The sequence below is a fragment of the Protomyctophum parallelum genome, assembly GCF_964188405.1.
Source record: "Protomyctophum parallelum genome assembly, chromosome: 3".
Taxonomy (NCBI): Eukaryota; Metazoa; Chordata; class Actinopteri; order Myctophiformes; family Myctophidae; genus Protomyctophum; species Protomyctophum parallelum.
This window is the reverse complement of record NC_139698.1, coordinates 53,477,445-53,549,533: the sequence shown is the minus strand read 5'-3', so window position 1 is coordinate 53,549,533 and position 72,089 is coordinate 53,477,445. Positions and strand designations below refer to the sequence as shown.

At 42.4% G+C, this 72,089-nt stretch overlaps 1 protein-coding gene across 2 annotated transcripts; it reads left to right on the top strand.

The window, feature by feature from the left end:
• The first annotated feature begins 27,416 nt into the window (after positions 1 to 27,416).
• On the top strand, positions 27,417 to 55,589 carry rspo1 (R-spondin 1). 2 transcript variants are annotated; one of them, XM_083761654.1, is made up of 6 exons: positions 27,417 to 27,725; positions 32,699 to 33,541; positions 36,047 to 36,238; positions 43,454 to 43,597; positions 46,820 to 47,071; positions 53,749 to 55,589. In XM_083761654.1, the coding sequence occupies exons 2-6, from the start codon at positions 33,445 to 33,447 to the stop codon at positions 53,928 to 53,930; spliced, it is 867 nt and encodes a 288-aa protein (XP_083617780.1). In that variant the 5' UTR covers positions 27,417 to 27,725; positions 32,699 to 33,444; the 3' UTR covers positions 53,931 to 55,589. The 2 variants fall into 2 exon arrangements, with proteins under 2 accessions (XP_083617780.1, XP_083617781.1); XM_083761655.1 differs by having other exon boundaries at positions 27,425 to 27,725; positions 46,850 to 47,071.
• Positions 55,590 to 72,089: the final 16,500 nt, after the last annotated feature.

Here is a 72,089-nt window from a genome sequence, read left to right as displayed (position 1 = left end):
TGATTATGTATATAGTATACGTATGACTAGCTCTAAATTATGACGTAAGAAATATGGTCATTTGTGGTCGTTTGGTCCCAGCAAAACAGGCACAGATTTGATGTTTTTCTGCATAAACATCGAATGGCGGGACAGCTGTCACGGCGGAAGAGACCGGGCGAAATTATTACTTGCGCGCTCTGCTTGCGCAAGTAATAACAATGACAGTGTAAGACTATATGGGCCATATGGAAGTCTACATTTGTCAACAGAGGTAATAACAATGACAGTGTAAGACTATATGGGCCATATGAAAGTCTACATTTGTCAACAGAGGTAATAACAATGACAGTGTAAGACTATATGGGCCATATGAAAGTCTACATTTGTCAACAGAGGTAATAACAATGACAGTGTAAGACTATATGGGCCATATGGAAGTCTACATTTGTCAACAGAGGTAATAACAATGACAGTGTAAGACTTTTCTCACCAATATGGGCCATTATTACATTATGAACTTTTATTACATTATGAGCTGCCTATTAAGGCAACTCATAATGTAACACGTCTTTTTTTGAAAAATCTGTTATTACGTTATGCGCTCATGATGTTATTACATTATGAGCTGATTATTACATTATGAGTTTTTATTACATTTAACTTATTACATTATGAGCCTTTTTGAGCCCTTATTACATTATGAGTTGCTATTACATTATGAGTTGCTACAGGGCACTGGATTCATTTATAACTTGAATAAATCAAAACAAAACTCATTGGAGTGCCAGCAGCAACAAGGCCAGACAACAACAATTGTACCTTCACTGTATAGCTTTGGCTTTTCAAATGGCAACTTGAAAGCTATTCTTCAAAGTTACTCACTGATAGAAGACTGTTGTGTGAAACCACAGCAAGTCTCACAGACCTACAAGGCATAAATACTTGCAAGTTTAATCCTCAAACCAACAAAGACTAATGTCTTCGAGTAAGTGATGCCAGAGTTTTGACGTATGATGCACAACATCGTCTTCTGCCGAGTCAGCTTAGATACTTGAGGGGCCAGCTGTCTGCGCAAAGTGTTGATGAACTCATTAGCCTCTGGATGAGAAAAACACCCCAGGCTCACAGAGAGGCTTTTCTGGAGGAAGATTGAAAGGAGGCCAGGCTCCTTTACACCATGGAGGACATTACTAGTGATTAACACCCTGGGCAGTTCCAGAACATCTGTAGGGGAGGAGAATCATGGTCGAGTGAAACATAAACAATATTGGTCAGAGAGAAGAGGCACGGCTGGAGTTGTGTAATACATGCATCATGCATGAAAAAAAAAAAGAAAAAGGAAAAAAAGAAAACACACAATGAGGACAGAAAGAGAGACGGAGAGAGGTGGAGAAATATTAAGAGGAAGCAAAGAATGAAAAAAGAGAAAGTGAAACGACATGAACTGCTATACTCGACTAGCCGAATCGAAACATGTTATTTTAATTAATTATTGTCTTCATATGTGTCCCTGCAGGCTCTTGAATTAAAAATGTAAGGCTCAAAGTAAAAATGTAAGGCTCACCTCCTTTATGATTGATGGAAATATATTTATAATTAACCTAATTAATAATGCTAATTTAGAAAGGACTGTATATTTTAACTTCGATAGCAGAGCAAAACCTCTGAATGTATCATCAGATTACAATTGGTGATTGAATGATTGAAATATTTATTAACAGTTTGCAGGATTACAGTATACATTTCAAGCACAAACTCAATACAAAGACTGTTAACTGTGAGTGGACGACCCAATTAAGCATTACACTTGTTTACAACAGGGTGTTAAATTCATCAAAACATTTAGAGACGTACAAATACACACTTCTATATAGTCAAAGAACAGAACAGGAATTCATCATAAAGGAGGTAAAAAGGAAAGAAACATATACAGTGAGGGGAAAAAGGCCGTGGGTGGGTAGGGGGGATTCAGATTTGACGGGGGCCAGTTTCGAATTGCAGCCTTTGAGAGCGGAGTCAAGGGATGCGCATGTCTTAATGACTGTTGGTGGCATAGGAGCGAAAATAATTTAGTCCCTTGTTTGTGCCGAATCTGGGTTGTACATGGTTCGTTGCACTCCCTCTGGTGTTGTGGGTGTGGACTTCGTTAACATTAAGGAAGTATCTAGACAGGTACATGGGTATCTTGGTGCAGGACTGCAGGTGTATCGAATCTTGTGTTCCAGACCAATTGCAAGATGCTGTACTCTGCCGTCGACCCTAAGCCATTCCAGCCTGTCAAAGTGGGCAGGGGTGAGGTGGGTTCAGGGGGGGGACGGGGGGAGGGGGACGGGACAAGTAGGAACCTGACCAGTTTGTTTTGGGACGTCTGGAGCCTTGTTTTAAGGGCTTTTGAGGTGCTGTGGTACCAGGAGGTGCATGTATAGTCAAAGAAACCTTGTACGAGTTAACAGTCTTTGTATTGAGTTTGTGCTTGAAATGTACTGTAATTCTGCAAACTGTTAATAAATATTTCAATCAATCAATCAAAGGTGTACAACACGTTCATGTACCTGTACATGATGTGAAATTATATCAAAATACAAATAATTGCATATAGTATCTAGAGAGCTGTGTGTGTGTGTGGGTGTGTGCGTGTGTGTGTGTGTGTGTGTGTGCGTGCGTGCCAAGGTTATAATAGTTAACTAAAACTAACTAAAAAATGAAAACTAGACTAAAAATATAAATAAAAACGCACTAACTAAACTAAACTAAACTATAACTGTATTGTGTGTTCACAAAACTAACTAAAACTAACTGAAATTATAGACAAAATACCCTTAGTTTTAGTTTTTATCAATATTTATATGCCTTTCGGATATTTATAATATTAACCTTTTAAATTCATTCAATTGATTTCCTCATTTCTCCAAAAAGTTTTACGGCAGTTTTCAGCACCGTACGGCAGCATGTAGCCACGCTTTACGTCACTTGTTTACATTCTGCACTGCCTGAAACTGACTGCATGTTACTTGGAAATATTCAGGAAAACAGCGGCCCCTGTTGTTCCTCGAAATTTGGCAACAGTCTGTCTTGAGAGACTACTTGGAGAGAGACACAAGGAAGTGCCTTGTGGAAAAGGATGATCGTAAAATATGCGGAGCACGTCTGAAGGGTATATAGGCCTATAAAGGCATTTGTGGAATGAGCAACACAACTAAATGTGTTGTTAGCGCCCCCAAAACATTTGCCAAAATGGCAAGTGGTTGGTATTCACCCTTGCCACAACAGCTTGGTTTGGTATGGAACAGTATCTCTCTCACGGGCAAGACAGAACTTGTCATCATTAAAGGCAATCTCAATGCAGTGAGATTCTGGACCCAGTGGCGATCTCATATCTTCAGAATCTGAAGAACGCTCACCCCCACAGAGCCAGGATCACAGAGTACCTCCAAAATGTAGGAGTGGAGAGGATGGAATGGCCTGCCATGAGTCCAGACCTCAACCAAATTGAACACTTGTGGGATCAGCTTGGGCGTGCTGTATACGTGCTGTACGTGCGACAAACAAGTGTTGTTTTTTCCTTATTACTGTGGGAGAGTGCAATCATCCAATCCACTAAGCAACTCAAAGCAACCATTTGCAATTTTGGCACATTTTTGGAGGCGCTACCCACCCGCTTAGCTGTGTTGCTCATTCCACGAATGCCAGATCCTTACAATCTACAGACTATACCTCGTTGTATGTACAGGTGACAATGATCAACGATTCAAATGATATAAAACATAAACCAATTGGTATTATCAAAGTAGAGAAATAAAGGACCAAAGTTACATTTCTGAACATTCTTTGAGGTTTTATTACACAATACTTACTCTGATCTTTTTTAATCCTATACCTGACAAATAAACCAAAGTACGAGAAAAACTAAAACTAAAACTAAAACTAAAACTAAAACTAAAACTAAACTAAAACTAAAACTAAGCATTTCACCAAAAATAAAAAATAAATAAAAACTAGCAAACCCGCTCTAAGAACTAACTAAAACTAACTGAATTAGAAAACCAATCATCAAAACGAACTAAAATTAAACTATAATGAAAAAAACAAAACTATTATAACCTTTGCGTGCATGCGTGCGTGCGTGTGTGCGTGCGTTGCATGCGTGCGTGCGTTGCGTGCGGGCAGGCGGGCAGGCGGGCGTGTGTGTGAATCTTTGAGAATCAGACGTTCCAGGGAGTTGTGTTGGTATTATGGTATCCCTGGGACGATAAGCAGGAAAACGATATGCACATCCCAGTTTCAGAATACGGTGCTGGACCCAAAACATGACTGAATGAAGAAAACACGATATATCCCTGGGATGATAGCCATTGGAAAAAAGTACAAGCGCACATAGCTTCACATCTATTAAACCGTGTCGGGTGCAGTCATGAATCCATAATCTTCTATTTATTGAAGGCTTTAAAAAAAAGAGGGCTTTTCCCCCCTCAATAAATAGAAGATTATGGATCCTTGAGTGCATTTCTGTTTATTCTTTATTCTGAACAATATCATTCGTTTCCAGTGGATATGGAAACATCTCTCGGATTAGACTTTATCCATGCCCATGAAAGCAGTCAATTAAGTTCTTTCAGAGTGAATAGTGGGGACATATATTTCCCGAGGATAACCTTTAACATGTAATATAATATGTGGTGCACATAATAATTGTTTGGCATCAGCTACATATTTGAGGAAATGCCAACGAAAAGTCTGAACAGATACCAGTGTAATTTACTATGAATGCATGTTCTGAGCCAGTTCTGGTCATGATGGGTAGTGTGGTTGTACAGAGTTCATGTCAATAGTACCACTAAACTGAAAATTTACCCTCAGCGAGAGAATGATTGACTTAAGTGTTAAAGGAGTAGTTATAAAATATATACTATTCTTTTTAATCAATTACTCACCCCATAATTTGATGACCAGCGGAGTCTCCTGTATGAGACTCAATTGAGGTAAGCTATTACATATAAACTATTCTAAAAATACATGTTTTCCAGCTATGCTATTTTTGCAGTCTGGGGCTAAATGGTAAATACATAAGCATAGCCTATCCTTTTGGGGGTCCTTGACATGAACATGAGAAAACTGATGCATGCTGATGCTAGAAGTCATTGTCAATCACTTAGCTGAGAGAGAGAGAGATGAAGCAGGGACCCCCGGATTCATGTTAAATGTGTGTTTTCAGACTTTAAACGACATAAACCCTAAAAACTTGAGCTTTGTCCTGGTACTTGGTCTGCTCCTATTTCCCTACACGAAACCTCTTCACCAAAAAAAGCTTGTAGATCTGCTATCTTCGGCTAATGTTCCTTCCGCTAGTACAGGTTTTACGTTATCGTGATGTGACTACTCATTAAACAATGAACAATTTAATTACCCCTTGTAATGTTTAATGTTCAGTACTAGCCCTGGAACATGACTGCCATGATGATTATCATGACAGTCATGCAGAAACCTTGCCCTGTTTTTTGCGCTCGCTGCATTTACAAGATTTCCGTATATATAAACATTCAGATTTCAAATATAAAGTACTCACAAAGTGTCCCACAGGTGTTAGTTAGTAGCAGCGCCAGCGATTAGAATTGCTGTGTCCCGCGTTGTTTAATAAAAAGCAGTTTTGTCTGAGCTCCCCGGCTACTTTTTTCAAACGGGGTTCGTTTGGGAAATCCACAGTTGCACACCGGGAGCGCACTCGCCTATTAGTCTGTATTGGCAGGGCGGTCAGCGGTCGAACACACCGAGTGCCACCCTCCTCCCGACCGATAGGGGCGCGTAGTTGAAAGCCAATGGCAAAATAACACCTCGGATAAAAATGCTTTTTATTAAACAACGCAGGATTCTAATCGCTGGAGCTGCTACTAACTAACACCCGTGGGACAAATTGTGAGTACTTTATATTTGAAATCTGAATGTTTATATATACGGAAATCTTGTAAATGCAGCGAGCGCAAAAAACAGGGTGAAGTTTCTTCATGACTCTCGTATGAATACGAGAGTCGGTGCATGAGAACACACCTCGGTACAAGCTGGAGCGCTAATGTTCCTTCCGCTGTTACAGGTTTTACGTTATCGTGATGTGACTACTAATTAAGCAATGAACTTGCATTTCAGTTATCAATTTAATTACCCCTTGTAATGTTTAATGTTCAGTACTGGTTGGAAGCTTGTGTACTTGAATGGAATGCATCATTATGGATGCATTACGACGCCAGCCCAGAGCGGTGCATATGAGACCACACCTCGGCACAAGCTGGAGCACGACTTTAGGTCATTTAACCCATTCTGACTGAGATCAGATTCATACGAGGTTTCCACATGGACACACACTGGTCTGATGAACCCATTCTGACCTGAGATCAGATTCTAAAAATGTCAGTCGTTGTCAGTCGATTTTTCAAAAATAGCAGACCTACAAGCTCGTATCGCGCCACTCGGTGGCGCGATATGAGCTTGTAGATCTGCTATTTTTCAATAGCTAAAGCACAACATGATGCCGACACCAAAATGGGTGCCCGTTCAGAATGGGTTAAAGTTTTAGTTGATGTTTGTGAGATTTACTGTGTGGAAAAGGCCTGTGTTTGATTTCATGTAGCCCCTGTGAATCAACGCCCTTTCAGTGCAGCTAATGTGGGACCATTATAAAGAATTATAAGCAGTTTAAGTCTAAACAAAACAAGCGCTGTCAACTCACCTAATCCCCACAAATTATAATCATCACACTGTATGTATGTATTGTACATTACAGTTTATAATATATAACATAATACACGTCATTCATATATCTTCAATACATTGTAGTTTAAAGTTGTGAAGTGCACCTCAGCTCAGCGCCCTTATTTTTACGATTAATATCTATGATTGTCACTGAAAGCCAAAGATTGAAGCTGAATTATGTGTAGTTAACACAGTTATTACAGTATAGTGTACAATTAGTACAATATTACTGTCATGGATTCACATATGTCAGAACAGTTATATATGAACACATACGTCTCACAAAGTTAACCCATTCTGACCGGGCACCCATTTTGGTGTCGGCATCATGTTATGCTTTAGCTATTTAAAAATAGCAGATCTACAAGCTCATATCGCGCCACCGAGTGGCGCGATACGAGCTTGTAGGTCTGCTATTTTTGAAAAATCGAAGAGCGACTGACATTTTTAGAATCTGATCTCAGGTCAGAATGGGTTCATCAGGACCAGTGTGTGTCCGGCGGAAACCTCGTATGAATCTGATCTCAGGTCAGAATTGGTTAAAAGCAGCCACACAACAGTAACTTTCCACAGCGACGTGCATGCCAGTGCTAGAAGTCATTGTCAATCACATCAGGCAGACATCTGTCTCTTCAGCTCCTATCTGTTGTTTCTGGAAAGGGGAAGGGCATACTCAATATTATTAGCCAGTAGCCTACTCTGTATATTGAGATATAATCCTGAACAATGCCCGCAGTAAGACTCCCTGAGGGCGAGGAGCGACCAGGTTGCGTGCACGCATTCACCTGGGTGACGGCAGACTGCTGGGCGAGCGCTGGCGCTTTAGCATGGGGGGGGTCAGATCAACATATGGAATGAATTCTGTACTGGCCATTTATGGAGCGTGTCTTGAGTGTATAGGGTTTGATTTAGGTCAGATCAACATATGGAATCTCAGAACAGGTCAGATCCATATATGGAGATCTAAGGGTGGCAGCGGGGGGCAGTGTCTTGAGTGTGCAGAGTTTGACGAGGGCCCAGGTATAGGGCCGGGCCTTCATTTTCGGGCCTGTTGAGAACTCTAGTTTTTGCCGGCTGCACTAATAACTTTGGGGCGGGCAAAGTAACCACAGCGATCAACGTAAATAAAGGAAATGAAATAAAGCAAAATAATGCGGTATAAAGCGGTCAACAAAAATGTCGGCGTCCCCCACACCCCCTCTCTCTCTCTCTCTCTCTCTGTCCCCAGGTGAACAGGTGATATTAAAGGGAACCATGCTGGTCCACCCCTATACCCGTCAAACATCCACATTAACACCAGACTCACCAGTGACTCACCCATTCGTTTCATTGACCTTTCTCTTTCTCTCTCTCTGTCAAATCCTCTCTCTCTGTCTAGTTACTACACAGCACCAAGTCTTTATCCCATTCTGACATGAGATCAGATTCATACGAAGGTTTCCACTGGACACACAATGGTCTGATGAACCCATTCTGACCTGAGATCAGATTATAAAAATGTCAGTCGCTCTTCGATTTTTCAAAAATAGCAGACCTACAAGCTCGTATCGCGCCACTCGGTGGCGCGATATGAGCTTGTAGATCTGCTATTTTTCAATAGCTAAAGCATAACATGATGCCGACACCAAAATGGGTGCCCGGTCAGAATGGGTTATGTGATAGGATAATCTTTTTTACATTAACCACTTGAACCGTAGCATTAGCTGAAAACAGCAGATCTACAATAAATAGCAGATCTCAGCAATTCTTTGGCAAAGAAGTGGTGTGGAGGGAAAAAGGAGCAAACCAAGTACAGAGGTCTGTACTTTTAATGTACATTAATTTACACAACACTTGATAATACTAAATGAAGCTTCTATGAAATCTATGAAAAAGTTGAATCATGTATATCACGAATCACATAGTAAGGGGTCATCTCTCCCTCAGCTAAGGGGGTCCTTGGCCTGAAAAACGTTGAAGACCCCATTGTTCTAGAAGACGAAATATTTTGGTAACCCTTCATTTTGGTATAGAGCTGTGTCTGACACAGGAGACAAGAATCCAAAGCCTCTTGGTCTCTGTCATAGCCAGACAAGAAGGGAAATCCAATGAAAATCCCATCCCAGATGCTCAACGCATTTCCTTTACAAGCACATCTCCACCTCGTTTATTTTATGGTTCAGTGACATTTCCGTGTAAGGTCAAACCAAATGTTCCTGTCCTTTTCATTTCAATATGTAATGATATCTCTGTTACTTTATAGATGCTGTTTAAAGCACAGCGAGTCCGTTTAAATCATATTGGCACTCAGGCAACACTGATAACTTGATATTACCATAGCACAGCCACGGGTAATGCAATTCAATAAAGTAATCAGCTTCTCCTCACATCCAAAACGTCCTGATGCCAATTGTACTAAAGATAACAAAACAGCTGACAATCTCAGACATTATTCTCATTTACTATTGTACAGTCGTGCAGAATCAGGAGCAGGCAGACATGAAGCAAAATAAACATATTCATAAAACTTTGCCTTGGAGGCTTGTCTCATGCTACCTTCTGGAGGATATAAGAAAATGAAAAAAGCTAAGAAAAAAAAGGCATGATTTAGTGATGTGAGACTGGAATCTCGGCAACGACGGGAGCCAACTTGTTGGTTCACTTTGCATGTTTCTCTTTATGATCAATGAAGTCTAAATGCTAACTGGCATTTGCGTGCAGCATCGTCAATTTGCCATCAAATCGTGAGAAGTATTGCTTTATGTTCTCCCGACTAATACAGATAGTATTAGTACGACTGCCAAGTGCCAAGCGATACCACAGGTTTATGGCATCAATTTCCATGGCCATGTTCACCTTAGAATACCTTTACTCTTGCCATGGTCGATGTCCATTAAATGTGGACACGCCCAATGTTGCATACCACAACAGTGAAGATTGAATCATTATAAATGCCACCACAGAACCCTTGGTTATTTGAGATCAGTTATTTGCTCAGAATACGCATTTGAGAATCATCTCTGATGATCTATTTATACAGAGAGAAAAAAACGTTTCATACACTCACAAGACCTCCTTTAAGGTCTTGGGCTTTAGTGCGTCTTATGTAGCACCTGCTACATAAGACGTGGCCACGCCTGCTCACACTCACCCATCTTTTCTTCTGCCTACAGAACAGAACAAGCTGTGTTATCACAGAGAGTATAAAATAATACTAAGTGTATTTTAACCTCATAAAGGGCGAGTGGTCCCACACTTGTAAATAGCATAAAGGCCCCTGCATAACCCATTCTGAACGGGCACCCATTTTGGTGTCGGCATCATGTTATGCTTTAGCTATTGAAAAATAGCAGATCTACAAGCTCATAGCGCGCCACCGAGTGGCGCGCTACGAGCTTGTAGGTCTGCTATTTTTGAAAAATCGAAGAACGACTTTTTTTTTTGTTGGAATCTGATCTCAGGTCAGAATGGGTTAATCAGACCAGTGTGTGTCCCAGTGGAAACCTCGTATGAATCTGATCTCAGGTCAGAATGGGATAAAGGCCCCTGGTCAGAAGTGGTATCGACGATGGAGGCCACGGGCTCTCGAACCGCCATTGAAAAGGAAGAAGACGTCCTTGCCACCCGCAGAGAGTGTGTGTGCAGCGAGACGAACATTCCCTCCAAAGTTGTTGTTGTTGTGTGTGTGAACAAAATGCAAATGATGTGCTGCATTAAATGTAAATGTTCCTTTTCATTTTGCAAGCCTGATGAAAATAAAAACACAAAACAACAAACAACAACAATCCTGAACCCATTATGAACCCATCGCTGGACGATGGGGGCAATAAGTTGGCAAAGTGGCGGGAGCTTCACTCAACATGGGCTGGCAAATTTTCTCCCCACCGCTATCCTGGACTTATGAGGCATCAACGGATACCTCCGAACCCATCGCTTCAAAGTCCTGACAGCAGGAACCCTACTGCAATCTCTCCGCCAGGGCGACTGCTTTACCAGTATCGACCTAAAGGACGCATACATCCACATGCCGATTTATCCGCATCACAGGGAGTTCCTGAGATTCGGTTTTTCGAGGGAAAGGTTTACGAATACATGGTTCTACCATTCGGGTATCACCGAGGGTATTCGTGAAATGCACAGACGCCGCTATCAGGCCCCTGCGATCACAAGGGGTCCGCATAGCGAAGTTTTTTGGACGACTGGCTACTCTGCAATATCGCCGGAGGAGACAACGCTCCACACTACACAGGTGGCAGACCTCTTGTCCTCCCTAGGCTTCTGTCTGAACTACAAGAAGAGCATCCTGGTCCCAGCCCTACCCAGACGATAACCTATATACAGTAGGCATCGCTCTGGACTCCAGGTCCTCGACAGCGAGGCTGAGCGAGCGACAGGGTGACCACGTTCAAGCGGTGCATTTCCCTATTCAGAGTGGGACGCATGATTCGGTTCAAAGTGTGCCAACGCATTGCCGGTCTCATGGCCTCAGGCTCCACATGAGACCCTGTCTGGATGAAGTCTCTGGGGGTCCCGGGCACGCAAGCACACCACAGAGTTCTAATCACACAGGAATGTGTAGACGCACTCCAGTGGTGTTGAATCGGGATCCCACAACGTTCTAACAGAGGGAGTCCCCACGGGAAGAGTCCTCTCCAGGAAAGTCCACAACAGACGCCAGTCTGTCAGGCTGGGGCGCCACACTTCAGGGCAGGACGGCCATCGGTGTTTGGGGCCAGAGTCACGGATCTCTCCACTATTTTGAGTTGCTGGCGGTGCTGCTACCATTACGCCACTGCCAACGCTACTTCAAAGGCTGCCACGTTCTTGTAAGGTCGGACAACACCACGACGGTGTGTTACATCAACAATCCTTTCGCGTCAGTCAAGGAGAAGAGGTCGCGCACATTATGCCCGGTCAGGGCCATACGGGTGTACATGGCCAGAACGATTTCCCTTCAGGAAAGGAAGCCAGTTGTTTGTGGCATGGGCTACTAAGCCCATAGGGAGGCCGGTGACTAAGATCAGGCTGTCCCAGTGGATTGTGGAGGCCATTCAAATGGCTTACTCCAGCAGAGGTGTTTTGCCTCCTGTAGGGTTGAGGGCTCACTCTACCCGCAGTGTGGCAGCATCCTGGGCTCTATACAAGGGTATATCAGTCAGTGCAGGATGTCTGTTTAGTGGCAAACTGGTTGTCGCCGTCAACCTTTGCAAGGCTTTACAACCTGGGCGTTACTGAGCCCTCTGTGGCTCATGCGGTCCTGCAAGTTGCTGAGGAGCGTGGGAACCGCCCTCAGGCCCCCTAGTCCTTGTCCTGAGGGTTAAGTCACTTAGGGGGTTGAGACCAGTATGGTCGTAACATATCATGAGGCAACTTCAGCTGCCAGCTCCTTGCAAGTGTACGGGGCCGCTGGGTCAGGAACCCAGTGAGCCTCGACCATCTGACCCCATATCTCTCCATCAGGCCATGGTGTGAGCGGTAGATTGATGGTCTTATAAGGGCGTGTTCGCCGTTCAAGAACGGGATCAGTTCAGGAGGCTGTTCTCTCTCTCGTGATAACGAAGGGAGTGTATGAATGACCTCAAAATGCGTATTCTGAGCAAATAACTGATCTCAAATAACTGGAGGCTTATGTAATAACTTTGGTTATTTAATCAGTATTCGCGATGAATACGCCAGGTTGCCCTTCTCGCTTGTGTGAGCAGAAGAAAAGGGTAACCTGGGTGAGTGGGTGCGGAGGTGTGGCCCCGTCTTATGTCGCACTAAAGCCCAAGACCTTAACCCATTCTGACTTGAGATCAGATTCATACGAGGTTTTCCACTGGACACACACTGGTCTGATTAACCCATTCTGACCTGAGATCAGATTCTAAAAAAATGTCAGTCGTTCTTCGATTTTTTCAAAAATAGCAGACCTACAAGCTCGTATGGCGCCACTCGGTGGCGCGATATGAGCTTGTAGATCTGCTATTTTTCAATAGCTAAAGCATGACATGATGCCGACACCAACATGGGTGCCCGTTCAGAATGGGTTAAAGGAGGTCATGTGAGTGTATGAAAGGTTTTTTCTGTATAAATAGATCATCAGAGATGATTCTCAAATACTGATTAAAGAACCATATTGCTTTCTATTACATTTAGGGATGTGTAAATGTGTCCAAAATGAAAATCGATTTGTATAATTCATTATTAACGATTAATCGATTAATCGTTTTTTTTTTTTTTGGGGGGGAACCCTACAAATAAAGAAAATCTTCCCCCCAAGGGGTACCTAAGTCAAAAAAGTTTGGGAACCCCTGATGTAGTTGATTAACAATAATTGTAACTCTTGAGAGTTAATAAGGGTCCATTTGGTTACTAACTCCATCTTTTAAATGAGGACCACTGGTGTTCCCTGGACCACTGTTGATCCAATTGATCACCATAGCAACCCCAGCCTGATTAGGTAAATTCCCAACACCTGCTAAATCCTCCAAACCTGTATCTTGATTGGAATCAATCTCCACTCGCACTCCTCTCAGTCATGCAGCTACACAGACACATCCCAGGCACACTTTGGTAGGCCTATAGCCCTGTCCTGTTTGGATGACAATATTGCCTTTCCAACAGATTTTCATTTAAAAGAAATATAAATATAATAAAGATAAAAAATATATTAAAAAAAAGATTATCGATTATTAATTTTCATAATCGATTTCGGGTCCTATCAACGATAATCGATTAATCGATTAATCGGACCCATCCCTAATTACATTTCAGATTTCCTTGTACACTACAACTGACGTTTTCAAACTCAAAATGTCACGACACACCTGACTGTATTATAAAGAACTGCTCTACAAACTCACAATGCTCGTCAATGTGACACTCGTCACATTGCTTACACTTCTTAACATTTTTGACAAAACAAAAGAAGAAAAGATCAAATATTTTTTTATAAATATAAATACAAATGTAATGTCGCTTATAACGACATACCATGGTGAAAGTGGTTATAAATATATATTAGGGTATAGAATATGCTTCTATATATAACTCATTATGTGAATGTCACAAACTCCCACGGCACACCTGGACACCAGTGTGCCTCTGCATAGCATTTCAGAACCGCTGCACTGTAGTGTCTAACATTCACATCTGGGTCCCATGAACATCTGCTGTGGTCGAGCTAAGTACCTCTTATATTTGCCGGCCTCTTTCATTTGCTGGCTGCCTGGCTCAGAGACTCGTTCCAGTGGCGTGGCTTATACTTCTTCACCACACTAGGCTTTCACCTGGTCTGAGCTGACCTTGGCTGAGAACAATAAAAAGAACGAACAAAAACTCAACAACTTCCCTTTAACTTAATTCAAACGTCGCAGGCCAAGATCAAATTGCTGAGAAGTATTTCGGATCCTTTGTGGACAATAAATTCAATTTGTTTTGCTCTGAGTGTTCTCTCAACTATTTTCTGCGTTGAGTTTGAAACCTTAGAGCCTTCCGCTCACCTGGTTTAAATTGTCTGAGAATAACATAAAATACTTCTCCACAGAAGAAATGGCATGGGAATTTTTGAAAAGAAATGAAATGGATTTCTACAGCATAATAAAACAGAGAGATTTGTATTTAAATAAACAAAACAAGCAAGTTAACAAGCCCGCACAAGATCCTAAATCTCTTGAGGCGATAAAATAAGTGGAAATAAATGGAATCACGCATGCTGGCACAAACATGTCGGTCTAAAAGGGTATTGATACCTGCCAACCAGCTATGTCCGGGTAAACAAAACTACGCTTTTAAAGTGACGGTACACACACACTAACCAGTTAACAGGGGGGCACTACGGACATCTGGGCACTTGGACAACTGGGCACCAAAAGTAATCAATAAACTATACTTCAACACCTATAAAATGTTTTATTACTATGTTTAACTTACCTGATTAGGTGTATAATAAATGACAGAACAAATAAAGTAAACTATAAGAAATTGTCCCAATCGCTTGCAAAGTGTGCGTGCATGCATGTGTGAACATACATCATGGCTGTAATTCTCTAAGTGTGCCGTTCGCAGTCTTTGGATGAAAAGGCTACACACGCACACGCGCACGCACGCGCACGCGCACACGCACACGCACACGCACGCGCACACACACATTCATTTAGCTGGGGACCACCTAGAATATCCCCTCAAGGACCACTGGTTGAAAACCACAAGAATTCCCTAATGCCAAGTTGTCCAAGTGCCCACTCATCCAATCATTAGGCATATTATTTTTTCATGATTATTAGTGAGGACCTAGTATATGAAGATAGGTTGAAAAGTGGTGAAGTGGTCCTTTAAGTAGGTCATAAAGAGTAATGAGCAATCGATGAGAGCACAAGCCTTGCGTGTATGAATATAAGGTGATATTCCGGCTGTTGATTTGAAGACCAATATGGCAAACACATGTTGGCAGTTGTTAAGTCTGTGGGCACATTGTTTCCAATGTGATCAATCTTTACTTCTGAAGCAGTGGGAAGACTTTCAAAGAAAAAGCTTCCCATAACATTTTTTTGTGTTCCACATAGGTCTTCTATTCGGCTCGACAGGACAGATTTTATTTGAGTGTTCTCAATCGGAGTGGAGATTTGATGATGAATAAATTGGCGTGAAGATAAATTGCAGCGGCAGAACGTGTTTATGAGTACTCAGGTGGCCATAAATATCGTGCAAACCTAAATATGGACTCTCTCGCCTTGGACCGGTGCCTGAGGAAACCCACATTTCAGATTCACTTCAGGGTGGAGGCTAGCAGTTTCATGTCTTGCAGGGGAGAAAAAAGAAAAGAAAAAAGAATGAACTGTTTTCTGCATTCACTTTATACTAATATTCTTCTAACTGTAACTGGCTATTTTGCACGGCGAGTACAGGTATTGAGATTTTGACTTCCCCATTGTTGTGAATTGGGGCACAACATGTTTGAAAACCACTGTTCTAATCCTGAGAGATCTTTCATTATAGACAAGAATAATCACTCCAAAACCATTGTTGATATATCTATAACGCCTCTGGGAATGATTAGCAGCAAACTACTGCAGCAGCTGGGTAGGAGACGGAGTCACGGAGACCAGTCAAAGCATGTGGAGCAAGACAAAAATCCGGAAACATAAAAGCATGAGGGGATTCCTTTCCTGTGTAAACGTAGCAAGGCCAATCACACATTTACAAAGCAAATGTGGTTTGCATTAGCATTGGTAATGTACACCTTAAAACAAAATGAGCCTGATATACAGTGGACTGTCGAACCGTTATCTGCCCTGCTAATCAAGCTCTTCTTCAGAACATTCAGACACCCCTGAATCACCCTACCACTGTCACTGTTGCGCAGCCTAACACGCGCGCGCACACGCACGCACGCACGCACGCACGCACGCACGCACGCACGCACGCACGCACGCACACACACACACACACACACACACACACACACACACACACACACACACACACACACACACACACACACACACACACACACACACACACACACACACACACACACACACACGGGTGATTTCGGGTGCGACAGTACAGTACAGTACAGTACAGTACAGTACAGTACAGGGACCCCCTGTGGACCCCCACGTGGTAACTCTCATTTCTCAACCATTTCGCCTCTCCAGAACCGGGCCGCCCCCCCTGGGCGCGATCCTAGGGGTTTGGATGTTCCAGGGAACACCAGGTGGAAAGTCGTGGTATAGACCCCCACTGGGGACCCCGGTCAATGAAGCATACTGTATGTATACAGAAGAGTTTACGCGGTATAGTGTTTAAAGGACCACTTCACCACTTTTCAACCTATCTTCATATAATAGGTCCTCACTAATAATCTTGAAAAAATGGCGCAATTTTTTTCTACTCGGTCTGTGTCTCATAGGAGGGCTGTGGGCAGTTCAGAAACCGTCTTCCAGTGACATCATCAATGGGGAATACAAGCTAATAAAAACTGCAGGCTTTCTAGTCCTGAAAAGTTGCAATGCGAAAATGGAAGCCATCGTTCTCACGATAATGAAAATCTAAATATTTTTGTAACGTATTATGTATTCATTAATTTTGAATGTAGTTTTTTTGTAAATCTTTTGAGATCATTAAAAAACAAATTTAGGAAACAAAAAATAAAAGGGATACAGTATTTACAGTACACTGCGATCCATGAAAATGGTTCTGCTGTAGCCAAGAATGTGTCCCAACCCACTGTTTGGGAACCACATACTGATTATTTTCAACTCACGTCACCTCCTCTGACCCTGACCTGCATGCATGCCCCAAATCCAATCGGCCATGGGCATAAATATTTGAATTAGGGTAATGGAGAGATACATTGTTGTTATCTCTCGGAGTGGTGCAGGGGGCAGTAACATTAGCAAGAGAAAAATAAAATAAAAGATATTTTCTTTTTTTTTACCAATGCTGCATACCTCCGTTGATCTATCATCGTCATTGTAGACAATGTGTAGACCCCCGGAGGGGATTACTGTGTCTGCATCACACCCTGTGGAGACCATCATGGCTCATAGCCCGCGCGCACACGCACACACACACGCACGCACGCACACACAGTGGGTACGATGACAAAGTGGTCCACAATATTTTCCTGTATTCAATTATAAACCTTAGCAATGTGTGTGTTGTACAGTGATTATCCCCGGTCGTGTTAAAGAGCAATATCGAGATTCTCTGTCATCTGCTGTTTGTATAATATTGAGAATTGTATTATTATAGCAAATCTGCAATTATATCATTGAGTAATTTCAGAACTCCGTGGCAATTCAGCAAAGTAGTTATGCTAAGAAGCTTGCAGACAGCATGGAGACAAAGCACAGTGTGATTTATTTTTGCCTTAGTCTCATAATGCAATGTCTTTTGTGAAAGGAATTCCACCATTGTTCTCTTCAGTTCCTGATACCCAACACTGATTTAGCAAATTGGTATTGGCAAAATCGTATCTTTAACTTTGAGGATTTCGAAAAAGAACATTTGAAAAAATAAATAGAAAATATAATACTACTGTTATTTTATCCAGACTGTTATTTTATCCAAAACTCTCGATGGAAGGGGCCAATTTGACGTGGGAGGGGAGTGCGTTCCATAGTTTGCGGGATACAGAGAAAGCATGGTCGCCTCTGGACTTTAAGCGGGTCTTCTTTGTGACCCTGAGATTTAGCTGGCCCTCAGACCGCAGTGACCTAGGAGGAGTGTAGACCTCAATAAGGTCAGACAGATAAAGAGGAGCCAGACCATTAATAGGTTTAAAGACAAATAAAATAATTTTAAAATCAACTCTGAAGCGGACAGGGAGCCAATGAAGGGAGGCCAAGACAGGTGTGATGTGCTCACGTCTGCGAGTACCTGTGAGTAGACGTGCGGCCGAGTTCTGGACTAGCTGGAGTCAAGCAAGGGAGGCTTAATTTAAACCAACGTACAAAGCATTACAGTAGTCCAACCGCGTAGAAATAGAGTGGTGTGTCCAGAGAGTGGTGTGTGCATTAGAGACCTGCGGATGTCGGATTTAGCAGTTTAGGGTGGATTTGGGTCATTCAAATATATTATATAATATTGGATAAACCGCGGTGAAATAATGCAGGAAATATATTAATGGCATCTATCTATAGGCTTATTATAGCTTTTAAAAACGCACAAAATCTCAGCAAAACCTCGCAATCCGCAACCACCCGCAACGGTTTTATAAATTGGAATAATTAATTAATGCGGTCGGATAATGGGTGGATTATACATATGCACACACGGATTCAGGTGACAAAAAAGCTCATCCGCAGGTCTGTAGTGTGCATAGTTTCATGTCATTCAGGCTAGCGGTGCCGGAGATTAGCTGTACACATACACAGACGGACGGAGAGATGGATATGAGGGAGGTAGGGCATCGTCCTGGCAGAGATTTACCCTCTACTTAACACACCTTTCTAGTTACTATAGCAACACTGGTAGACTTTCCAGGCAGAATTGCATGCTGTTACATTGCTGTTACATTACATTACTCATGACTCCACATAAAACATTGTGTTCTTGAGTTCTCAAGAACACTACTTCTCAAGAACACAAGTTGTGGGGCACGGTCGGTGGCACAGTTGGTAGTGCTGTCGCCTCACAGCTAGAAGGTCCTGGGTTCGATTCTCGCTCGGGGCGCTGTGGGTGCTGGCGGCGTGTTTCCTCCTCCGCGTCATCGGTGCCCATACCCGAGGCGGTGTTGGCGAAAGGGCCTTTCTGTGTGGAGTTTGCATGTTCTCCCCGTGTCCCCTAGGGAAGGTACCCTCACAAAAACATGCAGTAATCCTGGTCTCTAAACTGCCTCCCCCTGGCCAGCCAGGGCGCCTGATGGAGGGGAAAGGAACTGGTTGGAATAACGTGTTCCTTCCACGCGCTGCGTCCAACCAGGGAAACTCCCCCCTGTCAGGTGTAAAGGAGCAACTTGGACACTCAGGCATGAAGGAAGCATGAGTTCAAGTCCGTTGCTCTCCCCAGGTTGGCGGAGGGTGTGTAGAGCCCAGGATCACATTAGATAATTGACACAGGGGTGAAAAATGGGTTACAAAATCGTGGGATAAAAATTATTTAAAAAAAAAAAGAACACAAGTTGTATGTGGAGTTGAAACCTTGATTTTGACATTTTGACATTTGTTGTTCTGTTCAGTTATTTTCCCAATATTATCCATCTTCTCACACTATTACCTATCAACTGGCTAATGCTTTTGTTTCTTACTTTGCGATACTGTAGTAGCATTAACTGTCTCTATTCCAACTTTCAAAGTCTCTACTATGGCACTGCCACAACTGCCAAGCATGGATGTTAATCCACCCGCTGGCAGCTAATCCAGCCAGATCAGCACCGCATCCGTGTAATTCAAAGTGAGCGTGGTAACCGAGTTACAATCTGTGTGTTGTCCCTGGATATGATAACATGGGGTCATGGGTTTCTGCACAGTTGACTGGGCAGATAGATGGCTTCACAGAGAGCCTCAGTTGTGGTTTTGTCTGTGAGGACCAGACATTAGCAAGTAATGGAATGTGGGAGAAAAGTGTTGAACTATATGAGAAGAGGACTCCTGGAGACTTACCATACAACACAAATCACACCAGACAAATATGATTCTTACTGTAGTCTGCTCCAGCAGGACATACATACAGTATCAAACAAGAAAAGTCAATAGCAAAAAAAATTACAATTGGGTAAGATTATGGACTTTTAAGCAGTAAAATAATGGACTCAGACATCCACATCACCTAATATATAAATTGGCATTTTGGTTTACAACTTGAGGGTACTAATAGATAGAATTTGATAAGCCAAATATAATTGTATTATAACTTCAACAGTCTATGTCAGACTTTAAACTCACACCGTCTACAAAGAACATACGCTCAACTCTGAGTGATCTGAAATGTCTCAGTACTTTTTAACACGGAGCCCGCCAGAAGCGTAGAAAGCGTAGATTAACTTTATTCTGGCAGCCCGCCAACAGCCTACGTTTTCTAGGCTTTATATTCTTTAATCCATGTTTTGATCGGATCGCATCAATAGCTGTCTCTCGTTAGCATACCAGTGTAAAGTGTGACAGTGGACGCGGCCATTTTGAAGATGCGCGTGCATGTGCTGCTTTCAATGGCCTGTATCTCCAAATCGGCGCAATGAATGTAGTTTCTGGTTGAAAACAACGTTTTTCAACGACCTCTTGCCTCTTCAAAATAAGGGTTGAAAGGGGAAAAACCTTGGCAATGCGCGATACATAGATTAATTAAACTTGGTCAAATGGGGAAATGAGAAATTATTGTTTTTTTGTGGAAAAAGCTAAGAGACCCTTTGGTTGCACAGTTTGTAGCAAAAGCTTGCAATCTAGGTTGTACCGTTTGTAGCATCGTCATCATCATTTTTCAACTGCGGTCGAGATCATGGATTTCACAATGCCACGCCAGACTTTCCGGTCCTTCATTGCCATACTCACCTATATGTTCCTGCTTACTGATGTGTCCCTAGCGATGACATCAGGGAACGACAGTTTTCTATCTCTGGTCTCTGAGGCAGGATTCCAGAGAAGAAGGGAAGATATAACCTCATGATCAGCTCTGTAGCAGTGGCCAACTGTGTTCTTCTGGATCGGAATAGTGAAGAAACACAGGGAAGGTTGCCGTATTAGAGAAGTCGATGGGTGGCTCTTCCAAGTGCAATCCAGCCGTTTCTCTAGTTTCTTTGAAAGTCCATGTCTCGGAGCCACGTAGAACCGGCTCGACGGTCGTCCTAAACATTTTTACTTTGAACTACTTACTAAGCTGGGATGACCAGATCTTATGCATAGGGAATCTTTAAAAAAAAACAAGAAAGTGGCCGCACACACCAATAGCCAGTCGAGTGTCAAGTCAATACTTTATTAGGACGCAGCAAGTTAAGACAAATCAATCCAACGTTTTGGCGGTTAAGCCTTCATCAGGGAAGGCGTCCTAATAAAGTATTGGCACTCTGGCTATTGGAGTGTGCAGACCACTTTCTTGTTTTTTCAAGATTCCCTCTGCAGTTCTCTCCTGTCAGCCGGCAGCGCTAAAAGGACTTTGGTGTGCGCTAGCATCTTTGTGCACAGATCTTATGCATGTCATGTTTTTCATGTTATGCATGTTATGCATGTCTGTTTGTAGCAAAAGCTTGTAAATATCTAAGACCACCACATTACCTGTACTTTTTGTGGTAAAAGCGCTCAAACTTTCTTTCGTTTTCCTGCCTTGATCTCCTTACAGCGGAGAAGCCCCTCACTTCATACAGGTGTGATTGTCTCCACCAGGCCGAAGGCATGGGGGGAGAGTATGTTTTGCACAATTGCAAAATTTCCAGAAGGGCCTGTTATAGCGCCACCAGGAGGCCGCTTTGTGCAAAACAAGTTTTTCACCTACAGATTTTGTCCAAACATCGCGCAAATTGGTACACAGTCTCTCTAGAGCCATTCAACGAAATGGGTCTTTCAGATTTCTCAGACTCCATCCTGATTGGTTAAGATTGGCTTCCAAAGTTCACAGGAGTGCTCAGTTTCAAACAAAATGCTGCAAATCATGAACACATCGCGTGAAATTGTGCACGCACATTCCCACTAGGCCGAGGAAGAAATGCCACATGAACAATTTCAACTCAGCCTCAAGGTGGCGCTATAACTGGCCGAAAAGTGTTTTTACCTCTAACTGCACGGATCTGTGGATAATTTACTTTTGTTGCCCTTTTATCCAACCACCAGATGATGGCAAGCTGCAATGTCCTACATTCCTATCCTGGTGGAGACCTGTGCCCAGAAGGGCACTTTTTCTAGTTTTTCATATTCCATTCTGATTGGCTAATGGCTATGACTGGCTTTCAAAGTTTACAGGGAGGGGCCCGTTCGGCGTTTTTCACAAAATGCCACAAATCATCAACAGTGTCCAGTTGTTTCAAATCTGCCTCATGGTGGCACTGTAACAGGTCACAACACCGCCCTTGTGTAGGGAATAGCATTCTGCCTGCCCAGAGCATCCAATTAATAGACCTGTATCGCCCTAAATTACCATTGAGGTAGCACCCTGATAGAGCGTAAAGTGATTGCACTACTGTATGTATTCTCTCCCGTGCAAGTGTGATTGGGAACCATCACATAGGCGAGTGGTCCCCACAGATGCCAGTCTGCAAGAATGGGAGCCATGCCAGGATGGCATAACAGAAGTTGGGGATAGACTAGAGCAAATAAACGTTTTAGAACTACTGTGTCTAGCACTCCAACAGTCCCTCCCATATGTATGTCGGACTGTGGTTTCCATCAACCAGTAGGGAAAACTAACAGGCGACTTACTGGTGTGTTACATGAATCTGTTCGGAACTGGGGTTAAAAGTTAATCAGCTCTGGCGCTCGGGTGGCGCAATGGTAAAGTGCAACGGATTACTTATTATTATTACTTATTAGTAAAAAAAAAAAAACGTAAATGGCAACAAACTGCTCCGTTCACATTGAAAAGCACTGGCAGAATCCGCCGCATAGGCAGAATCAAAGTTCGGTGTGAACCCTTACCTTGACCAGAGTCCCCCAGGACCCAATACTAGGCCCCCTCCTGCTTTCACTCTACACTATATATTCATCAAAATTTGCTGATCTACAAGCTAGAGTAGAGTTTGCTCCAGAATAGCGCCATAGGGTTCATGTGATTATTCCCTATGTGACCAAAATGGTCTGAACTGACTGAGCGACATTGCCATACTCATCTAAGGATGAGAATGCCTCACGCTGTTGCGAACAGTCTGATGCTGGAGTCATAAACCTATCATTAGACATCATTAATCCCCATGTTTCTCATTAAACTGGCTGTGCTGCCGTCTACCCCGGAGGTATTACATTGCCCTTAACTACCCTTGGCTTATAGACTACAACAGAAATTACGACCTTAATAAAGTCTATTTTGTAATATTTGCATGCATAAGCATCTTATATCCGACACAAAAAAGACTGTCTGGTTCATTTTTAGGGCTCCCCTGGGATGACTCTTGGCAGGCGTGAGCTAAGTGTGGCACTCCCATTCAGATGCAGATTCCAGTGGATGTCCGCATGACTTAACCCATTCTGATCTGAGATCAGATTCATACGAGGTTTCCACTGGACACACGCTGGTCTGACGAACCCATTCTGACCTGAGATCAGATTCTAAAAATGTCAGTCGTTCTTCGATTTTTCAAAAATAGCAGACCTACAAGCTCGTATCGCGCCACCGAGTGGTGCGATACGAGCTTGTAGGTCTGCTATTTTTCAATAGTGCCCGGTCAGAATGGGTTAATGGACAGTGCAGTCACTTGAAGTGCTTTGAGAACTGCGGACGCAAGTTGGCCCAACTCTCGAAAGGTTACAGCATTCCATTGACTCACACAGGGATTTAAATACCCTCATTAAATATGTTAATGATGAATGAAAGTTTACACAGCATCTCATTGCCTCACATAGGGATTTAAACTGCTGCTATGCACCAGCTAATGGGGATCCTAATAAAACTCTATACCCTTGTTAAATATGTTAATGAATTGTTGGATGTGTTCTTCTTTGCAATATAAACAAAACGGCTCTGAAATTTGCTAGTTTCCACAGGGAGGCCTACTTTGATCCGACGGACCATTGGTTCGACGGAGCATTGGTCCGACTCGGGGTTAGGTTTAGGTGTGCTGCCCCGTGCTCGCGGTTATGGTTATGGTGAGGGTTTGGGGTTAGGTTTAGGTGTGCTGCCCCGTGCTCGCGGTTATGGTTATGGTGAGGGTTTGGGGGAGGTAGTCGATAGGACCAACGGATCAGACCTATGCCCGTCGGACAAAAGCCATGCACTCGGTTCCACATACTAAGTTCTTGGGTGTAGATGAACATTTAAATTGGAAACAACATATTGATACTGTATGTATGAAGTCTACGAAGATGCTTGGTATATTGAGAAAAAATCTGCCCATTTGTTCTTCCTTCATGTCATTTTACACTCTATTATAGCTTAATTTTCCCTCATATTAATTACTGTAATATTGTCTGGGCTGCTACATATTCAACTTATCTCACAAAATTACTGATCATTCAAAAAAGGTTTCTGAGAATGATTTCACATTCAAATAGGTATGAGCCATCTGCCCCGCTCTTTATTAAATATTCACTATTACCCATTGACAAAGTAAACGTTTTTCAGACATGTTTATTTATGTTTAAACTTAAAAAATGCAAAGAAGACATTCCCTCTTCTTTTCACATTTTTTTCCGAGTTACTTCTGACATTCACTCCTGCCCAACAAGGCAAAGAGACGATTTTGAATTACCCTATTGTCGCACTTCCAAACATCAATCTTTCATCAAATTTAGAGGCCCTCATCTATGGAATTCCATAGATGCTTCACTTAAATCCCCATTATCCTTGCCAATATTCAAGAAACATCTAAAGAAATATCTTATTTCTTCCTCTCTGTAGATTACATGTTTTAGTTTTATGTGTTATATTTTCTTTTGTGTTTGTTCCCCTTTTTGTGCAGTCTCTGTGTTTTTATTTCTTTATTGCACAGCTGCCCCCCTTTGCCAACTTGTAGACTTTTGTATTGTTCTTAATTAACTTTTAATCTGCTTAATCAATGACCTCTTCCATACAGGAAAGGATTCCAAATATCTTCCTTTCCTTGCATTGTATTTTTGTTCTTTGATATGTATTGTCTATTTTGTATACTATGTGCTAAATAAATGAACCTAAACCTAAGCTTGTCATTTACCGTATCTTTTGGCTCATTGTGAAAATAGCAGCATTTTTTTGCGTGCTGACATTAGCTTGCTTGCTCCAGCAGAGATCATAAATAGTATTTGCAGTCATCAAATTTAGCACTCAACAAAAACACTGTGGTTTGCATGAAACATTTGTGGAATGATTTGCATGTCACAAGGATTTAGAATTCCGATGTTGTAGATAAGCATGAATGTCTAAAATGAATTCCACAACAATTAGCCTACGTGTTTTCTTTTGAAACCATTTCTGTAATGTTCAACTACTGTAAACTGAAATGTGTTCATCTTCATTTTCATATGTATGTGTATAGTAGACCACCTTCATTTGTAAAGACCCATTTGTGCATATACTTTACACCACAGTACAATATTACAGTAAATAAAAGTAACATAAAATAAATTTGTCTCAAGCCAGATTTAGCATAATATTCCTTATTCTTCTATTTTGCTGCTCTGCCAAGTTGTCCAAGAAATTTAACTGGATAAATAACATGGCCAAATACAACTCACATTTAGTTTCCTAAAATAATCAGCAAATATAGCTTAAAAAAACCTACATTATTAAACTGCATGAGAGTCGTGCCAGGCTGTCACAGACATGCGCAAAGCAAGTACAGTCAAGGAAACTCAGTGCAGTTGCCGGCGGCCGTTCATTGCGCCGCCTCAGCACCACATTCTCATTCACATGATTCACTCATCCAATCACACACTCATTCCAGCTTCATACCGGCTATTTAAACTGGAGGTTTGCACTGCTCATCCATCTGCTTGCTTGCTGCTGCACAATGATTCTGCTGCGCTGCTGTCTACTAAACGTTTGCTGCTCACCCTCCTCCACCCCAGCTACCACCTGTCGTTTTGGATCTGCTGTTTAGGTACGGGGGATTCGGAGTCCCTATAACTGATGCGCTTGAGTACCTAAAAAGCAGATCCAAATCATCACCAAACCATAATAAATATATTTCTCATTTTATATTCAATAAATATAATATTCCATCCATCCATGAGTTGTCCTGACTGAACTGAAGTTCTGTAAACATCTCATGTTCATAAGTTTATATACACATCTATCTTTCTTCTATCATTGCAGACATGAGTGATGATAGCTCAAATCCACTGCTAGTCAACATCACTATGAAACCATGATATGTTGTTTTCATTATTCTGGCTGTGCTGTGTGCTCACATGTTGGCAACAAGAGCAGAAGAAAAATAATTACAGTCTGAATCACTGTAACTTAATTCTTATAATAAATCATTCAGCGTGATACATGTCATCAAATCCAGTCCATCCAGTAGTCTATCTATCTCGTAATGCTTTTCACGCATTTGTTGCTCTAAACTTTAGAGCAGCAATCCCTGGAAACAAATGCCCTTTAGAGTCTATCTAAAGGGTCATCTACTGTAAAAGTAACTGTATTCCCCAAATGAACATGTACATGTAGCTCAGGACCTCAGGTTAATTATGTGAAACTGGTTTTGGAGAGAGGGTGAATTTCAGTTCAGTTTCGAGCTCATACCCAAAGACAAAGACATTTACAGATATCAATCAACTTTTAAGGCCTTATAATTACCCCACCCCCCTTCCTTAAATGTTGAGAATTGTTGCGAGTTTTCAAAGCTATTATTTGACAGTTATTATGGTTGCCAAGTAAGATTATATTGGTCCAGCCATGCAGCCAAACAACCCAACAAAATGTCTTTGGTTGATTGGTAAGCCAAAACTAATTTGAAATGACAATACCATTGGTGAACAACACAAGGCAGTGTTTGTGTTTAGGTTACCGTATTTCAACTTGTGGTTGTGAAGTCATTTAGCTAATAATGATAATATCTCAGATAGTTCTTTCTTCTTTTGCTTTGTAATGAGGGACTGTTGTCACATTAAGTCCTAAAGAGCTAGCTGAATAGCAGCTGTAGCTGGCTACCTAAATAACCATCAAGTTCCACTTCCAGTGCCCCATGTTGTTGTTTTTTGCTACTTTAGTAAACTTTACCACTGTAGACGCTAGAGTAGCCTACAGTGGGTCACACACACACACACACACACACACACACACACACACACACACACACACACACACACACACACACACACACACACACACACACACACACACAAATTGACCCGAGGCTAGCAGCCTACCTTATTAAGAATCAGGACAGGACATTGACAGGTGTCCAAAACACGATTCACGGAGTCATTTTCTCAATGAGTTGAGTGATTGTTTACATTTCCAGATCCAGCGCAGGTTTTTCATCTATCTCTCAGTGAGAATGTGAGGGGTGGGGCCAAGCTTTGGGACAAGCGCCAATGGTAGGATGCAAATATCACGTCTTTGTGACTTGACGCTCAAGTGGATTCATGTGGGAAAAAGCAACTTGCAAGAGAGGGAGCGTCCGTCACTAAGAAAAGAACTCTGACAAAAAAAAAACAACAACATAACTACATTTAAAACTTATTCGGAATACGTTTATTTTATTTTTTATTAATTAGTTATTTTGAAATTCACTGCGCGTTTTTTTGTGAGCTGGCTAGTCCCAGGTCTGAGTGGGCGATTTTGATTGTGATAAATTACGTGAAACATCATTTGTCCATGCAATGTAAAAAATGCACGTCTTTCCCAGCTCAAATGGAGGTATCATGTAGGAGGAGTTATTTGAATAACCAAACAAGTTACGGATTTTCTCTTATAAAAAAGGAAATTATGCTCCGACCACTCACTGGAAGGTGCTATTGAAGGATCTCTCAGCGCAGGTGGGTTACCTCTTCAAATTAATATATCGCATGGATTCCCATAATAGAAAAAATACTATATTAATTAACCATATGTGACAGTGTGATGTCCTCAATTACTTTGTTATAAATATGCAGATACACCTTTTTCTATTATTATTATTATGATTATTATTATTATTATAGGCTATTTATTATTATAATGAATTATATATTATCAATAGGCTATTCCTTTCCATGTATAGATACCAATGCAGCACAGTTGCAAATTCAAATTCATAGCATTTTGTTTTTACCCCTGTTTAAAGATTGCATATGACACTTTGACACATGTTTATCTTCTACAGTGTAGCTTTCAGTAAAATGTTCATTCTTAGCCAATATTTAGAGAACTGAGTACAAGTAAATGGTTCATTTATTTTGGCACATCCATGATGAGTGGTGGCAATTTTGACAGTTTATATGCTGAGCTGGAGAGGGAGTGAACCTTCATTCTTTCCTTACTTTCAGTTTACACTAGTCTGCACACTATCTATCTATCTATCTATCTATCTATCTATCTATCTATCTATCTATCTATCTATCTATCTATCTATCTATCTATCTATCTATCTATCTATCTATCTATCTATCTATCTATCTGTCTGTCATTTCTCTCTTTCAATGCAGACTTGTCACTTAACTATATCTGTCCGTTTTTTTAGAGTTATAGGCGTATGAACAGGGAGATGGATGAACAAATGTAGAATATCATGAGGAGACATACAGAATGCTGCTGGCAAGAGGACAGGTGGATGTCTCCACTTGATGCTGGATCCCCCACACAGAGTACAGCTCTAAGTTAGCATGCTGTGCATGCATGCATCATGCATGTATGCTCAGCAGCACACCACTGGTGTAAAATAATATTTAATATATATATATTTTTTAGTATCTGTATACTTTCCTTGAGTATTTGACTATACTACAGCATTTTGGATACTTGTGTGACTTTCACTCCAATACAAATATTGTAGGCTACTTTCGATTCCAGTATACATTTCTACGAAGGGAAAAGTTACATTATTAATTATTTACCACTTATTTTAAATATAATAACGCAACGTGAATTACACGATGTTACACATTGTGAGCTTGTAGATCCGCTATGTTCACTGTTATTACTATATTTCGGAAAATCTTTGAATTATTTGGGAAAATGTGATGACAGATGAATTGGATAAAGAAAGAAAAGTAAGAAAATGGAATTTGTACTTTTGAATACAAAAGTATTTTGAAAAGCATTACTACTTTTGAATAAAGAGCAACTTTTACTTGTAGTTGAGTAATATCTATACTTTGACTCTACTGTAGTCGTAGTAGTAGTAGTAGTAGTAGTGCATGGGGTTGAGTTGGTACTTTGTCCACCACTGCCCGCATCATGGTCCAGAAAACCAGCAAGGTGTTTCTCTGCACACGTCTGTACTGTGCACAGTCAGCCAGGGTATCTACCTGCCACCCTCTGGTTTAGATTACAGGGTGTTGATAGGATGCTCAGCCAGGCCAAGTATGTGGCCGAGTACGAGCAGGAGATGGATGAAGAACCGATTCCACTTATAACCACTTATATGCCTGATTTATATACTTGACCGTATAATGGCACCACATGGTGAAAATAGCCCATCGATCTATCTAAAAGTAGTACAAACATGTAGATCTGCTATTTCTGCTGTGTGATACAAGCATTATATAGCCGTGGGTTATTTTTGAGATGCCCCAAATAAGGATGCCAGATTTAATGTGGTTAGCATGCCCTGTTTCTTCCTCCTTCTCGCCGTCCTCTTCCCTTTTTTCCCCACATTATCTCTTCGGGTAGGTCCGGCTAGCGGCAAAACATCTTGCGGCTTTTATGTAGAGATAAGGGTGTGTAAGAAATGGAAATAAATCCAATAGAGTTATTAGTTGTGGACTTTGATGTGTCCATCCATGCTGCAGGAGCCACAGTCATTTCATTGAAATAAATTGGGATTTAGAGATTTGGAGCACAAAGCCACAAGTAGTAGCAGGCTCCCCGCTTTTTGGCACTTTATTTTCTTTTGGAGGTGGGGAGGGGACAAAATCAAGAACTCTGCATTTTGGGTGCTTGAAATGATGGAACGGTTCGCTTTGTCAGTGCTTGCATTTATTGTTCGTTTACTGGTGTCACGCACGCAGTGACTTAACTGATAAATTGATTTAACTATGAGGGTCTCAGAATTTTGCTGTGTACTTGCACTTGTGCATGAGTTTGTTTATTTATTTATTTATATATTTTAGTTGCAGGAATCTGTGTGAGCAACCCAATACGTTCACTACTTGAAGGGAAAAAGTTCATCGGCAGGTTGTGTGACTCTAGGTGGCACCTTCTCAGGTTCAACAAATTCCCAGTGTGGGAGCTCCCTTTCAGCGCTTGAATAATTGATAGATCAAACTTAGGACTTACAAAGCAGGCAATTTAATCTCCTGACTATTTGATGAGCCCGGCTTGGTTTTCATTGACTTTAGCTGAATGGGGCCAATGGTGAGGAAAGGGACACAGTGCATGTGGCTGTTTTAATGGATGAGGGAGCAGAGACAGAGATCTTTCAAAACACATAAAGGTGCCACGGTGTTGCCACAGTGTTCCCATGGTGGCTCCGTAAGATGACCACGCATGATGTAGCCTGGCCAAAAGATAGGTATCTTTAGCATCGTTAAATAATGAAACATATGACGGGGGGCAGAGAGTATATCGACCAGCAGGCTCTACTATGGCCTGCGTATTCCCTGGTAATTCACAGCCTGTTCATGTCTCCTTTCTCCATGCTATGACAGAGCAGATATGGAAGGGCCGAGGTGGGCCCTTTGGCAGGTTGCACTGCACAGTCTCGTGGGAGTGCTAGATTATGAAAGAGGCTCTGACACATATCCTGAGTTACTCAGCCCCAGAAATATTGTGTTCTTCTGACTGGTCCACAGCCATAGCATGTCCCTCTTGCCAAGCATCACTCTGTCAGCGAACAAACAGGTGCAGCAAACGACAGGCCGCTTGACGGTTTTGGCTCTTTTTTAGTAAATATGACATTAAACGAGAGGTGTCATAGAAATTCTTTTCTCGTTAAGCTCCACGAGGCAAACAAACTTCCAGTTAGGTGGGGGAAAAAAGTCTGTGGTGCTTCCCAAATTAGGAGAGGCGGCTGAATTGCGGGGCAGTGTGTAGGTGTAAAAAAGAAACCGTGTCTCCCATTTGGTTCATTCTCAGAGAAACTTGGATCTGAGGAACTTTACCTCAACCCTTGGAAGTGGAGGTATTCAGGAACAGTGTGTGTGTGTGTGTGTGTGTGTGTGTGTGTGTGTGTGTGTGTGTGTGTGTGTGTGTGTGTACTCCAGCCTTTTGACTAGTTCCACATGGATGGGCTACAGAACAAAGCCACTGTTTAGCAGCCTCTTCGCTCTGAGAGCTTCCCCTCAGAGACAGACATACTTCAGTATGCTCATATTAGGGATGATGGACGAGTGATTGTAATTAATAGCATCCCACATCGCACATTTTTTACATTTCTCAATAGTAAGACAAATTGTCGTGTACAAATCCCTCTGCACACATTTTAACGTTGACACCCATTTAGAGAATGAGAGGGTTCCTGGACAATATCACCACACTAGTGAGATAATATCAGGCTCTTTTGTCATCTATTACAGTTTTTGAGTTTATGGTTGACAGCTACCATAATGATCTTGTTCTTTGATTCTCAAAATGAATTACTTCAAGTTTAACCCATTCTGACCGGGCACCCATTTTGGTGTCGGCATCATGTCGTGCTTTAGCTATTTAAAAATAGCAGATCTACAAGCTCATATCGCGCCACCGAGTGGCGCGATATGAGCTTGTAGGTCTGCTATTTTTTGAAAAATCGAAGAACGACTGACATTTTTTAGAATCTGATCTCAGGTCAGAATGGGTTAATCAGACCAGTGGGTGTCCAGTGGAAACCTCGTATGAATCTGATCTCAGGTCAGAATGGGTTAAAGGTCAATTCAATTCCTTTGGCAGAGCAGCTTATAAAAAGACTTGCATGGTGAGATCTCATGAGATTAGCCCTTTTTGTTCATTCGTTTTAATAAAGAACACAGTGTTGTATCTTGGAATGTTTCGATGTACCAAATGGCATTGTCCTTTGCATGATTCAGGGCCACAACCATCTCAACGGCCAAATATGGCCCTGTTTTTCTTTATCAAGCTACGAGGGAGGACCCCCCGTTGCTGCGATCCCAACATGTTCTGTGTGTCCTCTTCACACAAGAGCTGTAAATATAGGCAGAGTTTGACACTATCTGAAGAGATCTCGGCACCAAATATGACGAGGTCCTCTAGTCCAAGTGTGTTTTGCATTTCCCAGAGAGAGTTTGGTATACAACACTTTCATCTTGTATATAGGAATAGAATAAACATGCTTATTCTATCACTCTGTAGTTTGAATACTGCTTGGAGAGATGCCTGCATTGCCTACTGTAAGAACATTTGTGGCTTTTTGTTTCCTTGTGCTGTGGCTGTTGTTTTGAGAGGATCAGTCAAGGGTCCTGTTCTTCAAACTGACAGTCTTCTGTGGACGGAGTACATTCTATCTTACTCCATTAGTATTATTCAACATGGTGTAATCTAGTTGCAGTGATTTCCCCTATGACAGGGTCTATAAGAATTCAACTCTCTGCAGGTTTCAATAACTGGTATTGATATCATGTCATAGCTGTCAGAAAACGTGCAGTTTACGCCAAGATATCCTTTTGTCATGCTGATTTAATGGCATAGCGTTTAGAGTTCATGTTTCATTGTTTTTCTCACCCCATTACTTCCCAACCACTCCACCTCCCCCACACACCCTTCTCTCTCAACTCTGTTGCCTGTGTGTGTGTGTGTGCGTGCGTGTGTGTGTGTGTGTGCGTGTGCGTGTGGTGTGTGTGTGTGCGTGTTTCCTCCCTCCATCTCTCCCCGGCAGGTCCTGGCAGAGGCAGATCAGATGCGTTGTCACGCATAGGAGCCCAGAACCTATCTCCGTCAGGCTTTCCCCTGTCTGCTCCCCCCCTCGTGACCCTCCCTCAGAGCATCTTTAATAAGACACATGCTCCTGAGCTCAGTCTCTCACTCAGACCAAACTCTCCCCGGCGTCCTCACCAACGACAGGCTGCCTGCTCCCCTGCCAGCCCGCCACTAGCTTCATGGGTTGAACCCTCAGTTCTTCTCCTCTCCTCTCCTCCTCCACCACCACTGCTCTGTTCATCATCCATGCAACCCCAGTCCACACTACTTCAGACCAAACAATAGCCTCCCCCTTCCCCTCCCGCATCTCCCCAGCTTCTTTCCCTCGGCTGCTGCTGCAACAAACTCACCAGAGGCGACGATGGCTTGTCGCGCCCCGGACCTGTCGGGACTCGCAGCCGCGGCGGCATCGCCCTCCGCACAACGGAGCTGCGGACGCAGTGCCAGTCAGTAGAGGAGAGGACAGGAGAGGGACACGGAGGAAGGAGAGGAAACAACAAAAATAAGCGTAGACCAAGGAAGACAAGAAAGCCACCCAAAGGGAACTGTATAGTGGCCGGTGGTCCTCGGCACCAGCGCTAGGAAAAAAGGGACAAGGGGTCTACCTGTCAGAGCGGAAGGGGGAGGGGGGCGGGGTTCCCCCTGCGTGGTCCGGCTGGCTGCTTGGGGGGGGAACCCCGCGCGGCCGGGACGGCAGCAGGGACTATGCAGCTGGGACTGGCAGCGCTGACGTTGGTCTTCCTCAGCTCCATGGGTCACAGTGATGTTGTCAAGCTCCCCAAGGCCAGAAGACAGAGACGGAGTGAGTACTTAACCAATTAAACTGTTATGTTTTGTTATAAATACTGAAAATAGCTATTTTCGCCCAATTTTCGTCTATTTTGCCATTCCCAGAGTAGGGACACTAGCAGCTCATATGGTTAAAATCGTTCTCTCAACAAATACAATTCTCCCCCTCTCTCTTTTCTGATTTTCTGACTCTTCCGCCTTCGTTTTTCTGTGGCCTTTTTCACGGTTGTGGATGTCTTGGCAGGCAGAGTAAGATTACTTCTTGTTTGTTTTCTCATAATCTTTGTTTATTTGGTGGTATATGCTCCACTTTAAGTTGCTCACCCCAAACAGCTCGCCTTTCTTCCTCTTTTTTATGATTATACCTTTCTCGGTTTATGTTAAGCTTTTATGGGTATTAAGATTGTTTATAGTGAGGTTTTCAATGAATTCACCTTCTGGAACCATGGCTTTCTCTGCGTCGGTCGCTCTCTGGGGGAAGTTTGTGGCATGAGTATAGGCTACCTGTCTGGTGAGTTTCAGAAACCAGACCTTGTGTTCTGGCTTTATGCACCCATAGAAAGTGTTGACTTGCTTGCTACCTCTGGCGTCAGAGACCTGGGGTGAATTGGGTGTTATTGTCAGGTTTCGAGGCAATTGCTTCTCGGCACACAAGAAGCTTTCAGGGAATGCCAGCTCAATGAAGCGGAATTTATATTGAACCGCGATTGGTCACAGCAACAGATGTACATGTAGGCCTGTGCCAACCGCAAACATGGCAATGGGCAGCATGGGTTGGGCAGCATGGGTTTTTATTAGTGAGACGTTACTTGTATGTTAAAGTCCAATTAGTTATGCTCAGGAATGATTCTCTAAAGCATCACACGATGGTGTCCTGTGCCAAAAATAGCTCTGGAATGATTCTCTAAAGCATCACACGATGGTGTCCCGTGCCAAAAATAGCCGAGTGAGTTTGTAAATTGTCTATTTTCAGCAGGCGTCAAGTATAAATTAAGCATGAAATATTCAGGGGATGGAAAAGTCCCTATTTGATATTGTTTATGGCTTGTCTTGTGCCATTGCAGTGTGGGCAGATACTTTTGTCTCATAACTTGAGTCTGAATTTTACACCTTTCATGTACAGTGCCTACAGTTTTGAAACCAAAGATCTACAGTAAATTAAATATGAAGATTGTAAACAATTGTTTTCTTTAACTGTCCTTGACTGCTTTGCTAACCACTTGTCTGCACATTTGCTTGACCAGTCCTCTGCTGTACCAGACTTCTGCAAAGCTGTGTTTGCCCATGTTCTAACGATGGAATGCATCAAACCGAGACCATCTTCTCTCTAGAGAGTATTTCTCTGCTCCTCCTCGTACTCCAGACCGCATGAACTCTCTCTCTTCTGAACAGGCAAAGGGTCAGAGATTGTTTGCAACGCCACATTTTCCAAATTCATAGCCTAACACCCCTCCCTACTGGTGGTTAAATATTATACGTATGGATCATTATGACTATTATCATTATTAGCGAAGCGATAAGACACGTCTGTAGCTGCTCCCCCTGCATCTGAGAGTACCATGACTCAGATATGGTGTAATCGATTTGCGGGGGAACCCTTTTCTAACGCTTCAACCGTTCAACTTATCTGATGTAGACAGATGGATGTATGTGTTGCCGTGTGAGTGTGTATATATTTAGAGACGATACCGCACAGGACTGTAAATCAACTCTGATGACTGCAGTTTCGGCACCGAATGGCCCCTAGAAACAGGATGTGCACTTTGACATGCTTTTCCCCGGCAATAACTTAGATTACTGGCTATGCGTACAATATCGTTGCTTTTCTGGAAGATGAGGCAATTGGGATATAAAGTATGGTTCTTACATGGTGGTTAAGTGTAAGTGCGGCTGTGGTGTGTCTAGAGTTAGTGAAGGGTCAGTGAGTTGCTCTATTCAGCTTTATACATTAATACTGAAAAGTCTTGCCACTGCTGAGCTGCAGCGCCGTACAGAAGCACAGGGAGGTTGTGCACATAATTACATTGGTGTTACGCACCCCCCCCCCCCCTTGTTACTGGGCATTCCCAGAATCATTATTTTCTGATTGACGCTAGTGGCCATATGGTTGCTGTGTGATATCAGTGCCTGATTTTGAATGAACCTTGGCGGACTGTCAGTTCCAAACACTCAGGTTTCTCCAACTGGAAATCTGTTGAGGATCTCTGGTGAGCAGTTTCAAGTAAACAGTGAGTAACTGTTCAAACAAAGAGGTTTGGCACGGCCCCTGGTTAGATTAAGCTGCAAACATTAACCCCTGCTAGTTGGGGTGATAAAGCGCTGTCAGGTTTATGGCCAACACTGCCTGCAAAAATGAGAAACGTGCCCTGATGTTGTTCTTTACTGGCACCACAGAAACTGACAGCTGTCTTTGTTTCATTTTCCCATGAAAAGACCTCAGGCTGAAGACGTTGACGATACCCCATGCTGTGCTGTTTGGTGATGACTGTTTGGTCTCTTTTACTTTATCTTCCCACAGTTAGCCCAGAGGTGCTGCCATCTTGCCCCAAAGGCTGCGATCGCTGCTCTGAGTATAATGGCTGTGTGAAGTGTAAGCCTAAGCTGTTCATCTTCCTGGAGCGCAACGACATTCGGCAGATAGGAGTGTGCCTCGCCTCCTGCCCCGTGGGATACTTTGGCATGAGGAATCCAGAGACCAATAGATGCACCCGTGAGTTGAGCTTGTCTTCTTGGACCCCCCCCCCTACTCAGGTGCATGGTGAGGGACACTGAGACCCCGAAAAGTTGAGGTACTAACTGGGCACATAAGATCACAAAGAGGTCACAAAGAGGTCCATATTGGTCACTGGAGCCGACTTATTAATCACTTTCAACCTGGTGTCCCTATTTTGGGCATGTCAATATAGGTGAAAGTTTTGCAAAAACAAATCACAACGTCTCACGTCTTGTTTGTGAACTTGTAGATTGGCTATTTTTGCCATTCGCCGTACAATGAAGTATAAAGGGCTTGTGGTCAATGATGCTATAGTATATAGTATAAGTATCTATTTTTGCCGGATGACAGAGTTACTCCCTATTTTACAGCCTGTCGAGAGTGATATCACAGCCAAAACTGTGTAAAACACTGCCATAATAATGACTGGCAAATTAAAATAAATATGACAAAATCTACATTTGGTTCACTGACATTAAATTAATATTACATAATTTGCATTTGGTTCACTGACATTTAAAGCTTAATAGTTCACTCCTTATTATCATATGTTATATTGTGACAATAGTATCACACCCTAATTATTTTTCTTTCACTGTGACACTGAAAATAATAGCAGCAGGACGAACTTTACTTTTAAACTTACTGTACATGTAATCATGTATGCACATACATACGCACCAGAACAGTTTGTACAACTAGTTGCCTCCTGGCCAGTGGCCACATGGCAAACCAAACAACAATGTCATAACATACACACCACACACACACACGTGTACACGCACACGTGTACACGCACACGCACCAGGTAGAGATAAACCAGTAGAACTTTCAGTCTTTAGGGTTGGCTGCAGCTGGGTTTTTCTAATATGGAAGGCGTGTGGCCGCAGTGTTTATCAAACTTCCCCGGTTGGCTCGGGTGGCACTAGCCCCATGTTTTTGGACGATGAATGCCAGCAGCTCAGTTTGCGGTCTGTTTCCCCTTACATGTGGGCAGAAAACAGGATTGGAACAAAATCCCTGCAAAAACATGTCTAATGCACTATTGTTTGTCTATTTTCGCGAGGATGTCTGTGTATTTATTTGGCTCTTACAGTATGTTCAGGGTGCAGGCCAGCCCAGGCTCACTATTTGTTTATTCTTTCGATTGGCTTTAAGCATATACAAATATACCTGACTTTTTTTGTATATTCTCTTTAAAAGTCTAATTTAAATCAATTGAATACAGTTGGTTGAAAAAGATACTTCATCAGTTTGTGCTACTTTAATGTTCTTTAGTTGTGTAGTTCACCCATTCTTGAGATAAGGGACAAAACTTTTTTCAAACTGGATTTTTTTTTTTTTTAAGATACATTCAAATCAAATGGATGTATTTGTAGACACAGGTCTCAACTACCAATATTGAGAAGGAACAGGTTTTTCGCATAACATTTCTTTCTAAAATGGGACATTTATGCACTTAATACCCGATTCATGTCAACTCCGTCAGACACACTAAAATACCTTTTAATTGAATTTGATAATTTCAACAATAATATAAAGTCCTCAGTTCTCTTATAATGGCTTTCAGTAATCAAGTTAAGTAATACAATTATTTTAATATTGTTTTTTTCCAATATCACACTATTATGAAATATCCAATTTCTCAAATCCGTCATTTCAACCTCTATTTTCAATATTATAACATGAAAACCATGTAAAAAAAAAAAAAAATCATCATTACGTATCATTTCAGTTGGTGTTTCAATACATATGCACAAAATATTTAACATCACATTTTCTATTTCTTTGGAAATTAACAAAAACATCACGGGACGAACATCTGACGGAGTTGACGAACATCTGACGGAGTTGACAAGTTTAACTGATTTAGGTTCTAGATCACCTAGGATCTTGATTCTGGTGACTAATCCCACATTTTCAAGGATGAGGAATACAGTGGTACTATTTATATTGGCCCTGTGACCATGGCAGCCATTTTCAAAATGGCAGCCACCTGCTGTTATCTTACAATAACTCAAGTTCTACATCACCTAGGATCTTGATTCTGGTGACTAATCATAAATTTTCAAGGATGTGGGATACATTGGTACTATTTAGATTTGTCCTGTGACCATGGTAGACATTTTTCAAAATGGCCGCCAACTTTCTGTTATTTCCCAATAACTCAAGTTCTACACCACCTAGGATCTTGATTCTGATGACTAATCCTACATTTTCAATGAGGAGGAATACAGTTTTATGTATTTAGATTTATCCCGTGACAATGGCAGCCATTTAAAAAAATGGTGGACCTGCTATTATTTTACCAATTTAGTCAGGGAATAGGCCTATTATCAGAATAATGTCAAATCTGTGAATACATTTCTTACCAAGATTTTTTTCACCAATGTGTTTGTAAAGGTGTCTACTAACATATCCCACATTGGTTTCTATTGAACCACCCTAGAGGCATTTTTGACAGCTGCTGAAAGTTGGGTACCATGGCAAAACTAGGGAGTCTATGGCCAAACTAGGGGTCAAACCCCTTGGGCTAAATTCGGCCATATATCCACTTGCCCAAATGTGCCGTTTTCAGCCCAAGGAGTGTTCTTCGTGCATAGCCAATGCTTGGAATGCATTCAGAATCATGAAAACTCCCTGGTTTGACATGTCACATGCTACTTAAAGCATAATGAACATTTTGCCTTATATAGGTTGTTGATGGTACCCCAACTTTCAGCAGCTGTCAAAAGGTCCCCTAGGGTGGTTGAATATAAAGCAATGTGGGATATGTTAGTAGACACCCTTCCAAACACATTGGTGAAGAACATTCTTGATAAGGAATTTATTACCAGATTGTATTAATATCCCCTGACTAAATAACTCATCTTCTAGACCACCTAGACCCGACTTCACAAACAGAGACCCGATTGACACCTAAACAACAAGTTTGGACAGCCCCACCAATTAGTGTTACGGAAAATAGCAAGTGTCTACCCTAGGCCCAGAGGGAGACACAGAACTTAGATGCGGCTCACATGTTGCACGACTCCTCAACAAGCTGCCACCAGAGATGAGAGCTGAATTCTGCCGCACAATGCTCTGCGGCCCAGGAGCAACCAACACCCTGTTGGAGTTCTCTGAGTGGTTGAAGCATGAGTCCTAGCCATATAGCCTGTGCAAAGGCAAACACCTTGAAGACCTGCTTGAGGTGAACAGTGAGCAGTGAGCGAAAGACTGAAGACAGAAGATCTGCCTTCAGGACTATCAGGCAGGATGTGCAGTCACTGAAGGCATCAGTGTCGTTCTGTGTCCCCAGCATGTCAACCAAAGCAATGTTACCAAATCAAAGGAGCCTTCACCTCAAGTCACCTGGGGCTGGGTGAGCAATCGTATCCTGTATCTAGCCTCACAACTAAATACAGACACTTGGCCAGACTGCCGTTTGAAAGGGTCAAACCCTTCATCCTGATTGGGGAAGACCACCCCACCTAATCACACCAACCAAACAAGTGAGGTTGGGGCCTCCAGGTGGGCCAGCAGCCATCTGCACAAGACTGGGCTGGACCCTGCAGGAAAGCAATCTCCAGCCAAGACAATGTAAGTTGACTATAACAGAGCCCCAGAACACAGAGCTCATGAGAAGGATGGAGAAACACTGGCAGGAGGCCACCAAGATACAACGCCACACTGCAGTGGCCAGTGAAGTCAAACTGTGCGTCTGTACCTGAAAGAGACAAGTCAAAGGCCAAAAGCCCACCTCCTTTTAATGTCCTGTCAGTAGCAACTCAACCTGCACCTGAAATAAGCCCTGACCCCTCCCAGAGAAAGTTCATCCTTGAAAATGTAATGATTAGTCGCCAGAATCAAGATCCTTGGTGGTCTAAAACTTAAGTTATTGGTAAAATAACAGCAGGTTGGTGGTCACTTTGAAAAACAATGGCTGCCATGGTCACAGGACAAATCTAAATAGTACCACTGTATTCCTCATCTTTTAAAATGTATTATTAGTCGGCAGAATCAAGATCCTATGTGGTCTAAAACTTAAGTTATTGTAAAATAACAGCAGGTGGCGGCCATTTTGAAAAACAATGGCTGCCATGGTCACAGGACAAATCTAAATAGTACCAATGTATCCCTCATCCTTGAAAATGTAGTCTTAGTCACCAGAATCAAGATCCTAGGTGGTGTAGAACTTGAGTTATTGTAAAATAACATCAGGTGGCGGCAATTTTGGAAAATGGCTGCCATGGTCACCACGAGACAAATCTGTGATGGCCCTATAGCCAAAAATGTTCCTTAAGGCATGCTCTAACTGTGTGCCAAATTAGAATACGTCCCATTATTCAAAAACTATCATTTTATTGTTTTAGGAACACTTTTGTCAACTCCGTCAGATACATGTCAACTCCGTCAGACACAAAACCTGACGGAGTTGACGTCTGACGGAGTTGACAAAATGTCATTTGTTTTCATCTTAACCCTCTGTAGTACAATGTAGCCATTTTGTTTTTGCTTCATTTGTTAGCTAAACCTAACCCTAAACTTTTATAATAAACATTATTTTGGAATTCTTAACAAAGATCATAATAATGTCCTGACGGAGTTGACATGTAAAAGCTGTGACCACCCTGATATCAACATTGTTTGTTTAAAATATCAAACAATTGAATGCTTGTCAGACCAGGTGCTCCACTGTTGCAACAAATACAAACGGGACTTGGAAAAGGAGTCTTCAGTCTAAATCTGTCGACAATATTTTCTGATTAATTTAAGACTTTAAAAAAACCTGACGGAGTTGACGGGAGACGTGGGACACACATTTGATATGAGATATCTAATGGAAAATATAAATTAAAATTATTGTGTATATTGTTTGCTATGTTGTTGACAATCTACTTTAATTTAGTATGTATATTTATGTGATTGTGGCAGTATTAGACACTTTTTTAGCAGTTTGAAATTATGACCACTTGCTGGGGACAGGCTAAATACAGGCGTTTTTGGGTACAGTGCCTGCTTTTAACTAATTCAGATGGCATATGAAAACAATTATAATGAAATTAATGGCATAATAATGCACAACTGTATTACATTTAACTTTGCAAGTGCTTTTATTTTTATTAAATTAATTTATTTTTAACAATAATAAGGCTCTTATGTGTGGGACATGTTTTTTCCACTTTTGTCCCTCATCTCAAGAATGAGTGAGTTATAGGTAGGTCACATTATGTAGTTATAGGTAGGTCACATTACAGTACAATGAGAACGGATTGCCCAACTGCAGGTCCATACTCAAGTGATCTCCATTTTCGTAGTGCAGATATAGATTTTGGTCGGCAATTAGGGAGGCCTACAGCTTGTATTCATTATTTTATTTTGCTACAGGAGGAAAGAAATACAGACTGTTTGTTTGATGTCCTGTTGCTACATCACGTAATATATATCAGATGTGTTCATTAATGCTTTCACTCAAACTCACACACCCAACAGCAGATAAAACTCTTAAGCATAAATCTGGTCCTTGATTTAAGTAAGAGCTTTAAATTTCACTCCAGAGATTCTGGAAACAGGAGCTAAAATGCATACCCCCACAGAGACGTCTCACAATGATGCCCTCTTCATGTTTGCAGCCTGTATTTTACTACCCCGGTATTGACAGGTAGATTAGATAGCCCCCTAATGGAATTTGCACAGCCTATTGTCCAATCAGATTCTGAGCATCATATCTTAACGTTGTAAATCATCAGCAGCCTTCCAACTGAACAGCAGGAGTGCCAGTATTGGAGAAGCAAGTCAATGTACACTCAGATAAATTGAGATACAGTGCTTAAATATTTAAATCATCATCATAATACCAGAAGCGGTAGAGGAGTCAGACATCGGTGACTAATCTGTGAATGATGTTGTGATCACTTCCTGTATTGCTCCCTCGTACTATCCCCATAGCAAGATGGTTCGGCTTCCCTGGATTCCTTATGGCGGCCCTCAGTGGCTATAACCTGAGCTTATTATCTAATCAAGTCATTCCAGCATGTCTTGTTAGCAACATTTGTCTTACATTAAGACTACAAACGTCAGTCCTGTCAAATTTAGCTGTCAGGGGCTTAAAAACTATAATTGAGAGCAGAGGCTAGAACATTAAGATCCAGCGAATGGATTCGGCGTTAGCTCATGTCTGACCTTGGCAAGAACCCAAGCGCCAAAGCAGACATTCTTTAGCACATGTGAACAAAATAATGTCTCCTGCTGAACGAGTCTGTGATATACAGTATCAAAGACTTGCCCTAAAATTTAGAGGATTGTGTCTTTGCCCAAAGCTTTTTTAGCCCCATTTTCAAGTACCAATTAATTGAGACGTAGGCAATGATGAGAATAATGTTCAGAAATGTTTTGGATGGGAATGCCTTTTTGGGCGTCTTCTAATAAATAACATCTGGTTTATATTCTCCCACGCCTGCAATTATCCCTACCTGAAGTAGTTGCTTGTTTCAGTGAAGAATTAGAGGATTTTAACAAGGCTGTGAAATCCTATACACAGTATAATTAGTTTACCGGTGTACCCCAGGGGTCTATACTACGAACCCACCTGTTTTACAAGCTTACAATGTGTTACAACGAGGCGCTTGTAGACTGGCTATTTTCTGGTTCATGTGGTTAAAGAAACCCAGTGACACGACCTGCCACCAGCCTTGTGCTGATTCACACCAGCCAAAAAAAAAAGGGCCTGTGGTATGCATGTGCTTTTAGGAGATGAGTGTTATTCATGAAATATCCCCTTAAACATCTCCTGTAGTTTTATCACTAATAAATCTCTCAAGAGGGAATAAAAGTCAAGTTCTCATCGTCCTCCCTCTGCAGAGTCTACCGCTTGAACGCAGTCAGAAAAGCTGTGGATATTCGATAAAAAGTGAACACACAGCACTCAGATAATTCACTTTAGATCATTTTCCTTTTTCATTGTTGTTTTAAATGATGACGAACAAACAGTGGACACTAGGGGACTGCACTGGGACAAACAGTGGGCACTATGGGGAATGCACTGGGGGGGACAAAGGCATCTGTTGTTAAGCCTCACTTGGGCTTCGGCGAAACGCGCGTCCTTTCGTCGTGTCGACAGTTTTTTCGCCGAAGCATAAATCAGGCTGTGGAATCAATGTGCTCACAAAGTGCGGATTTGGTCGTGTGATTCATTTGATCCTCTCCTTTTGTCTCCCCTCTTTCTTTCAGAATGTAAAATAGACAATTGTGAGGCGTGTTTCAATCGCAATTTTTGCACAAAATGTAAGGAGGGCTTGTATTCGCACAGAGGACGATGTCACGTGAGCTGCCCTCCAGGGCTGAACACCGTTAACGGGACCATGGAGTGTGTAGGTGAGCGACCGACAGTACAGTATTTGTCCAACCCTCATGGCTTCTTTAGCCCATTCTGACCTGAGATCAGATTCATACGAGGTTTCCACTGGACACACGCTGGTCTGATTAACCCATTCTGACCTGAGATCAGATTCTAAAAATGTCAGTCGTTCTTCGATTTTTCAAAAATAGCAGACCTACAAGCTCGTATCGCGCCACTCGGTGGCGCGATATGAGCTTGTAGATCTGCTATTTTTAAATAGCTAAAGCATAACATGATGCCGACACCAAAATGGGTGCCCGATCAGAATGGGTTAGATGGCTTTTAGTGGCATATCATTTCTAGCTCTTCCTGAGTCTACACCAATGGTTCTCAACATGGGGTCTGGGGACCCCCAGTGGTCCTTGAGCAGAGTTCCACGGGGTCCACAGCTAAAACGATTGATAATGATATTAGGAACCAAAAGGACTCTTATGTCTGTACCCTAGTCTAGAGGGTACAAATGTTGGAAATACATGGAACCTTATGGGTCCATTTGTAATTTTGTATATGCAGTGTTAAACCTCACTATGTAACCTTTTTATGAATACATTTTAATTGTATCCAATCTTTATGGTATAGAGATGTAGAGTATGTTAATACAATATTATTTATACAATTGGGGTGGTTGTATTATGTCTCCCTGTTATTCTATTGAGACAATTAGATTGTGTCAAAAGTCATGTCTCGCCCAGGCCGTAGCGTAACGGTCTGGGCACCGGACTGGTAATCCAGTCGCAGTGTGCCGCGGGTTCGACTCCCGGACCCGACACGGCCTTTACTGCATGTCATCCCCCCATCTCTCTCCCGTTTCCTGTCAGCCTACTATCTGTCCCTTCAAAAATCAATAAAAGGCGTAAGCCGCAAAAAAAATATCTTAAAAAAAAGTCATGTCTCACCTAGACACAGGATCTATGTCAGATGTCAGAATATAAGCAGCAAACCAGGCACAAATCCGGGGTAAATGGGGGGTCGTTGGCTAACTGGGGGTCCTTGAAATTAAAATGTTTGAGAATCACTGCATTAGGGAACGAACCCCATTTGATATAATATTTGTTTTTTTTATCTCTAGGAAGTAGGAACCCAATCTACAATGTAAAATCCTCTGTGAAATGTTTACTCTGAGAGTGTGATTGGAAGCAAATGGGTCCAAATGGGTCAATTTGTCCACTCTCTGGGTTATAGAGAGATGAAAAGAAATTAAGAAATTCCATAAATTAGAAAACAAATGTTTAAGAAGTAGTGAAAATAGCCAATCTACTTTCACTAGTTTGGGTCTCGACCTGAGAGGTTTGGGAACCACTGCTCTAGTCTACACCACTGAAACACCTCTCAGGTGCAGAGCAATTGCCCAAGGCGTATATCTTTTCTACGTCCGAGCATAGACATGGTAACTCACCGCCTGCCTCCGATTGGCCTACCGACACTGCCGGCCTTACCAGAGTTTCCTCTGAGGTGGAAGATACATGCTGGATAGTCTGCCGCGAGGTTACTCCGTGGTGGGAAATAAATAAATAATACAAGTACGATATATAATACAAGAGAATGACAGCTTGGCACGTGCGACAGTAACTTTTATTTTTGTAGAAGAGGCAAACTAATATTGTTTATGCCGTTGGCCTGTTTATGTGTAAACTTGAAACATTATTGTACTGTAAAAAGATCTCCTTTCCATTGATCTTTATCTTTTTTAGTATAACAGTATTAGTTTACTATAATTAGATCAATACCTTGATCTTTATCTTTTTTAGTATAATAGTATTAGTTTACTATAATTAGATTAATACACGACAATCAACACTAACACCTTAATTTAGAACACAGCCAAATCAAATCAAAATACATACGTGTTCAAACAGTTCAATCAATTATTCAATCAAAGCAAACGGCACAAACAATATTAATTTGTCTCTTAATTAAAGTTAAAAGTTACTGTCAAATCTTGCCATAGAATTCTCCATAATTCTCTTGAACTTGTATTATTTCCCACCACGGAGTGCCCTTGCATCTCGGAGGACAGGCAAGACGGGCAGACTGGGCAGTGTCGGTAGGCCAATCAGAGGCAGGCGGGGCGTTACCATGCCTATGCTCGGACGTAGAATAGATATACGCTTGCCCGAGGCATATAGCCCACACTGCCTTCACCACATGAGTTCCACTTCCAAGCAGTTAAGTTATGTTCCGCTGGTAAGAACACGGCTGTCTGGCCTAGAACAAAACAGTTCTACACAAACAAAACAAAAAAAACACAGAGAGAAATTGCATGTTCTCTTGAGTTTTGCCTTTCTCTTTTTCTCTCTCTCTGTCTGCTGTTTCTCAATCACAAGTGCGCTGGACTTTGGAGTAGGGCCTGCTGGCCGATAAGACGTTTTCTAGATTTTTTTTTTTTCGTAGACTATTCCCGTCATAAGTAAGCAAACAGTGCATTAATCTGAAGACGCAGTGCCCTCCAAGCAACTGCCTGAGGCAGAAGGCTGCATCCATCCCTCTGGCCTGACACACTGACGTCACCCTCCTGTTCCTCTGAAGAGGACCCAGAGCCGCCGCTCCGGACACGCACACGTTATGACGCTCTTTCTGTTTGCTGTCAGGCAGAAACCTCATATCTCCTTATTTCAACTTTTTTTGTGAATTAACCCATCAAGAGCTGAGGCTGATTCTATAAATGTCTTCTAAATCCTAACAGTTTTCTGAAAATATGTATTTTTCTATATCAGTGGTGCTCAAACATTTTCATGTCAAGGACCAACCAAAATTATATGTATTTGGCCGTCGGCCCCCATCTCCAAATATTTTGTTCCAGGGACCCCCAGAACTAAAAATGTTCAGTTAATCTTTTTTATAATAATGAGAATATAAAATACATTTTATAATTAAAGTGGTTAAGATTTTAATGGGTTAATGCTTTACTTCATCTACTACAATATAACACAAAAGTAGCAACAATATCTGCTATTTTAGAAAAAGATTATATAGACATTGAAACAAATGAAAAGTATTAACAAGAGCTTGTGACTAATTAATGACCACATTGGATCCATTGGAAGTCATAAGGCGGAAAATAACTATTTCTAAATTGTCAGCACATTTGGACATGCCTTATTAAGCTCAGCAGAAGAAAAGGAAAGCCCAAATTATAAGTTAAACGCAGGAGAATGAGTGTGAGATGTTTTAACTGCGGGATACACTTTTCACCACAGCGGGATTCTTCTCCCCTGGTGTGGTTCCAGGTCAGCCTGTGGAGTGCAGTCTGGGGGAATGGAGCCTGTGGAGCCCCTGCATGAAGAAGAACAAGACGTGTGGTTTTAAGAAAGGCTCCCAGAGCCGGGCACGTGAGCCCCTTCAGCAGGGCTCCAGCCAGGACCGGCCCTCGGCTCTGGTCACCTCTCAGCCGTGCCTGCCGCAGACGGAGAAAAGAAAATGCACTGTGCTCAAGACACCCTGTGCAAAAGGTAAAGAACTGGCTTGCAAGTGGCCACACACGTGCACATATGCAACACACACACACACACACACACACACACACACACACACACACACACAGAAAAAGGTACGACTTCATTCATACGTACTATGCAAGCAGAATGAATTTCAGTGATGTCATGTGTTCTGTTCCTTGGCCGACAACAGCAGTAAATCAGTTGAACTTGTGATCAGATCCATGTGAGACTTGAAAAAGCCATCAGCGGTCAATATTATGAATGATGGAGGCATTACTCAACATTCAAAGGCTGGCCTACCCGCCTGTATGTCTGTGACCCGCAATGTGTTGATTGGGTTTGGTTTGGCTGCCCTCGCAGATCTCTTGACTCCTCAGCATGTAAACAATAAACCGTGAGTGCGAGCCAAGCCGACGATGGGTGGGTGCTCTGCACTGCGGATCTGGAGTAGGATCAGAGCTGGAGAGAGATGTTTGTTTTGAAGCCCGACGCAGCGGGAGGTTTATGTGGTCCTGACATGTTTGCTCGTGCTCTTATCATCCACACACCAGCGTACTCTGCTGTAGATTAACAGACACGCCCATCAATCAGTTGAGAGTGACCATTATCGACGGCTTGCACGGGGCTGAGTAGGACCTGGTGGAGACATTTGCAGCTGAAGCCGATTAAAGATACTTAAAGATAATTGGTCGCGGGTTTATTAGCTGGAATGGAGGGCACAATATTGACTGGTCAAATTGCTTGAAAGTTTCCTAATCCTCGAGGAGGATAAACATTCCAAAAGTACCCAATAAAAATCATATTGTGAAATCCTAAACCTATTAATCTTTAAATTGTTTTTTTTAATCACATATACATTTCATATAAACTGTCTAATTTCTTCTATTATACAACAGGTCGTTTCAAGGAAGCAATCTGATTGTTTGAAATAGCCATTTAGCCATGCTTCAAATGAGCATGATGGAACACCAATCAAAATCGCTGCACTCCCAGAGAGGGTTGCTAGGTTAGCAATTTTCTAGGGACATTTTCGGTCATAGTGGCTACATCTTTTTTATATAAAACAAATATTATGTTTATTTTAGAATATCTTAGTTATAATGAATTTAGTTTTTTTTTAAGGGTAACTGCTGTATAATCGCAATATTACACTCGAGGGCCGTGCTTTACCATCATTAATGACACTTCTGCTCTGCTTATGGAGGCTTATGACGACAAAGGCACCCTCTCGTGTAATATTGCTTAGTCTCAAGGGGCACGGTGGCACAGTTGGTAGTGCTGTCGCCTCACAGCTAGAAGGTCCTGGGTTTGATTCCCGCTGGGGACACTGTGGGCACTGCATGGCGGCGTGTTCCCTCCTCCGCGTCATCAGTGCCCATACCCGAGGCGGGGGTTGGCGATAGGGCCTTTCTGTGTGGAGTTTGCATGTTCTCCCTGTGTCCCCTAGGGTAGATACCCTCACAAAAACATGCCGTAATCCTGGTCTCTAAAACTACCTCCCCCTGGCCAGCCGGGGCGCCTGATGGAGGGGAAAGGAACTGGTCGGAATAACGTGTCCCTTCCACGCGCTACGTCCGGCCGGGGAAATTCCCCTCTGTCAGGTGAAAAGAAGCAGCTTGGACTCCTCATGCATAGAAGGAGACATGAGGTCAGTCCGCTGCCCCCCCAGGTTGGCAGAGGAAGTGTAGCGCCCAGGATTACATTAGATAATTGGCACTGGGTGAAAAGAAAACTGGGTTACAAAATCGTGGGATAATTTTTTTAAAGAAAAAAAATATATATATTGCTTAGTCTCCGTTGTCTAATAAGCGTGCCATTTCCAGCCTTAGTTGGAAACCACCATTTCTTTATTAGGTTTTATTGAATTGTAAACCAGCTATTCAAAACCTTTAAATGGAGGGTGGCACGCTCAGGAGATTTCAGGGCACAGATTTGGGCAGCACTGATGCCACACCCACAGCTGTAGTTGTATGATTAACGTTAACTGCATATAACAGCCTAACATATAAATAATGTAAGAAAGAAGAAATGGGGAGGCTCAGTCATTCCAGTGATCTGTAAATTGTGTAACTCGTAGAATTGTAGATGTTTAGTAAGAATTCTACTTATACGCACAACAGTCAGTGTTGTCATTGAAAATAACCGATCTACAAGCTCGCAGCACGTCGCGACTTGTGATGAGACACGTCTTGAACGTGAAAATCGTCTATTTTCAGTTAGCCACACCATCGCAAAGTATACATTACCGGTAAGCCTAATTCCTCAGTGAGGAGCGGACCATGCACTGACTGGAGAAGTCAGTGACGGCATCGTTGGAGATATGAGAAACAAATTTATACCCTGACGTCTGCATCCTGGAAAGAATTTGTGCCTTGGGGTCAGAAGAATAATTAACGTTGAAATATTATAAACCGCTTCGTAAAAGCGGTTCGGACCATGACGTCTGCCAAATGTCTAAAGTTAGGGGAGGGGCAAAGGGAGGCACGATGAGCGATGAGTGAGGCGTGGCCCGACTACTGGAGGTCGAGCCATGAAAACATTTGAGCAGTATTTTATTTTTGCTCAATTCCAATCCATACAGCAGCAAACACAAACTGCTTTGAAAATTACTGTACTCTCCTCCTGCCAATGTGTGTACAGACTAATTTTCGACTGTGACTGTGAGCCTGTGATGGGCGGCGGTTGTGTGACTCGTTGCCACACCAACGTTTTGTGTTCATAAACTCACCATGTGCTAAATCAATGCGACAGCAGATTCATCCGCGGGAGCCGGCTGACAGGCCAGCTGTAAAAAACACCAGGGGCAGAGCTTGTATAACATTAGTGATTTACTGCTTTGTAGATCTCACGCTTTGTGTTGATCTGGCCACATTCCCCCCCCCCCCCCCCGCCCTTTGCTGAAGCGCTACAAAAACAGTTCGCACGAAACCCATTTTTATTTTTGGACAAGTGATTGCCTTTGTCAGGCAACGTTGTTTAGCTTGGATGGAGAGCCATTGCAAATCAAGGCTGTTGTAAATTGGTGGAGTCCCTGTCTCCTGCATCCATTAGTGGAGCTAATTAGGTCCTTACACAGTAAGCACACCAGTGTTGGTCCTTCATATTTGTGCGTGCGTGCGTGCGTGCCTGCGTGCGTGCGTGCGTGGGTGCAAGTGTTCATTCATGCGTGTCTGTGTGAGCGAGAGAGCCCTTAACTCCTTTCAGGTTCACCGTGCCTCATTGACATAAACAGAAACAATTACCTCCATCATTATCGCTCCCAAATAGCTCCCAAATGTGTTTGTTGATTCAAATCTTCACACGTGCATGTTAGACGCTTATGTTTCTGATGTGGCCTGTGTCCACTGACCAGAAAGGTTTGAAAACAGTGACATATAGCATGCTTTCGTGAGTTTGGCACATGGGTTTGGCACCCATGCCATTTGACAAAGAACATGAGCTTTTCCCCTGACAGCGGGCTACTGTGCGAGGCTTGTGCCTCTTGTGCCTCCTACTCTCCTGACTCTGAACACTATTGTCTAACCAATTTACTGCCGTATCAAAAACAAAATCCTTCTTTTTTTTGGAGTAAATTGATAATTATTTTATCACTTTAACATTATTTTAGAAACAGAAAAAAAGAATGTGTTTTAAAAATAGAAAAAAATAGACATTTGGGCTATTGTTACTAGTTGACAGCATAAGCATAAGCATATGACAGCATAAGCATAAGCTTACATCTTAAGTCCTTATTATACGCTTAGGTCTTTTGATTTTTTTTCTAAAAACAAAAAAAAGTGACGTTGTTGCACAGCTAAAGTGAAAGAAAAGACTTGAGGAGAAGTAGCATATACAGTATACAATTATTACCCACAACAGCAGGCAAGCACAGTGGCAACATAAGCCCTAACTTTATGAAATGCATAACGATTTCCAGCCGCACGCATGTTGACTTGGTTTCCAGGGAGAGCAAACTCTCTCAACAGCACCAGCACTACGGCACGTAAACATGCACCGTCTCACACCTGACACAAACATCCATTTCCCATTCCCTCACACAGTGCATCGTCAGTGAAGACCCTCACAGGAGGTTTCTTAGACTATGCATGCACCTCTACCACAGCTCCTCAAAGGCCCTTAAAACAAGGCTCCAGACTTCCCAAAACAAACTGATCAGGCTACTACTTGGCCTCACTCCCCGAACCCACCTCACCCCTGCGCATTTTGACAGGCTGGAATTAGGCTTAGGGTTGACGACAGAGTACAGCATCTTGGTTTGGTTTGGTTTGAATGGTTTATTTCGATCTATTCAGTTTAGACAATTACAAAACTTTCTTTTCATTTTTTAAACACGATCGAAAAGGAATAGGCAGAAGCTTATAGCTTATGTATGCCTATCCTCCTTACATAAGAACGTAGAACATGTGCTGGGTCTACAAAACAATCAACATTTGGACGAAACATAAAAAACTAAGAATAAGACAACCACAAGAAAAAAGAACAAAAAACAAAAGAAAACTAAAAAAACACTAACAGACAAAAGCAAAAGTTCCTACTTGGATCCCTAATCGTTCACTTATACATTTCACATTAGCATTTATTTAATTCTTCAGCGTACCGTAAGGTATTTATCCAATATCGCCTGTTTTTTATTAAATTGAATTACGTAGATTTACACTTTGTTAGCTAGGGGGTGCAGGCCAGGCTTGAAGATATCTCGCCGGGTCGAGTCTTCCGGTAATCCTGCTCGGTCGCCCTCCAACTGTGGAACGCCCTCTCCGCCCACCTGAGAGCGCCACAGTCAGTTGACTCATTTAATAGGGGACTTAAGACTTTCCTTCCTTTTAGCCAGACTTTCCTTTTCCTTCCTCTCCAAAGCATTTTTATAGTTTGCCCGCATTTGTTTTAAATGTTGTGTTCCCTTTTCTTAGTGTTGTGAGGTTTTTCTTTTTTTTTGTGCATATGCTCACTGTAGCACTTCTAACGAATTTAAAGTGCATTATAAATAAAACCATTATTATTATTATTATTAGCTACGGACGGCTGCAATTCGAAATTGGCCCCCGTAAATAAAGTCTGAGTACCCCCCAACCCCCTTGTCCCTGTGTTTCCCTTTTCACTTCCTTCATATGATGATTTCCTGTTTTTTCTTAGGGCCTCCTATATTGAGCGTGTAGATTTTCGTCTTACACAAACATTAAATTCCCATTGACAACGAATGGAGAATTTACCTCATATGTGGACGAACAAATCAATCAATCAATCAATCAATCACATCCATGTGGACTGTCTCTGTGCCCCATGTGATGTTCAGGGAACAGTAGGGAGCAGGGACTAAGTTTGGTCGTGAAATGTGTGACAGGTGCACTAGAAAAGTGTAGTGTTCAGTTTACTCTCTGAACTCAGAGAGTTGACAACTATGACTGAGGATTTCACTGTACAGGATTTTAAGTACAAGAGTAACTTGGAGAGAAAAACTAAGTTGGAAGAGGTGGATGAGGCGTAGCTTTTAGCATTGGGATAAAAGGTGAGGAGTCAGGACTGGTGGAGCGGAGGGGGTGGTCAAGCAGGGCTCCACAAATGTTTATATGGACTATTAGATTAGATCGCATCAGAGGCTGTCCGTGCAAAGTGTTAAGAAGTGTCCGGCTCACCAATGCTTGCTCATTATTCTTCCGGCCCATAGTTACAGTGTGCACTGTTGTGTGTAAACCGTCAATGCGGCACACAGCGCTGCATTGCATCACATTGGCATTTATGAATGGGCCCTGCATCCTGTGCTGGATGTTCAAGGCTTAGCCATGATTAGCCCGCATTAAAAGGCCTTGTGAAGGACCCCCGCTGACACAACCATGGCCTTATCACCCACATCCTCTCCAGGAATCCATGTTGTTGAATTTCACTTCACAATGCAGAGGCTCTTTTTGTGTGACTGCCATGTCAGACTGCTAACGCCTACAGTAGATTAGACAAGATTAGATTCCATTATTTTATTGTGTTTATTTTTTACGGCGTGGCTCTGCAGGAGTCTAGTCATCTATAAGGAGGGTTGGTCTGTCTATCTGTCTGTCTGTCTGTCTGTCAGTCTGTGTGTTCAGAGCTATAATCTCGCAAAACCGCTAGACCGATCAGAACACTGCCCGTAGGTCACAGAAGTACATCGACACATTTATTTCCCACATATGACTTTGATATGTGATATGATGTTTTAGAATATTTAACTTCAATTGTATAATGGAAATCAATGGGGCTCTGATCATCAGGCAGAAACCTTGCCCAAATCTGGTCATTATGTTATTGACAGTATAATATATGAGTCATGAGTCAATCACAGGCTGTCCACATGAAGTCCCAGATCCATATAATAAAGTATTTTCCATTCCATTCCATTCCATCCACATTAGATCCACGTCGTTCCTATGAGGATAACGAGATCCACATGATTCACATTTTTTAGACATTTTGTATACATTTTAACCAGGAAAAACCCTCAGAAATGTAAACAGTATAATGGTACAGTAAAGACATTAAAGCTAAAAATGATTGATAACACAAAAAAGGCCCTGGGGACTTGTTTCCAAGTCAAACCAATCTGATTGATGACGCATACTACACTACGAACAAACGATGCAAACACTTGTGTTGATCAACACATAAGAGAATTCTGTTTGGACTGTATACCGAGTATCGTGTCTTCCTTCAAATTCCAGGCAGGAAGATTAAAGGCGACAGGAGGGACGAGCCAAATAGGAGAGAGAGAGAAGGCGGAAGAGGGCGAGGAAGAGAAGGCAACAGAGGAGGAGGAGGAGGTGGAGGAGGGGGAAAGAGGAGAAAGACCCAGAGCAGCAGGACCACCACTGCATCCAGCCTCACGCCCACCTCCGTCACCTAACCTTCACCAGACAAGACTCTCCAACACTCACCCTGCCCCAACCCCCTCTACCTTCAGCACTGGCTATTCCCCAGGCAGAAACCCCCTGACACAACGTCAAAAGATGATGAAGGAAATGATTTAATGCTGCTATGCATGTTTAGAAGATGTCCAAGGAGAACTGGAGGTTCAGATTCACTGCAATAAACACGTCCAGAACCTTCTAAGTAACGGCTGATTTATGCTTTGTTGCGTGCCTGGTGTCACACACTGAAAATAGCAGATCTACTTGTAATTCGGCTATTTTTGGTGCGTGACTCCTGTGCGCAGCTAAGCATAATTCAGGCTTTAGAGAAGAGTGTGACTGGACGAGCCGTCGTAGGAGTACTCTGGGGAGACTTGTGGATTTGAGTTCCACGGTGAGCGACCACTGCTGGATCTAAGGACTTTGGGACGAGACGTTGCATTCATTTGAGCCCCTCGTGAACTCTGAGAAGACCCGAGTAGACAGGCTATGAGGCCTGTGATGATCGAGGGATCTCTTCAAGCCTGTTGTACTGATGTATCTTTTTTCCAATCTACTTTTAATCGCAACCTGTTTTCCATTTGCGTTCATGTTTGTGCGAGGTAGCAGATGGATTTTCTCAAGAGCCTCTAAAGAGATGTCGTACGTGATATAGGGAAAATGAACAGTATTAAGGGTCTTTGTAGTTTTATTTCTTATTTTATGACGATGCAAAAAAGAAAGGCACTGGAACTCATTTGTGGTTGTGATGGAAAGGAGGTCTGATATATTTTGGGTTTCAAAACAAACCGGAGAAATGATGTAAGGGGGATTATCATTAGTGGAGACTTAGCACAAAACCTGCTCCGGTATCTGACAAACAGTTAGCCATTTGATAGCATAGTTGTTTGTCTCCAAATAACTATCCTTGTTTGAAACAAAAAAAGAGGAATAAATAAAACATGCATAATGCATAGGTGGGAGGTTACATGTGTGTCCGTGTAAACTCCACAACAACAAAAGTAGGCCTAGGGAGTACTCCTATGATTGTATGTATATTTGCGTGGTTGTGTTGTGTATATTGTAAGCGTTTCTATTCAGAAAGCTTGACGTCTGTACATGTGTGTTAATATTGGCCTCACAGGATGAAGAAATGCGACGGCGACAATAAGAGGAAGCGTTCCAAGTGCACAGCAATATATCAAAAGCAAAATTATACGACAACTACAAGCCTCTGATTATTATGTTACGCCATCATCACGCTGTCAGCTGCTCAGCAATTTATATGTTTGCAACAGGGTCTGAAATATTGCACAGACGTATTGTGTACTCGAGTTTCAGATGAATCGTTCGATTTTTCACTATAACAGTGCTACAACAACTGGCTTTGTGACATCACCCTGGAGTTGTTTGTATCGTTTGACACAAAATGGTTTGAGCAATTACTGTCACATGCTTTGTTTAGCTTTCCCTGGGTCTGTCTGTTTTCCACAAGATACTTGCTTCAAGAGAAGGTGCACATTACATTATGCATTCATGTTATGGATTGTGATACTGAATATGTCTGAAACTGTAACTGTTAAAAATCTGTTTATCATCCATCATAAACATCATCATAGTATATATTGTATTCTGTGACAGCTTAAATAAAAAAAGCATTCTGATATACTTAACAAGTTGCAGCAGGCTTTTGAAACTCATTCAGTCATGCTTGAGTTTACTACAAACTGTTTTAGTTTGAGTTTTGGAAGACATTCGAAATGCCCACATTTTATCCACTGATAACTTCTATTTTGTGCCGAATGCTTTTCATGGTGTGATGCTCAAGCGAAGCAGGTAATCACTGCAGGGCATCTGCACCTCTTTAGTTATTAAAAATGTGCTATATTTAGAGATATGCAGTGTGTCCTCTCTGAAGACGATTAGACCATCAACTAATAATAAAATGTTGTTAGGAATAATCTGTCCTAGAAGTTCAGAGACTCAACTTCTCTCCTTCTGAGCCAATGTAAGTTTTATTTTATTTATTTTAAGCCCCATTTAATCATACGACAGTGCCACACAGGGTAAATTGCTGATGTGACGCGGTCTACATGTGATCTTGTAGATCTGCTATTTTGAAGTGTTTGAACATTTTGATGAAATGACATGCCCAAATAGGGACGCCAGGTTGTTAAATGCACGTTGGGAGTTAGGGGTTACTAAAGGGAGGTGGAGTGTGAACTTGTGAAGATGGACGTATAAGACGGGGCTTAGCCGGGGCAATGGCTCCGATCACCGGCCAAAGGCTGGCGCCTGGGCAGGGGCCGTAAAACCTGAGACTGAAATAAAAACTAATGATGTGTCATAGCCAGGGGGAGTGGCCTACCAGTGCTTGGGCCCTACTACAACCAAACAGCCGTTTCTCATTACCAAAGGGGAGGGCAAGGGAATGGTAGAGCGTGCACTGTAAATTACACTTTCATCCCTCTTCCTGACCATAAATTCTTACCCCAGCTCCATGGGACGGAGCTCTACCCTCACCTCCCACTCTCCCTTTTTTTCCCACCCTACCCCAGCCCCCCAACCACCCTCCACTCACTATTTTCTGTGAGAAATTGGTGGTAAGTCTTGGGAGTAAATAGATGCCCTCCGTTTGCCAGGACCATAAACACTTGATACTCTCATTAACGTTAACTTTGCTTTTAGGACCCACTGGTCCTTGGGAGTGAAGCACTCACGTCATGTCCGTGTCGGCCTGCTTACTGTAGGCTACGTTACTCTGCCTCTGTGTACCTGCTCTGCCCACAGAGTTTCACTCAAAAGTGCCCGCAGGTCCATCAAATCCCTTTCAGATTGCCCGGGATTTACAGTAGATCTATTTCTTCTAGATAGACGGATAGAAAACGTTATTTTTCCATTCTGAGGGAAATTGCAGAAGCTGTCATACTTTTCAGGCGGATTCCAGTGGACTAAAGTCAGGGCAGGGTGTGCTCCCATCAGAGCCCTGGCTCTGTTGAAAGGTCACAAAGGGCACATGAGTTCACTGTTGTCTCTCAGGCCATCATTCCACACCTACCGTTGATTCACCAGGAGGTTTTACACTGTTAGAGCACAGACCCTATGACGGTGCTTCTCAAGCTTTAACAGGCTGCGACCCCCCAAAATAATTGTATTTTAATTGGGGACCCAACCCACTCTGACAACTTGACAAGCACTTGGAACTGTAAGAGTTGAGGCGTCACATTTTGCTTGACTAAGTTCCACAGATATATTTTTTATTTACAAATTGTAAATAATAAATTAAAAGTTCCACAGATATTGTGGAAAGAGAGCTGATCTACAAGCTCACAACACCGAGGCATGTGTAGATCTATTTTCAAAGTTGAGTCTTTCTTAATATATTATTTGACAATTTGGCCAATGCTTGACCAGGTCTTAACACACGTTAACCTTTTTGTGGGTCTGGAACTTCCCCCCCACACCACTCACTTATATATATCTATATCTATCTACATATATCGATAGATATTACCTATCTATAGCTATAAAAGGTCTTAAAAGTCCTCAGAATTGTCACTCCATTGTCATCTGGGACCCCCCCCCCCCCCCCCCCCCCAACTGTCAACCTATGACAGTTGTCTTAACAAAGAGAGAGACAGCGAGATCAAAGTTCGACCGGTAGCCATGCCACTTGGCGGCTCGCCATGACGTTTGGCCTTAACACAGCACAGTGTCTTCTAGCACTTTTATAAACCCTGGAGGACCCCTCGAGTGACACCACTGATCCATGATACTGTCCATGTCTATGGAGGAGGCTCATGCTCTCTGCTCTCTCTCTCTTTCTCTCTCGGCTCAGACTGTTGTAGGTATATAAACTGGAATTCTATTCAAAGAGAAACAGAGGAGAGGAGTTACAGTATGTGTCAAAAAAGAAAGAAAAAGGAAAGATGGACTGACATGTTAGATGTATATGATGTTTGTCTACATGGCAGAAGGCACACTCAATAATATAATAAACTCAACCAGTGGTTCTCAAAGTGGGGCCCATGCAGGGGCCCGCAGGGTTTTCCCAACCCTATGGTTCCAACTGGACATTGTAGAATGTACAAATTAAATGTGCTGTACATTAAAAGTTAAAAGGTGTGAGAAGAAAACCTATGGGCCACAACCACAACAACAGGTTTGTGTGTGCCTGGCGTCCCAGGGCCAAACTGATACACCCCAATAAATCTGAGGTTGAAAAGAAATCAGACAAAAACCTCAGCCTGGATGGAGAAAAGGGCACATGGAACAACAAAAAATTGGCAATTAACATTACTTGATATATGCTTCCCTCTGTTGGAAAGAGTGTGTACTACTTGGAACGGAACAACATTTAAATTGACTGCATGTCTGTTTCTGGGGGTTTCAGGATGTATTGACCTCTGCCTACTACAGTAGCCTACATAATATATATTTGCAAATAAAAACTGATTACAAACGTGATGGCCTACAGATATTAAAAACAACACACAAAATTTGTAAGTTCAGTCAATTACTGGCTCATGCAGCAAAAAAACACAAACCTAGGGTTTCCCAGGCTGTGGTGTAATGTACATTCTGACCACTAGAGGATGCTACGAACATGTCAAATGGTTTCCATCATCATACTATAATTATGTCTGAGTGTGTGTCCGTGTGTCTGTGTGTCAGAAACAGACAGTGCCGTAACTCCTTACTGCCTGCACCAATCACTCCCACTTTTCACACAGGCATTGACCATATGAATATGGAGGGCGATTTGACACATTAATGATTATTAATTAATGTATTAGTCAATTACAAACGCACCCGGGCGCAGTACCCTTCACGGCCACAAGGGGGGGGGGGCAAATATCTCACAACGGGTAAGGACTAGTCCTAATAACTTACTAAACCAGGGCTCTTTACTGTAATGTTTTTCAGGCCAAGAAAGGACCCCTTAGCAAAGAGAAAGATGAAGCAGGGACACTCACTAGGCCTACGTATTGGATTCATGTTATGTGTTTTTAACATTTAACCACTTAAGCCCTCAATTCATTGTAAACAACCTTTGGGTCGGTACTTGATAGATCTGCTCTTTTTTCCCAGTTTTTTCCCAGATCTGCTATTTTTGGCTAATGTTCCCCCCAGAATAGGGATGCGAGGATTCAAATGGTTCATGTAAAAAATAAAAATTAAGTCCCTATCACACAATTAAGGATTTGGCGGCCACCTAGTATCTTGAGGGCCTCCTAGGGGTACCAGACCCCCTGTAGTCGAAGACCCTTGTACAAAACCATGACTATCAAACAACATTGTCTACTCTAAGTCATGACTTAACATTCTTTCAACTTATCAAATTGAAATGGTGCTCCCATTTATATTTGATTATTAGGCCTACTGTCAGTATACCATGAAACTAAGAACATAATATTTTCAATTCTCCTCCCATTTCAGTCTGACAATAACAGAAGTTGTTTCCCTGTAGTTGTCTCATATGAACTTGTGAGTGCAGATGTCTGATCGGAGACAGAAGGTTAAGAGCACCATCTGTCCTCTATGGCACGTTCTGCTTGTATGGAAACATGGGCCCTATGCCTTAAATCAGCAGAGAGAATGTCTCATGACAAATCATAACATACAATAACATGAAAATGATAAAGAAGGAATATGAGTGAAGAGCAAAAACATGAATTAAGTCACAGGTCTGACTTTCGCTTATTTTTAGAATGACAGTATAGGACAGGCTGACAGGAATTGGGGAGAGAGGCGTGACATGCAGTAAAGGCCATCGGGACCGGGAGTTGAACCCGCGGCACACTGCCAGACTGGATTACCAGCCAAGGTGCTCAGATGGCTACACCAGCCACCCTGGCCCAAAATAACTTTACCAAGGCAAAAATAATGCCAAAGGGTGTTTCTTTGTTATGTCATGGAGAACCTGAAGATCTTGTGATTTTAGAAGTAATTGAGGAGTGTAAAGTTGACCGATTTGCCAAGGCTCTAAGAATTGGACCAGTCCAGGAATGCCATTAAAAACATTTCCCTTCACAACCACCAATAAAAAGTCAGTGCAATATGCACAATGATAGGCAGAGATGACAACTTGACAAAACTGAACTGGCCAAAAATAACATTAGGAAATAAGAAATGAACACAGCTAACTAGGGAAACAAACCAAGAACTCAAGTTAACTGAATACAGACTATGCCTCCCATGACGGAGGCCCTGGCAGCTCTCCCTTGGTGTTGTTACCTAGCCTCTAGCCGAGTCTAGCCCAAGCCAAACTGAAAGTCTTCACCTGGAGCCTCCCTTTTATAATAGGTGGGACAAACCATGACAATTAGTAATTGCCAGGCAACTAATTTAACTCAAATACAACTAACAAAGCCCCCTGAGCTATTTTACACAATTACCAAATATTTTACCTTCAAAATCATATTACTTTCTGCCTGGGCACCCGTACCTTCACAAGACACTCAAAACCAACATTTACATTAGCCCATGAAACCAAACACCCCTCCTCCTCTACGTTACAGCTTGGCACCTTTCCAAATGATGTTTGATGGGGCTTTCCCTCATTACTGACTGCAGGCAGTGCCAGAATACAGATCAGATGACAAAATGATGAATGAGGTGGCATCATCAGTAGCCTACAGACTATGGCCCTGCTCCATTATTGGCTACACTTAGGTTATGTGGCATCACTGGCATGTAAAAGTGGAATGACACAACTTCCATTATAGGCTAATCGGTGCTACACAGCACAGCCGTGTAGGCTATAGTTCTTTATTTTTAACCCCGCTAAAACTCTGCCTCGCTAAAACTCTGCAAAGCCTAAAGGTTTAGAAAAGCTCAGGTCTGTCCATCTGTCCAACACTGTGTTCCGAAATAAGCTATCTCAAAAGCTATGGGGCAGATTGCCATAAGGCTTGCTTAGCCCTAGTACTTATATTTTAGTGACCCCATTGTCTTTCCAAAAGTTCCAGTTGGGTGAAAAGAGCAGCCCAGCCTCTAGGGACTGCTAGCGAGCTGGAGCCTTGTCTTGTTTAATGTTTTGGCCATTGCACCAATGATGATGAATGATATTATGCAAGTGTGTTGATCAAGTGCAGTCATTTTGCATTTTGTGTAGGCCCATTGTATTTGGCGCATTGCACCCAAAGAAAATCAGAAACTCCCACAGTTCAATTTACTGTGCAGAACGTCAAGCTCTTTCAGGTTTGAATGAGAAAGGAACCGTAAAATATGTTGTCCTCAGAGAACTCGTTTGGATTCAGCAAGCCAATTTTCTTTTTACATTTTCTTTTTAAGTGTGCTGCCAGCTTGGAAGCAGCTTGGGGGGCAAAATAGACTTCATTCCCAACCTTGTTTTGGTATTTTCAAATTTATAAAATCATATAAAATTATAAATTCTATTCCTCATAATTTAGTTATTCATTCTAACTAAATCTAATCTTTTTTTTTTTTAATTTATATTTTTTTGTCCCACGATTTTGTAACCCATTTTTCACCCCTGTGTCAATCATCCTGTGATGTGATCCTGGGCTCTACACACCCTCCGCCAACCTAGGGAGAGCAACGGACTTAACTCATGCTTCCTTCATGCTTGAGTGTCCAAGTTGCTCCTTTACACCTGGCAGGGGGGAGTTTCCCTGGTTGGACGTAGCGCGTGGAAGGAACACGTTATTCCAACCAGTTCCTTTCCCCTCCATCAGGCGTCCCGGCTGGCCAGGGGGAGGCAGTTTAGAGACCAGGATTACTGCATGTTTTTGTGAGGGTACCTACCCTAGGGGACACGGGGAGAACATGCAAACTCCACACAGAAAGGCCCTTTCGCCAAACCCGCCCATGGGCACTGATGACGCAGAGGAGGAAACACGCCGCCAGCACCCACAGCGTCCCCAGCGGGAATCGAACCCAGGACCTTCTAGCTGTGAGGCGACAGCACTACCAACTGTGCCACCGTGCCCCCCACCCAACTAAATCTAATCTAACTAAACATATAATCTGCAAACAAATGTTCCACTTGAATGGCTCAGTCAAGTGGTCAACAGTAGAAGACCACAATTGAATTGAGGAGATTCCAGGCATAAGAAAAAGTGTGTACTCTACTGTATGAAAATGACCAGACCCATTTCAAGATGCTGTACTCTGTCGTCAACCTTAAGCCATTCCATTCCAGCCTGTCAAACTGGGCAGGGGCGAGGTGGGTTCGAGGAGTGAGGCCAAGTGGAAACCTGACCAGTTTGTTTTGGGAAGTGTGGAGCCTTAAGTGGTTAAGTGATTACCTGCTTTAAGCCCCACCCACCCACCTGTATAACCTGATAGAGCTTGATGCTTTAACCCATTCTGACCGGGCACCCATTTTGGTGTCAGCATCATGTTATGCTTTAGCTATTTAAAAATAGCAGATCTACAAGCTCATATCGCGCCACCGAGTGGCGCGATACGAGCTTGTAGGTCTGCTATTTTTGAAAAATCGAAGAGCGACTGACATTTTTAGAATCTGATCTCGGGTCAGAATGGGTTCATCAGACCAGTGTGTGTCCGGCGGAAACCTCGTATGAATCTGATCTCAGGTCAGAATGCTTTAAGTTTGTTCATCAGCTGTTTTTGATGCATGACAATTTGAGGGCGCCGGCAGATAATACATGGTGCTGCATGAGCAAAATAATTCACTCACTGTGTAGAACATCAAAAGCATTCTTTCTACCGGCCAGCAGGGCTATCTTAATCTGTGTCACATAGTGGTACAAATTGAGGTGGTTAACCAAAAAGTCTGCAAAACATTTATTTTTCTGTAAATAGCGACTAAATTAAATTTAGTTAGAATTGAATTTTCAAGAGTATTACATGTACAGAAGTTGTGTCTAGTTGCTTAACACAAACAGTAGAGTCCCAGAGCGTTACAATGGACAGAGACCAGGAGTCTCCTGCATTTAAGCACTGGTTAAATGAAATGACTAGTACACTTCATCTTGAGAGAATAAGGTATTTCCTGAGAAACAGGGAGAGACAGTTTGATAAGGTTTGGCTGCCCCCTGTCCATTACTTGATTGATTGATTGATTAATAGACAGGATACCATTGATTAATAGACAGGATACCATTGATATGGTTGACTGTACGCCATTTTCTTTTCAGATGTTTTCCATGAGCTTTCTATCATCTTATTATATAGTATGCACTTTCAGCAATAACAAAGTAATTATATAACCCTACTTGTACAAATTGGTTATAATAGTCATTATAGATTAAGTCAATAACACGTCAATTCCACATATTAGGTTTTTTTTAAGCTATTAACGCAGCAAATTGTTAATGAATTCATGCATACTAAATGCAAATGTGTAGTCTAGCTAGGTTATCACTTTTTTCAAAGGGCCAATAGAGGGTGCTGCAGCTTCTGAGTTGTTTGTTTCATCATGAGATTGAAAGCTGCTAAAATTGCAAACAGTCTGGACCCATGGTCCCATGCATGGGTCTCTTTTGGTATAGTCTATACCAAAAGGTCTATACTATAGACTACCCTCTCATTGTATTATGCCTAGTCCCTTTGCACTCTGAGGGAGCTTTGTGAAAGTAACTCAAAAGTATTTCAACACATTACTTTTACACAGTTAAAGTCATACAGTACTTTTCCAACACTGCTGACCATTCCTATCAAGTTTCATAAAAACCTTAAATCCCACCTATTACTTTGTCCTCGACCTGGACTTTGTGGCAGCTTTCAACCCCCAAAGTGAAGGATATCTTCTAAGCAGCCTGCTGATCATTCCCACCCAGATCTATGACAATTCTTCAGTTATATTATTTCCAGACGCATGAGCGTTCACACACACACACACACACACACACACACACACACACACACACACACACACACACACACACACACACACACACACACACACACACACACACACACACACACACACACACACACACACACACACACACACACACGGTCCATATGGAGCTGGCCTGTTCTGACATCACAACACTCTATATTTGGGCATGCGACATCACAATCCTCCATATTTGGGCATGCCTGACACATAACTCCAGACAGATACAGAAATCTCCATATATGGGTATAAAAGGGACACAGACAGATGGGTGGAACGGGTACTCTGACACGGGTACAACGGGTATCGCATAGCCGGGTGGGGAAAGGATCTCCAACTTCCATGGAAACCACTCTAGTTCTGCAAAAATATAGAAAATCACAAAGCTGTTGGTCTAGTTTATCACTATTTGACATACAACAAACTATATACGGTTTAAGTGGTTACAGTAACTATAATAATCAACTCTGTGAAACAGTGTCGGAAGATGATTCCTCCATCCTTAGAATGTCCATGCATGATAATGTTTGTTATCAGAGCGATGCATGTCTGCTGGTATCATGAGCACCCTTCCATCCTTTTGGGGCAACACAATGACTGCACCGCTGCCCGCTGCATTAGTGTGGTTGCCGTCGTCATCAGTCATTCCCAGACACAAAAGGGATTTGACTGGGGGTGTGATCAGAGCTGCATCTCATTCTAACCTCTGGAAAAGCAAGGCCCTGTTTTCCTGCTGAGAGGGCTCATTACCAGACGGTATGGGAGCTTCCCACTCCGGCTACAACAGCCCGCAAGGAAGCACAACTCCTTGACCTCAGACGCGAGTGAACGGAGAGGACGAGGGTTTTGAGCCAAGCCACAGCACAGACGCAGGCTCCAAACCTCCCAAACAAGCATCGGCCCCGAGAGTGTCAGCTTGGGACACAGATGGAGAGTGGCGCCTTCTCTCTATACACACTAGTTCATCCGCATCACTTACTGTAGGTAGGCCTATACTTCTGCGCTCAGAAGATCCCTCGGGCTTTTTGTCTAAAATGTTGGCTGGCCAGTACTGTGACCATGCGGCTAAGCTGCATACCAATGCTCTGTAGGCAAGGGAAACCTTTTTTGGTGGTATTGTACTTTTCCATTTGTATTCAGTTTGTAGTTAAAGTATACCATTACTAACCCTGTCTCTAACTCTAACCACAACATAACCGCAAGCACGGGAGCAACGCATCCATCACCAATCGTAAGCTGGTCGTTTTTACGCATCCCTCACCAACCAGGTAAACTGTCTCAAAATACAATCCCGACTCAAAACCTGCTCGAGAGACCCATCGATATAGTTGACCCATCAACTACAGTATATCTTGCTTTAAAATGAAACAATCTGGTTGTACGCGTCAAAAATGAAACAATTCTTAAATCGTTGTCAGGCGATAGCCGGTTGGTTTCCGAAATTGTGACCAGGCTGACTTGAAGGTGCAGTTACAACATCGCCACGTGTCATCGCCAAAAGGTGTGGCTCACTCCAGGGTTGGCTCAGGGATAAATGATATGCCCACCACTGTAAACAAAGTGGCTGGATTGCTCCATCGTGCCTCCAGCTTGGCTGGGCGCTCCTGTGAACACAATTGGTTTTGTTCATGGGTGCATGGGAGTGTCATGAGTCAGTGTTTCCCCTAGCCAGAACCTGCAGGTGTGGGGGTGGAGGCGGAATATTTTGGGGTTCTCAAAATGCATTTTGTGATCAAACACAAAGATTTATGTATGCATAGTACATTTGTGCACACTGCACAGTGATGAGCAGGAGAATATCTGTCTGACTGAGAAGCGTTCGTTAATACAAGTTTAATCAATGTATGTTCATTCATCAAGTCATTTTAACATTGCGATTACAACAGCAACATTAACAGCAAAATCAAATAGTGTTCAAGCTCAGACCTTCAGTTAAATCTGTCTTAAACGCTATAGAGATACAGACTATTTAGGCGAGAGGTTATGTCCAAAATTCTTGAGTAGTGTGCCAAATTATCTCCCTTGCGTTCATTGATAGCAAGGTGTGTCCAAAATGAAGCAAGCTCCTGTTCTTTAACTGTTGCACCAAAAACCTGCCAGGTGAGTAGCTCTGGTCCATAGCTCTAATGCGTTGCATTAGAGCTATGTTACTCTCAACTTCCGTCGCTCGCATGAATGCAGACCAGCCTCTACTCTTTGGCGTAAATAAAAAGAACGTTTTTGCTACTCACCAAAACAAAGGCGAGTTGTGTCATTAGAAAGCCTACTTTCCTTAGTGCCTTTATAGAGCCCCCCACCACACGTATAAACTGTACTTTTTGGCCAAAAGGGGATTTTGTTTCCACCGGAAAAAAAAACATTTTTAGTTATTCCGCTGCGCCCTCTACTGATATTGCCCAGAGAACTGCCTCATAGAGAATATTTTTCCTCCGGTGAAAAAAAATCCCTTTCTGGCCAAAAAGTACCGTTTATACGTGTGGTGGGGGGCTCAGAGTGCGTCCACTAAGGAAAGTAGGCTTTCTAATGACACAACCCGCCTTTGTTTTGGTGAGTAGCAAAAACGTTATTTTTATTTACGCTAAAGAGTAAAGAGGAGAAGCTGGTCTGATTTCGATTTGAGATTTAAAACGGAAAGTCCCATAGCCTTACTGCGCAGGGCAGAATCATAGAAGCAGTAGAAGGCTATGGACCAGAGCTACCAGGTGAGTAAAGCCCATGCAGACCTCGACCCCATGAAGACAAAGGCAAACCTTGCATCCCTATGGGCGAGGGTCGCTCTACTGAATGGTGATTGGCCTGACGAGCAGCCCCTGTATCTATTTGTTGGGGGGTTTCCGATTTAGCAAACCAGAAGTTAGGTGGCTTTAAGTTTGGTTTGGTGAATTAGGCAAAAACAACTAGGCCTATACTGCAGTTTTTAAGGAGCGTGACACAGTGGCGTATAATGAATTATTACCTTGGCCTGGGAAAATCTGCCTGGGCACATTATCCCACACTATTAATTAATTAATACTTATGTTTGCCTTCAATTTCCTAAAAATATTAAGTCAGGTGTCTTAGAGATTGACAGGTGTAATGTCAGGCTGCTACAAGACACTTCATCATCCCATCACATTCCCAAATGTAAACTAAAAATCGCACCTTCCTCTTCAATGTTTGTGTTTACACAATGTTTGTGTTTACACAAACATTCAAAGCTGGCCATCCATTGTCAATGGCATTCAATGTTTGTGTTAACACAATGTCTATACCTCAAAGCTGGACATAAAAGCACTCCTCAACAACCATAAAACAACAACATGCACACTCTCCCAGGCAGCCTACTAGTATTGAAGTATTAGTGTTGAGTATTGAAGACTGCAGAGAGTGTAACAACAGCTAGTTTCTTTCAACTCACTTCCAAATTAGCAAAATAGCACCCATAGCATAGCAGCAGACAGCATGGGGCACAATCAATGAAAATCCATTCAGCAAAAATTAAAATTACAATCCATAATCAAGGGTGGCCACTGTTGTGGAGTTGCCCAGTAAAGCTGAAGTCCTCAGGATACAACTCTTGTAGGCCTACAGTAGGCTAGCTCCTCTAGGGACTGTTGTAGGCCTACAGTAGGCTATCTCCTCTATAGGGACTGTTGTAGGCCTACAGTAGGCTATCTCCTCTATAGGGACTGTTGTAGGCCTACAGTAGGCTATCTCCTCTATAGGGACTGTTGTAGGCCTACAGTAGGCTAGCTCCTCTAGGGACTGTTGTAGGCCTACAGTAGGCTAGCTCCTCTAGAGACTGTTGTAGGCCTACAGTAGGCTAGCTCCTCTAGGGACTGTTGTAGGCCTACAGTAGGCTAGCTCCTCTAGGGACTGTTGTAGGCCTACAGTAGGCTAGCTCCTCTAGGGACTGTTGTAGGCCTACAGTAGGCTAGCTCCTCTAGGGACTGTTGTAGGCCTACAGTAGGCTAGCTCCTCTAGGGACTGTTGTAGGCCTACAGTAGGCTAGCTCCTCTAGGGACTGTTGTAGGCCTACAGTAGGCTAGCTCCTCTATAGGGACTGTTGTAGGCCTACAGTAGGCTAGCTCCTCTAGGGACTGTTGTAGGCCTACAGTAGGCTAGCTCCTCTATAGGGACTGTTGTAGGCCTACAGTAGGCTAGCTCCTCTAGGGACTGTTGTAGGCCTACAGTAGGCTAGCTCCTCTAGGGACTGTTGTAGGCCTACAGTAGGCTAGCTCCTCTAGGGACTGTTGTAGGCCTACAGTAGGCTAGCTCCTCTATAGGGACTGTTGTAGGCCTACAGTAGGCTAGCTCCTCTAGGGACTGTTGTAGGCCTACAGTAGGCTAGCTCCTCTATAGGGACTGTTGTAGGCCTACAGTAGGCTAGCTCCTCTAGGGACTGTTGTAGGCCTACAGTAGGCTAGCTCCTCTATAGGGACTGTTGTAGGCCTACAGTAGGCTAGCTCCTCTAGGGACTGTTGTAGGCCTACAGTAGGCTAGCTCCTCTAGGGACTGCATGCTGACTTCCTTTCTTTCCAAAAACTTTGCAATATAATAGACGTTTGGCACTGTGAGGCTAACATTTAGGATACTCTCAGAGAGGCTTCTCATTAATATTTAATCATAAACAAGTTTCTGGGGTGAAGACAAACAAATCTGCCACATTCTAGAAACAAGCACATGATGACAGGCATCAGGCAGGCATGACCAATCAATCTATGCAGGTACAGATGGACAAACTAGGCAGTGCCAGTGGCTACGGATCCAAATAGGAAGATTAATACTAATAATAATAATAATACACCCACTGCCATATTTTGCTGAATTGATCGCAGTGATTGCATTCACATTATGTTATGCAATGACACTACTGTCATCATATATTTCCGAGTTCGGAAATACCTGGGCCTATAGGCCCAAGTAGGACCAGGTGTGGATACGCCCCTGGCGTGACAGTTTGGTGCCACAAGCGGCCACCTATAGTTGGACTACAGCTAAGCACGGCCCTGGACAGATATCAGCATGCATTATACCCTCCTGGTGAACCTTCTGGTGAAAAGAAGCCGCTGGCTTAAATTGAGAGAACATTTTAAAAGAGAGGGAAACATTTTTTGATGGAAAATAGAAATCTGCTACTACAGGGGACATTAATTGTTCAATTTTATTTGGTAGTGTAGCAGAATGAACATGAAAATACAATATTTTGGGTGATTTAGTGATTGTTTTGGTTTTCCCTAACAGTTAACACATTGCAGGCTAAGAAACTTATATTACATTAAACTGTAGGTTAATGTAATACTGTAATGATTACAGTATACAGAGTCAGTTGACACTGATAACGTAAGCAGTCAATTAGATTTTAGTTAGAGAAGATGGTCACTAATGTCACAAAAAAAATAAAGTAAGTAAAATATTATTGTCCTTTTACCTGGTGTTTTTGATTTTTTGAAAAATATAGATAATTTTTTTCTTTTTTTTTAGGTTACAAACGACAAATTGATGAGACACAGATAAGCCACAGCCTGGTTTCCATTGTGTTCCATAACATATTCAACACTCAAACAGACTGGACAGACAACAATGCAACAAAATGCTTTGACAATCATGGATTATGGCTAACCATAATGTGAAAACAACAACAGCGTCGCTGTTACAGCGGTATCCTTAAAATTGAATAATGAGCCTATATCTTTGCCAAGATGAGGGCAACTTGGGTTTGGTTGAGTGGGTTGATAATTATTAAATATTGTTGATTCAAATACTTCTGTTTTGCCAGTAAGAGCACAACATAACCAGTAACCACTCACACTTTAGGGTTAGACTGTATCTGCTGAGGTTGGTCAAATGATATTGGTTACTGAGGATTTCACTGTGAACAGACATGATGAGTGTGGTGGTTGATTGTACTCTGTCAAATGGACACCTAAACCAAATACTTTACTGCCACGTCTCACTGTGGAAAACACAGAAAAGGTCAAATTTGTCATACATTCAAAATAAAACCCTGTACACTCTCTCTCTCTCTCTCTCTCTCTCTCTCTCTCACTCTCTCTCTCTCTCTCTCTCTCTCTCTCTCTCTCTCTCTCTCTCTCTCTCTCTCTCTCTCTCTCTCTCTCTCTCTCTCTCTGCCTCTCTCTCTCTCTCTCTCTCTCTCTCTCTCTCTCTCTCTCTCTCTGCCTAAATGTGGGAGAATCTTTCCTTTGCTGACAGAGAAAAATATTTACTGCTGCTAACACTGGTTAATGTATTTAGCCTATTCATCATAGCTGCATTGAAGAGTAAACAAGTATCCAGAGTGTGAAACACTCTACCATCTTTTTAAGCCCATGCAAATATTTACATAATAAATTCATTGCATACATCATAGCAAGTAGCGTCAGATTGATTTAAATTGAAAAACATTTCATTGGTGATCTATATGTTATTTGAGAATGATCTCCAGCATTGTCAGGTGGGGGTGGAGTGTGTGTACAATATGTGTACAGTATGTGCACTTGTACAGGAGGCTTATTTGATGACTGCCACACTGTAGATTATTATGCAGCTTCATGCACATTAGGAGTAGGACAGAGGACATTTAATTTAATTAGGACAATAAAGAATCTCTGTAAAATCACATCTAATTGAGTTGCATAATCTACATCTACAGTATGGAAGTTAATCAAATAAGTCTCAAATAAGTATCCATGCACATCACATGCATCCATCTGCAATGTGCCATGGTTAATTTCCCTGGAAATAAAAACGTCTGGGTTTCCGAGGCTACCTACAAGGTAACAAAAAGTCAAAGAAAAAGAAGTAACAGACCATTTAGACAAAGTATTTATTATTTTTGGTGAACGAAAGCGTCGCTCTACAGAAGTATTTAAATGAATTAAGGTATAAGAACTGCAAATAATAGAATGTGCAAGTATCACGATATATATACGATATCTCTGAAAAGACGTCTCGATGATAATTATCCACCATATATATGGCCTAATTGTCTCCACCAGGCCGAAGGCATGGGGAGAGAGTATGTTTTGTCCGTGTGTGCGTGTGTGTGTCTGTCCTTCCTTCCGTCCGTCCGTCCGTTACCAGCTAATCTCCGGCACCGTTGGCCCGATCCATGCCAAACTTTGCACCCACACTCCCTGGATGCCAAGGGACAAACCTCTGCCCCAAATATTCCTCAACAGCCTGTTATAGCGCCACCATGAGGCCGATTTAGGCAAAACACATTTATGTAGATAACTCGTACACATTTTATCCATACATCACACAATTCGATATACACTATCTCCATAGTCATGTGATCAACACGGATCTGCACCATTTCCCATCTGCCATCCTTATTGGCTAATTGGCATCCAAAGCTCACATGATTGGTCCGTTTCGAACAAAATGCCACAAATCACAAACACAGTGTGCAATTTCCGGACAACATGCCATTTTTTCCCAAATCAGGCTCATGGTGGCGCTATAACAGGGCAATTCCTGTTTTTACCTATAACTGCATCATCATCACTTGTATGCGCACTCCCTAGAGGCCATGGAAAACATTTTCCCTGCATCCCTCCACATCTGCCGGTTATAGCGCCACCATGAGGCCGATTTCTACAAAACACATTGTTTATGTTAGTCGCACAGATTTCATCCAAATCTCACGCAGATCGGTACACATGATCTCTGTAGTCATGTGATCAAGACTACACTGTTGGATTTCTCAGATTCTACACTGATTGGCTAAGATTGTCTTCCAAAGTTTTCAGGAGTAGCCCGTTTTGTACAAAATGCTGCACATCCAGAATTCTATATCCTCAGAGATGCTATGAGTAATCTGGCTCTGCATTTCCTCCAAAAAATGAAGAACATTGTTGCAAAAAACAAACAAACAAAAAAACATGTTTATATTACTCCTAAACATTTTGCCAAACATCACACACACTCCTATCCTCCTTGTGGAGACCTGTGCCCAGAAGGACACTTTTCCTAGTTCTGACTGTATTCGCTGTAGAAGGAAACAGTTTCCTAGACCGTCACTGTGCTGGCTCACACGCTCAACTATTAATTTGTCTATATTTTCTTGTTTTATACCTTTTTATGTATGCTTTTGTTTTTACTGTTTTATACTCAAACTGTAATAATTACATCACTCAGATGTATAGCCACTTCATTAAAGAAAGAAATGTTTCTCCATATTTTGTAATTATACTTTCTAGCTTGCTTTAAAAAAAGAAAAAGCTAAGAAAAATTATATTTCCAGTTACTTACTGGAAAGTATGTAACTGTCTTTTTGGGTTGACTTGTGCTCCGTGAGAGACAACAAGGGGTTGAGACAGTGTGTAGACTGTGTTACCACATGGACCCCTAATTTCAGGGA

Coding starts and splice junctions, on each gene's coding strand:
- rspo1 (XM_083761654.1), top strand. CDS start 33,445: ATGCAGCTGGGACTGGCAGCGCTGACGTTGGTCTTCCTCAGCTCCATG. Junction 33,542..36,046: donor GGCCAGAAGACAGAGACGGA/GTGAGTACTTAA, acceptor ATCTTCCCACAG/TTAGCCCAGAGGTGCTGCCA. Junction 36,239..43,453: donor AGAGACCAATAGATGCACCC/GTGAGTTGAGCT, acceptor TCTTTCTTTCAG/AATGTAAAATAGACAATTGT.